This window comes from Amblyomma mixtum, chromosome 7 (genome assembly GCF_055824585.1).
Source record: "Amblyomma mixtum isolate Tamu chromosome 7, ASM5582458v1, whole genome shotgun sequence".
In the NCBI taxonomy this organism is placed as follows: domain Eukaryota; kingdom Metazoa; phylum Arthropoda; class Arachnida; order Ixodida; family Ixodidae; genus Amblyomma; species Amblyomma mixtum.
The window spans coordinates 86,153,829-86,225,917 of NC_143018.1; the positions used below are offsets into that span (position 1 = coordinate 86,153,829).

At 48.9% G+C, this 72,089-nt stretch overlaps 1 protein-coding gene across 1 annotated transcript; it reads left to right on the plus strand.

Moving 5' to 3' along the window:
- The first annotated feature begins 22,672 nt into the window (after positions 1-22,672).
- On the plus strand, positions 22,673-56,711 carry LOC149336709 (cytochrome P450 2J6-like). The gene is made up of 8 exons (XM_089553058.1): positions 22,673-22,890; positions 30,919-31,046; positions 42,990-43,096; positions 44,685-44,986; positions 45,973-46,082; positions 47,397-47,661; positions 49,673-49,860; positions 56,527-56,711. Exons 1-8 carry the CDS (start codon positions 22,673-22,675, stop codon positions 56,709-56,711), a joined length of 1,503 nt encoding a protein of 500 aa, XP_089409184.1.
- Positions 56,712-72,089: the final 15,378 nt, after the last annotated feature.

Genomic DNA, 72,089 nt, shown 5'->3' on the forward strand with positions numbered 1-72,089 from the left:
GTAAATATATGTGTTCTTTTTTCAGACACCTCATCAGCAGGATCATTTTGAAAAGAAGAGACAACATTCAAAGTACTGTTCTTAGCTTAACTACCCACACAATACCTCATACTTACACTTATGCGAAACGCCGACCCATCCAATCAACGCAAGGATGTCAATGAGCTGCGACAGAAAAAAAAACGTCTTATTAGGCTCATTCAAGCACGATAATTATGCTTCACCAGTGGTAGCGAGTAGCTTTTATAGATTACTTCTTTTACGCTAAAGGGACATTGAGGATCCCGGAATCCAGTGCTCGATATCAGTAAAAATTGGGAGTGGTTTAGGGCTGGTTAAACCTGGAGAATTGCGAAAGCAACATCTGCCTATATACTGTTGTGTGACCTACACTGCCCACAGTCTCGCCGTTTCGCGTGTTCTTTCTTGCACGACCGTAGTGCCCATGCGTGAGGAGCATGGGATGTCACTACGCACAGCCGGCGTGCCGGCGGTTCCGGCACGGTAGCTGTGCGCCGCTATTGCGCAACGGAGAGGAGAGAGAGAGGCGATGGAGAGCGCGCGGCAGCGGCGGTGGCCCCGGCACGCTAGCTATGCGCCGCTACTGCGCATGCGCAACTGGCGAGCGCGGGGGCGGCTCCTCTGAGTCACCCGCGCAGCGACGGCGGCGGCACGCCAGCTGTGCGCACTGTGACGTCACTGCTCCTCGCGCATGCGCAGTATGGCCTTTCCTCAGCTCCGCGTAATGCTCGGCGACTAGCGTAGTGTTGCTTTCGCAGCAAAATTGATTTTGTGCGTTTTTTACAGTCTAGGTTGGCATGTGATCAGCGGCCAAAGACGTATTTATTGCTAAGAACATTAGTGCAGGAAATCAAGCGTGCACCGACGGAATCATGATCGCTACTAGCAACCGACCGAAAAAACTTTTTTGACATAGTTTCAGTAGCGGTGAAGCATTGTCGTCACCGGGGCGCTGGTTTTCGCATGCCGTCGGGAGCAGATTGAGGCCCCGTCATCATTATAATTATAATACTCTCGAGAACAATGCACTCAGTGCCGTTAATACCGTCAAAGACTGTCACTGTTGCCTTGCAATGACTTCCAGTTTACAGACTGCATCGAGATGAATTTCATCGTTCGTCCTGCTTGTGACTCTTTCAGAATAGCGTGCTGTCGGGCAAGTTGGGTTTGCATGATACAATTGAAGTGGGCGCAAAACTTAGACAAGGACCGAGAAGAAACAAGATATACGACGACTGCCAAGCGCTACTACCAACTGTTTAATGGGATGTGACACACGGAATATGAAGCAAAAATACGAGCATGCGCAAATAAGTGGAGGCACACACGCCATACAACCGCGTTTCGACTATGGCAACATATAATTATGATAAGCACATTCAGCGGTATAAATCTACAAAGAATTATGACTCGCGCAGCTACCAGATAGCCTTTTAATGTGGAAAGCCTCCAGCACAAGCGGATGTTTTACATTAGCGCTCCTGCCTAGACTCTGTGTTCTGAAATCTAGTCATAGACCCACACGAGCTCTATGGCTCTTCCCGGAGGCTTGCACTTTGATAGAATGGCTTGGGCCGCGGAGGAGATTAACCACCTGCAGAAGCTTCCATAGGGTGTCTTTGAGTCGGTGACCATGGTGTCCTCGCTCTGCTGTGCGAGTGCGAGGGCCACGGCCGCGTCTTCGGCAACTACGGGGTCTGTTGTCTTCAGGGACGCGCTGATGATCAGCCTGTCATTTGACGTAACCACCACGGCGGCATGGTTACTGTGTTTTCGGAGCGAGGCGTCCGCGTAAAGTGCCCTGGAGTTCGCTTCCAGCTTCCGGGCTATGACTTTGGCCAGCGCGGTGCAGCTCTCGTCGTCCTTGCCGGGCGTCATGTTCCGGGGAAGGGATTTCGTGCGAATGGTCGTCTTCCAGTCATCACTCGCAGGTAGCAGGCAACACCATCGCTGACTACCATGCCCGAGAAATGTCAATCCAGGCCGAGCACGAGCCGGAAGAGCTACTGCACCCGGTTACCAGCTTTCGGGACATTACCCGGATGTACCGAGAGGAAAGGTGCACACTGCCAGAACCGCACCCCAAACTCACCAGGCAACAACAGACGATCCTGCGTCGAGCACAGGCGGGATCGCTCGCGCATCCCGTACTGATGAACCGCATGTACCCTGCGGAACACGATACGCTCTGTCCTTTTTGCAAAAGAGAAAAGGGCACTCTGCCGCACGTCTTGGCAGAGTGCACAGAACTCAAGACCCCTCGTTCTCCCCTTCCCGCCAACACCCCCAATCCCCAACCCCTTGAGCGATGGGAGATCTTGGTATCCATCCCCGCCCTACCGATTCAGCTCGCACTGACGGACAGGGGCCACGAGCTGCTGGGGACATATGGGTCCCGTAACTAGGGAACCACCCCGTCTGGTGCCTGCGTGCTCCACCGATTTATTTCGGGCCAAATAAATGTTGATTCATCATCATCATCAAATCTAGTCCTACACGTGCTGACGCAGGGAGAAACGTGCCGTACAAGATTTGACGTTCTGTCGTTATTTCCTAAATTTTTCTCATGCTCCCGCAGCCGGCCATTAATGCAACAGCCAGTTTGGCCTATATAAGAAGACCCGCATGAAAAGGGTAAACTGTACACCACTCCTGTAGCGCATTTGACATAAGAGATGCCATGTCTCTTTTTACAGCCACCCTCGCAAACGCCAGAAATGCGGCGGCAAAGCTTAGCTTGTTGGGGGCTGAGAAGACCAAACGTACGTGGTGCCTGCCGGCCGCCTTCTTGAGGTTGTGCGACACTCGGTGCACATATGGGACAGCCAACGGCTTTGAGGACAAGAGTTCCGGTTTTCTTTTTTTGAGCGCCTTTTTATTGCGAGGCAATACTACTTTAGCTACCACCTCAGCCCGTCAAAACGCGAGGCGGTGGTAGGCACGGTGGACCTTTAGCATGACGTCTGGTGTGACGTCACACCATCTGTGTAAAAACGGGGCCCCATCTCACGCCGTCGCGATGCGAGGCGGTAGGCACAGAGCGGCGGCCTAACTGCCGCTCCTCTCACCAGGGGCGCCGCGTTCGAAGTGACGTCACACCATCTGTGTAAAAACGGGGCCCCATTTCACGCCGTCGCGATGCGAGGCGGTAGGCACGGAGCGGCGGCCTAACTCCCGCTCCTCTCACCAGGGGCACCGCGCTAGGAGTGACGTCACACCATGTGTGTAAAAATGGGGGCCCGGCTCGAGCCGTCGCAGTGGAAAACGAGTAACATGTGTGTGTCGTCATTCTTGTCTGTGCGTGTTTAGCCATGCCAAAATATAGCAGAAACATAGCACAGCCAAGAGTATCACCATAGCTATACTAGCATAAGCATAACCAGAGCAGCACCATAGCGAAAGCATAGCACGGCTAAGAGTATCACCATAGCTATACTAGCATAAGCTTAACCAAAGTATCACCACAAGCGGTACAACAGCAGAACCCACGTATTGCTTCGCAATTACCAGGCTTCACCAAGCTAAGCCACCACCAATTTTTTTTCTACAGGAGGGTTTCAGCGACAGCAGAAAAAACCGGGCCAGGGAAGCCACCGCCCAGAGGCGGGAGATCTGATTGTTGAGCCTCTCCTGCATGCTATAAGGGAACGACTTTAGAAGGGCAGACTACGGGCAGATGTACACAGTACATCTTTTCACAACCTTGGAGTGTGAAGAGTCCTATCTCAAGAACTCTTTGTTGGTGCGGGAGGAGTACATTCAGCAAACTTGGCGACCACAGACTCTAAGCTTTAAGTCCAGGAAACATAACTGTTGATTATCAGGTAGTTTATGGGTAGAAACCAACCCTAGCCCTACCTGATTAAAAACAGTTAAATTCTGTAAAACAACCGGGTCAAGGGATGTAAAGGTCCCAGCCCTTAAAAGGACTAAAATATCGTCAACATATCCAAAAACTTTTATAACAGGACCGTCCCGTAAAGTTATGTCCAATGAGCGGTCGATAGAGGCTAAAAAATATCACATAAAATGGGCGCGGCACATGACCCAATGCAGATACCTTTGCGCTGCAGATAAAACTGGTTGGGCTGCAAGATAAAGGTAACATTCAGGTAACATTCCTGAGCGTATTCCTTCTGAAAACTTTGTAGACGGTTTCTAGCTGGCAGCCTTTATTAACGAGCGTTATGGGTCCCGTTCAGCGAAATGGGCGGCATCGTCCCCTTGGCGTCCGGATTGCTGATCTTAATCCAAACGTTTTGCGTCACACGCAGAAAGGCGGAATTGAAAAGTCATTGAAACATTGCATATGATTGCAAGGTTGCAACATGACTCGAACGTCATTATGACATGCAAGCATATAAAATATATGAACTGCGCTGAAAAAAGAAGGTTGGGGTAATGAATGGGGAACCGACCTTTGGATTTTGAGTCAGACACGCTAACCCTTGCCTACCCAGGCTTTTTTAAAATTTATTGTTCTAGGCCACTGAGACTGTTTGTATAGCTAGGTTAAAGCGGGGTTTTATGTATGTCGTCCGGTCCTTCAGATAGTGTGGCAGCTTACGACTGTATGTTAACGAGTATGCGTGTGTGATCAGGAGGGCACTAAAGGAGTAGTGACTAAGCGAGTAGCAAACCGCATGTCGGAGAGGGGTGAGTGTACGTGAATGTCTGCATGGTTTTGTCACGTGGCATTTTTGTGTCATTTGTTCTGATAAAGCTAGTAGAGCAAGTGATCGGATAATATGCCGAGATGAAGCTGAGTCACTGACGCTGCCTATTATCGCTAACGCGTCACATCCTTATAGGCAGAGCTTAAGTGTCCTCGAAATTGTTTTTGCTTCTTACTCAAGAGTACCTTCCCTCCTAATGTCTCACCTGCTTTAGCAACATACGCTTATACCGAAGCATTTATTTTGCAGCGTGAGCTACACTCGCCGTGGATGAGCAGTTCCGCGTGAGAGTCGATGAGACAAGCTGCGCATGCTCGAGGAGCGAGTGACGTCACAGCTGCGCAGCTGGTGGGCCGGAGCCGCCGCTGCCGCCGCTGCGCGGGGGAGACCCGCCAGCTGCGCATTCCAGAACCGTGACGTCATAGACCTGGCAGACGTACCGGCGCGCGTTCCAGAGGGTAGCAGACGGCCTATGACTTCAGCGCCGTGTTTCTGGCACAACGTTGTCAATGCAAACGCATGCAGCGCACACCTGTCGCTACCGCCACTTAGCATGGTTGAGGTGTCCACTGTTCCAAGAGGGCAGTTATGCGCCTTCCCTCTGGTTCAGGTGGCCACCGAGATGCGGACACCTCGCCCTCACCTCACGCTACGTATATCCTGGCATAGTAGAGCTAAGCCACTGCCAATATTTGTCAAAATTCCATACAAGCGACCTCAGGCGGCGATCAAATTAAAGACCATTGCTGAGCAGCGCTGCGCTGAGGGCTGTAGAAACCACATCCACCACCAAATCCGAACAAATGCAATGCAGTGTGTCGCGTGAGGTTTTTCCATGAGTACAGTTCTGCGCACATGCGTCAGAGTACATTACCCTGGCGAGGAAGTGGTACAACTGACGAAGCTGACTTTTCTGCACTTACTAGGCAGCTAACGGCCAAGATGATGATCTGACCCGCTGTCTCGCACATGCACATGGTGGTCGCTCCTGAAGCTCTGTTGCTGGCGAGCAAAATACGCAGACTGCTGGAAAAGAAAAGAAAAACAGAGCACTACGGTTTTCTTAGCCTGTATTAGAACTCCCTCTGGCGTTTAGAGTGAACGTTCGAATTCGGGACCTGAGAGCATGCAAAGACGACTTGCTACAAGTTTCTTGCACTTGACGCGCACAAAAAATGCACTTAGAATAATGTTTAGACGACTGCTTAACTCCCACGTTCATGCTGGTAAGAAATGGATGCAAGGTTGAGAAAACATTTAGAAGTTAAATTTTTACCAGCATTCAAACAATAGTGGATTTCAGTAAACGTTGTGACAAGTACTTATGACTCAGATGTGTGCTCATCATGTATTTTATTAAGGTAGTACTCCTGAACCGATGGTGGCAGTCTCTGAAAAAAGCTCGGACCGGCTTGTCGCGGTCCATATTAACTATACAAATGGCTTTCATGACCTCGCCATGCGTGTTTATTTTACCCAACGGCCCTTCATGAGACGTTACATGCGGGGTAGCTTGTGAAGTGGCAATAACAGAGAGATTATAATAATTATGCTCATCATCTAGGGTCAATTTAAAATGGTCATCAGGGTTATCGTAGCAAAGTGGACATTAAAATCGTCTCGAACTTTAGCTGCACTAAGGAACGACTGCTAAGATGTCACAGAGTGTGCAGGCTGCAAGTACACGGCATTGGGATGACTATGACAGGAGAGGTTGACGTGGTTTTCCGCCAGTAGGGTATGAAAAAATATGTGATAAAGGCATATGCGTGGTACTTTACTGCGTGAAGGGATGGTGGAAAAATGAAGGGTGCATTTTAACAACGGGATGCTTTCATTTCAAGTGTGATTAAAAAAAAGACAAACTTATATCCGCTACTACGGAATGACTCGAGTACTCTGAGTAGGCTTGGCTGCACGTGGAGGGGGAAGGGGTACTGAAAACAAAGCCGTCATATTGATGTTTATGTCGTAAGAAAGTCTTATAGGCGCGTGATTTGATTGAAGACGCCTCGAGTAAGATATTACGATAAACAAGTAACTAGGCTGACCATCTGACCAGTGTCGCCCGCGCTGGCAAAGGCAGCTTCGCTGACCTGGCCTCCTTTTTTTCTCACTGTTCTTCCACTTTGATTACGTAATGGCATTCGGCTCCCTGGATAACACAGCACTCAACCCCAACCGCCAGTACTCTTTCGGCAGTGGCAGCAAATAGCCCCTACCTGGCACTCACCTATGTGCGAGTAGGTTTGATTACTTTCATGCCTTTTTTGCTTGACCTAGTTCCATTGCGCGTCAGTGCAACCTCATCCCCTGCCTAGCCCAGCACTGTTGCCATCCCCTGTCTTCCCCAACTAGGTCCCACATGCTCAGAATGGCGAGAACGCCCTGATAACTGACAGCAGTCTTTGTAATGCGCTCTTTAACTCGCTGAAATGTACAGCCTTTGTCAAAAGTTTAGAGCCCAGGGGGTCTGCTTCTGGGCCACATTGCTTTGCTCGCAATGCGTCCTCAGCTTCCCAAATCTCCTGAAGGCAAGAACATTTTTCGTCCTGCTACCTTCGATGCTTAGGACTTCTATTAGGGCTACAGGAGCGCCACAATAGTGCTTGGAAGCAAACTCCCTGGGCTCTAAACGTTTGACAAAGGCTGTACTTGCAGCTGCAGGAATGGTCGTCTGCACCTGCTTGGCCCGATAACGCTCGCGCTTTGAATATAGGCGCAGATTTAGGCTTAGCCTTTTTCATGGATTGAACTGCGACCACAGAGACATGTCTTCAGTACCGATAACAGCCGGTGACTTACAAGACAGTAGAAAACCTATTCTACAGTACTGCAGTCTTCAGCACTGACCGCTGTTCGCCCGAGCATTGATAACGCGTTAAAGAGAGAGAAAGAAAAAAGGTAACTCACGGGTGATGCTGTTGCTGTTTTTTGTTACCCTCTGTACAAAGGCTGCTGTGCGTCGTCTTCTTCAGGGGCCCGTGCACGGCGTGTAGTCTTCTGCTTTCTCGTGATGAAGCCGGCTTAATACCGCTTTGCGTTTATTCACCTAAGGTAAAAATCTAAGAAGAACGATAGTTTCTGGTAGTCTTCATGTATTTCGCCGGCAAATGCTGGCGTTGATATAGAATATTTTTTTCCTCTTAGAGACTTTATTACTGCCGCTTGTATGTCGCCAACATTAAATTCGAGAGAGAAAGATGGCTCATTCTGCAAATAAAATTTTCAGGAGCTTTCCAAAACGTGTCAAGGTCCTATTACACATGTGAATCAGTTGTAAAAAACAATGTTATTCAATCCACAAAATATTGCTGCAGTGTGCTTTGCGTGTGGTTCAAGCTGGAAATTAAGCGTAACAATGATTTTCTCTACGAGATGAAAATGTACAAAATATTGTAAAATCCTTTATACGCGTCATTTGGATTGGGTGTGCTCCACAGGTGAATTAGAGTTGTGCCTTCCTTTCTTAATATTTACTGCACCAATTATTATGTATGTAGTGTATATTCGTGGTTTTCTTCTCCGTCGATGAAAATGCTCTTCATATATTTTATATTATGTCCTTCATATTATTCCTACACGTCTGTGCACGCCTCTTCTTGCTCTGGAAAATCGAAAACAAACGACGCGATGGGTGCCTACTGGTGGCAGTTTATCTACGCAAGGCTTTCGACACGGTGTCACACATGGCAGTGACGTCGGCGCTCAGTCACACCCTGACACGTCGATTGTCAATTTCATTAGGCGTTCCGCGAGAGCCGCACTTTTGAAATCAAGAGCGGAAGTCACAAGCCTATGATGTTCGAAAGCCACTGCGGCATCCCCTAAGGAGTCATACCCCAGCACACCTCATTCAACTTGGTGATGCCAAAGCTGATCTTCGCTTCGAGTTGACAGCGTCCGCTTCGCAATGTGCGAGGACTTGACATTGTGGACGGAGCCTGAACACCACCCCACCACAGGAGAGGCCGTCATCGCGTTCCAGATAGCTAAACAGTGGTAGACCACATGCAGACCATTTGTATGAAGCCTCATCCAGAGAAAACGTAGAACATTCTCTCTGGCGGGAACAGACGACAAAAGCGCCAATGTGAACATACATCTCGTAGGCCAAGCAAACTAAAGAGAGGTAAAGGAAGATACTGGGTGTGTCCCAGTACATAGATGCAGTGGAAGCGCATCCTCCAGCTCATCAAGAGAATCTTTCAGCTGGCCAGTGGCGCGCGCTCTAGGATCGCCGGTGCAGTGTACATGGCCACATTCACATCGGGTTCCTGGCATGGTGTGACGTGCTTAGACCTGACTAAGGCGCAGACTGCAAAACTTGAAAGCCTGCACGGAATAAGTTTCCGTGTCGTCACGGGGCTCCCATGCCTCGAAAGAGCAGAGAAGTTACTAGTAAACCAGTACTCGGGTCTGCCAACGCTAGACTCCATCTTTAAGGAGCGCAAGGGCATAAACTACCGGCACCCCACGCTGAGCAAAGCATTCCGCAGCTTCTCGTCTATGGCGGGACTCCCCCTGAAGAAATTAAAAGGGCACGCCGCGGTGCCTCCGTGGTTATGGCGCTCGGCTGCTGACCCGAAAGACGTGGGTTCGATTCCGGCTGCGGGGTAGAATTCTGGTGGAGGCCAAATTCTAGAGCCCCGTGTACTGTGCGATGTCAGTGCACGTTAAAGAACCCCAGGTGGTCGAAATTTCCGGAGCCGTTCACTACGGCGTCCCTCATAGGCTGAGTCACTTTGGGACGTTAAACGCCCCTAAACCAAACATGGACTCATTGTAGTATCTGAGGGCTCCGACAGGCACTCGTAGAACTGGCACGACTGAAAATGCCGTAAAGCTCGCCAGGTGGGGGCTCGACTTAACTCTCTGTGCTAGACTGCCTGGGCACGTGGGCTGTCTCCCAACGAGGCTGCCCATGCATTGGCAAGCGGGCTCTGAGTAACCGCTCGCGGGCATCCCTCTCTCCGGTCATGTGTGCATCTTGGCACCATGGTCCTGGCGGGCTCCGCTCAGCACTCAAGGATAGAGGGAAGCGGCGACTCCAAGAATCAGTTCTTAGGAACCCTACCCTGTTACCTAAATGATTGTGCTGTGTAGCCGAGATGTTTGCCAGCAAGACGACCGCCGGCCTCGGCTCACTGAAGATATTCTTGCCAGATGGAGCGCTTCAGCCCCGAGGAGACAAGTGCAAGGCTGTAACCATTAAGAAGTCCCCCTATAGACAGTTGCTTCCTGGACTTGCTGAACCTTACTGCGTCGCTACAAGGCCGTTTTAAAGGAGGCTATTCACTTGCAAACTATTGCAGAGTTATTGCATTTAGCTATGAAGCGTCGCAGTCACGAAGAATGCCAAGAAACACAATTCAGCAGTTTATTTCCACCTTTGCCAACAAAGAACGAGGAAAAGGATATTTTTAAAGCAATTTAAGTGCGCTCTAAACAAGAATAAGCCTATATGGAGTAAAAATGGAGTCCCGGGTCAAGCGTGCCGGAGTAGATTTCGATTACTTAGTATAAGGAATGCTTTCGTTTGGCAACGGAGGCATATATTCCCACTGCAAAGCATACTAACTCGATGCAGTCAGCAACGGGAGGAGGCTTTCAAATGCGAAAACAGAGGTGTTGAGTTTAACACAAAGAGGAGATGAAAACCTTGCATAAAAGTTTTACAGGTCCTAGAACTCCACTCGTTTTGAAGAGGAAATTTCTTTCAATTTACAACCGCAAGTATTGCGTTTTCTTAGTGATGGAAATCTACCCCAGGGCTTGAGCAGCATAACTTGCCCTTAAAAGGGAGTGCGTTATAGGTCAGCTTACTCCGCTTTGACTTCTATACAGGTAGATGCTGTTTAGAGAGTGACCCTAGCTAAATTTAGTTTCTGTTACGGATGAAACCGGGGCTGGATGCAGTGTTGGAAAGATTAAGGATGGTTATTCTGGCCAAAGTTTTCTTGCCGAGTACCCCTTCTCAAAACAACGACTTTTACCAAATTTAAATTTATTATGCAGTGGAACTGTGGAACTGTGAAATAACGCTCAATTTCTTTCTCGAGGGATGTCAGACATCGCCGTCCTGCTCAACACCCCTCTCCCTTCACCCACCATGAACTGATCCACTGAAGTGTGTCTAATAAAGTTATTGCCAACCAATCATCGCCATCATGATATTATTTGCGCAATATTATCTTTGCAATTAATGCGTCAAGAGAGTTGTCCGGAGCGCTCTAGCTTAGCCTCATGTGGGGAGAAAAGAATGCACATTCCATAATACTTCATCAGTTCGGTGCTCTTCAATAGATAGGTTCGTTACCTATTTTCCGTGCCCTTATGGAACCGAGGGACCTGCTGGTCCTATTCAGAGAGAGCACGAAGCGGGAGATTTGGCGAAATTACATAAGCGGTCAGTAGAAGTGTCCGTGTGAGTGCGTTCAGCGAGCGTATTACCAAAAGGGCAAAGAAAGACAAAAGCGAAATAGAGAGTTCCGTGACGGAATGAATCAGTTATCAGTTACCTTGCTCTATCCAAGACAAATGGAGTAACAAGGTTAACTGTACGGCTGCTTTTTTGCAATAAATTTCAGGAGATAGACAACATGCGCATGTCTAAACTAATTTGGACCGTAAGAAATTATGGTTCTGAGCTCATTTCAATCAGTAAGAGCGATGTTAGTAGAAGAAATCACTCCGTTGGAGCAGCCTATTTGCCACTTGAAGTAATCCTTCTGAAAATGTCAAACATGCTGAGGCTTATTAAAGATGATAAACATCAGCTGCTCTAGATGCCACGTATAAGAGTTTTATAAATCTCACCACAGGTCTAAAGGGCACTAATTAGTTTTGTTGCAAAAAGTCAATGCTGGCGCTGATAACTGAAGACCGTAAGAGAGAGGGAAAAAAAAAGTCGGGAAGTTAAGCACGGGACAGTAACGGTTGGCCCCCGAGCAGATGGTGAAGGGAGGAGGATTGTGAAGGAAAAAGAGATGTGGGAACCCAGCGCAAAGAACAAGGACAAAAAAGAACAACACCGGACATGAGCGCTTGATAACAACTGAAAGTTTTTAGGGACACAAAGAAGTATATAGTTGAAAAAAGCGGTGTCATATCTGGTGGATGCTGCGCCGTCGCCAATTTCAGCAAGATCACGTGAGTAAAGTATGGATTAATTATGTAGATAAAGGGATTAGCCCTAACGATGACCGAAGCCTTCTAAATTTGTTGTACAAATGAGCAAAGTGTAAGAGCACCCTCTCTCTGTTTGTCCAATGAAGAGCTAGAATTTCTAGGCCACCTGCAAGAATTTAACTGCCACCTGACACGGTGGACAGTTTGCTGACAATCCGGTTGTCAAGCTGGGACGTCGCCACAAGGACACGTGACCTCCATCGACCAATCAGCTAGAGCCGGAATTTTTTTAGGAGACGATGACCTAAGTGCTGTAGCATTAATAACCATACGGCTTGCGATACTAGCAAATAGCATACTTGCATCTAATTCCCCGAAGCTAGTTGGGGTGAACTTACACTTCCTTCTTGGTTTGGCTGCCAAGGCCAAGGTCTTGCGTTCAGCGTCTTCATCGGCATCCGAATTCCATGCCGGTAAAATCAAAAGCACTAATTAGTACGATTTCGGTGCAAGACAAAGAAGCACAGGTGACAAGGACCAATCGAGGTTCTTGCAACACTATATTTCTTGAAGCCCCCGACATTTCCTTGACACAAGAAAAATAATTATTCACTTTAAGGAAACAATCAACTGACCATGTTTTTTTGCGCAGCATTGATGTGCACATTCTAATTCGGTAAGCAAAAAGTTAGTAAGAATGGTAAAAGTTTTATTTTGCGTAGTAAATCTAGGAGGGCGAGAAAGAATTATTTCAGTAGAAATTATTTCAATAGAAATAGTGTTTGTTTGTCTGTCTGACGGAGAGCAAGCTGGATCGCACAGATTCAACCAATGCAGCACCTGCCATCCCAGAGCAGTGGCACACCGCTTAACCGCTACACCACTGCGCCATGAGTGGTATGGTGACTTCTTGGGACCTGTGAATGTTTAGAAAATTACAATTCTGCATATGTGGATGCGGCGTGCTTTCGCACTATATATGAACGTTGCGAATATTCTCTCTCATATTTAAAGCAGCAGTTTAACAATAAACTGGAATTCTTACGTGTTTACATGCTTCATGAGTCCCAGTGGAATAGCTAAGACTTCGATTCCTTCCCGGAGAGAAATGTTGCACTAGTAGAAATTATTGTTTCGCAAAATATTGCAACTATTCGCAGCTTATAGCTTCCCACCTTGCGCACTCTGCCAGTATAAGATTTACAATATTACCGCACTTTTGTCAATATAGAGGTTCCACTTTTTCCAAGAAAAAGCTGAGTCAAGGGCGCCAATCCTACGCTGAGAAACTTAAACATAGTTTACAAGGAAGCAGTACACTCCTTAACCACTCTAAAACAATACTGAACGCAGATCTGCTTTTAAGCGACGGGACGAATTATTCACGTGATATTTCATGGCTCGAACATGTAGCTGTGATGTTTGTAAAGATGCCTTACTAAGCTCGAACAAATAAATTGTGCAGGATTGAACCCCGGTTACACCAAAAGGTCGAGCGATAGCATTTTACCAATGGTCCTAGCCAAATTCGGAGGTCGCCATAGTGTCGGGCATGCTGAGTTATGGCTGGACATCGAATTTCGTCCAAATCGGTGATGGTCAAATTTCGTGGGCTCTGTGGGCTAAATTTTGAGAATGGGATGGGCGGCATTTTGAAAACTACCCGAGTGTAATCTGGAGGCACCATCGAATAGGTAGTAGTCAAACTATGTTTCGGCATCTGACTTAAATCTGTTACTATGAAATCGTTAAGTCCGAAGATGACCTAAACTTAATATACGCACACTGGACTGAAACTCCAGTTTTGAATTGACTAGAGCTATCGCACGAATACCGCAAGAAATAAGGAGAGAAACACTCCCTACCGAAGATCCAGTCGGTGATTCCGTGATATGTTCTGCCGATGATTGTATCAAAGCCTCAGTCGAAGATTCCGCGACAATTCCGTCAAAGATTTCGACAGTGGTTCTGTCGCCGATTCCGTCAGCCCTGGTCCCTGGCTCGCCTTCTCGGTTGTCGATACTGAGTCAACACCCGTCCCGTCGACACCAACCGACGAGACCTCAGGTGTGACAGATCTGGACAAATCCGTCGACTCTTTCACTCATTGCACCGATGATTCCGCTACCGATGGTGACTTTGCCCCTATCGAGTCCGTCAATGCTTCCATCGTATATTACGTGAAGAGTAGTCACTGGTTCTGTCAACGATTCCGTCCAAGTTTTCGTCAGGGGTTCTGTTGACAATGCCGTCATTGTTTTCGTCAATGTCTTCATCAACCCTGACCGCTGGCTTGTCTACACGTTGGTCTGCACTGAATGAACGCTCGTCTGATCGACACTAACCTACGAGACCTCAGCTACGACAGCCATGGATGAATATTGGGACCCTCACTGACTGCGTCGACAATTACGCTCCCGATGGCGTCGACGACCGAATCGATTATTCCGTCAACGTTTACGTCATCTATTCCGTGAGAGTTTCTCTCAGTGGTTTTGTCGACGATTCCGTACAAGGCTCCGTTTGTGGCTCTTGAGTGAAAAGCTTTTATTTGTCCAAGAAGGAATTGTGGGATTTGGTCCCACAATTGAAGTCAAGAGCCAGGAGCACTAGAGCTTTCCCGGTGTCTTTGGCCAGTTGGGCGGCCCAGAGTTGGTCGTCTGGGACTGCCCTGAAGATAAGTGTCTCCCATTGCCCCATATCTCTTGTTGGGTGCCTGAGGGCACTCCCATAACACCTGTGCAAGCTTTGTCTTTTCTTCGCGCAACTTGCATTTGTTAGTGCATACTCCTGGGCAGTAGTGACTGTATGCCACCGGGTTCGAGTCTCTGTCCCTTAGCAGACTGTGATTTCTCTATAGCTCACTATGCGATCCTGCCTCGATCCTGGGAGTGGCGGCTCAGGGGCTCGGCGTCTTAGTTCTTGAGCCATTCCGTGATTCGCTTCGTTACTTAGAAAGGAAGCGTGTTCTGGTGCTCAAATTCTTTGGATCGCTCTTTTGTGGCTGCTGTGCTAAGCCGGTATTTAATGCTTCCGATGAGACGCTTACTTTGGTGTAATTCCTCTCAGCCGCTCTAGAGTCGCTTTCGCCGCTGCGGTGGCTCAGTGGTTACGGTGCTCGGCTGCTGACCCGAAAGACGCGGGTTCGATCCCGGCCGCGGCGGTTGAATTTCTTTGGAGGAGAAATTCTAGAGGCCCGTGCACTGTGCGATGTCAGTGCACGTTAAAGAACCCCAGGTGGTCGAAATTTCCGGAGCCCTCCATTACGGCGTCTCTCATAGCCTTAGTCACTTTGGGACGTTAAACCCCATAAATCAACCATCTAGAGTCGCTTTCCTGTCATGTTGGTCATTTCTAGAGCGACGACAACCTCTTGTGCTGTCTCTCCATTGTCGTTTCTGATCAAGTCGCTGACTTCCGTTTTTTTTTCTCTCTGCATAATATACAGCGACGCCCATCCTTTGGGCGTGTCTTTATTCCGCTGCGTTGACGTAGACCACGTCTTGTGAGTCTTAGAGGCCTCTTTCTGCTTCCTTGGCACGCTCCTCTCTTCTTTCTTCATTCTGCACTGGTCGTATGTTCTTGGTCAGCGAGGGAATCTTCAGTTGTTTCCCGCTTTCTTGCGGTATGCTGGCTTTGATTCATTGCAGCCTTTCGTAGCCAATGTCATATTTTTTGGTATGTATCTTCCGGTGGGGCTCTCCGTGAGTTTCATATTGGCTTCTATGGTTTCTTCCAGTGTTTCGTGTATCCCCAACGCGAGACGTTTTTCATTTGCCGTGCGTACCGGTAGTCCCAGTGCTTGTTTGCAGGTTCTGCGAATGGTACCTTCTATCTAGATCTATTAGGAAAGTTGAAGTGTGAGGCATGAAGTTTGATGTACGCTATTCCGCTAATGATGAACGCCCTCGGTTTTAAAAAGCACATACAAGCTGGGATAAACTTCTTTGAGGCGCCGACATCAAGGGCGCTGTGCATGATGTGAAATGAGCCTATAGAGCTCATGCGAAATAAGCGGACTTGAAATGTAGCAGCACAATAGCCTCTTTGCAGCATAGTCAAGTACGGCTGTTCAACGAAACACTGTGAAGAAGCTCTTCACATCAGTTGTCATCGAATTCTCGACTCGCGCGTTCCCTTGCAAGGCAAAAGTGTGGAGACGCGCGAAAAGAGTTCAAAGCAGAGATGAGCTTAGTCTGACCGTGTCTGTGTCAGCGTCCAGTCTACTTCTCACTCGGCAGCCGCATTCTGTGAATTTACGTGTTATAAAAAAATGGGAGCAATGAACGGAACAGTTCCACAGTGATATACGAAGAGAGTCATCTTTTTTCCCTCTCATAGAGCTTCTAATTGCAATGCGCTCTTAAGTTTGTCATAAAGTACTACCTCGGGGGATCCTGCCCACTCGTTTCTATATATGTCGAATAAAGGCTCGCGCAACATCGAAACGACGGTTTTCAGTCATAGCCAGCCGAGTACCGATATGGCGGATTTGTTGTGTGGAAATATCTCATTTTTGCTCCTCTATCGCTTCTTTGCTAGCGCGCGACCTTAAACAACCTGCGCCACATGTTCCATGTGTAGGGCAGGTACCTCACTGCTCCGGAACTCTAGCCGCTCCGTGTAACAGCCCTTACTTTATCCCTGCGCATGGTTCACTGAATAACAACCCTTACAAAACTTTTTATACAGTCTGTAGACTTTCCATAGACTTCTGTCTACAAAGTCTATGGATTCACTATAGAGAAATACCGAAGAACAGTCTATAGCCATACACTTTTTGTAGACTTTTGTCTATAGATAATCTAGAGACTATATATAGAGGAAAAGAAATATCTATAGCAAGGCAAGAGAGTCTATAAGAAGACTATACACTGCCTATAGACACTTTTTTTTATAAGGGAACGCTCTTTGTTCTACACTCTCATCAGATGGAGTCTGCCTACCTCTCCAGGAAAGTTCCAACACGGTTTTTTTTTCTTGTTTCCCCTGTGGACTATAGTACCAACTACTGAAGTAACTCGCCTCTTTAAGTCATATCAGCATTACTTCCTCGCATATCACTTTTTATCAATATTCACTTGCAAGTGATTAAAACCATTCCATTGGTTAGGCTGGTTTCTGCATTTAATCAAACTTAGACTGACCCTGTCTTGCCGAAATTGGCGAAGTCGCTGGTAGGCAAGCACACATATTACGACCTCGGGAAGCATAAAACGACCAATTCCTGCGCGATCAATCTTGACATATATACTAGCTTTTATATAGCTTTTCGTTTTGGACTGTTGTGCACGTTCTGTCCCATTGTGCATGTCTCCTTGGGGCTGTTTTTTTATATCCCCTGCTAGTAGTGCAGTCCCTGTCTCGTCTGTTCCTGCTGCAATGCTGCTTCTTTCTTGTTCTCTTGGTGTTTTACAGCTATGCACGCTGTGCGGTTTTTTAATGCTTCATTCTTAGTTTTCTCCACCTGTTTGTTCCTATTCTAGGTATAGTATAGCGATACGAACCAGGCCAGCTACAAAAAGTGCAATGAAGCTCGAGGCAATGAAGGCCGATGCGCACCTGCACACGCAGTGTTTGCGACCACACTGTGAACGCGGCGCATCTGGTACGCTCTGCGATCGAAGACATCAGAACTCAAGGGATAAAATGTAAGTCGACAACTGTATAGTAAAGTGGACGTGAGGCCGTGAAAATAATAGCACTGCCTCGAAATAAGTCATACGTAGTGGCATAGATCATGCGTGGTGAATAACGTTGATAATGCAATAGGCAGAACCCAAATGACTCTCTCTCATATTTGCTCGTCGTGTCATTTTAGCAGACTGCGTTCTACGTTTCGTATGGATGTTTTTCTGCCTTAGACCGACGACTTGGAACTTTATAGATCATTTTTATTTCCTTTGGCTGTCCTTCTTGTTTAAGCTAAGGGCTGTTAAACGAAGCTTACCCTGATGGCCACCACGGCAACTGTTGCAAGGAAGGCAAGGAAGACCTAGCATGTCCAATATTCTTTCAGAGAAATTTTGGATATATATAAATTGCAATGTAGTGTTATTAAGATATTGAAGGTAATGGATCAATCTTCCGATGTGTTGCAAAATTTTTCTTTTAAAGTTTTTGCACCGTTCGCATCGAGCAGTTAAGACTGCTGTAGAAACCTAGTGGCAAAAGCTTTGCCGATAGCAAAAACATGCAAGTGTGCCGACGGGAGAGCTCCAGATATATTGATACTTATAGGAAAGTCTTGCAATACATGAGAAAACTGCATTCATAAACTCTTTGCCGGTCAAAAATGCTTTTGATGTAGCCTCTAGCCGCTTAGTCGCTTGGTCTCCTTTGATGCTCAGAATGGTGGTCGCGCGAAACATGCAGCTTTTTCCCCATGGCAGAGGCGGTGCCGGTGAGTTAGCCACGTTCGGCAGCAGGGTTCGGCGGGCTCGTAAGCGTCAGATGAAGCGTCGGCCATAGCGAAATCCAGCCGCACATGACGCGCAAAGCGAAGTCGCAAGGCTACACAGTAAAATCGAACATCATCGCCAAGATGGCCACCGCATGTGTTCGGCTGTAACGCAAGTGCAGCAGGGAAGTATCCAGCCTAGATGCCCCTTGGTCATTCTAGGGACCGTCAGTGGAGCCGCCGCCTGCTAAATGTATGCTATTGGATGAGCAGAGTGCTAGCAGAGGCAAAGAGCAGCGGGAAAGATGCCGCGGGCTCAGCGTTTCTCTGAATTGTTTATGCTGAACAGTAGCTTAGACGGTGTAGTTTGTTTTCTTCTGAAATGCTATTCCCTGGACAATGCGGGCTAGATGGCAAGGAAAGGTCCAATGCTGAAGCAAAGAGTGCTCTCAGCAATGGCCTCCGCAGAGCTGTGCCCTTTTGTAGACTGCAGACCACTTGCCTTCTCTCGAACTTTATAAATAAAGCGACGGCAAGATACTGCGCCCAACCAGACACCCGGCATATCCGCCTGTAAAGACTAGAACCGGGTATGGAATTGCATGCTCATGCATGCTTGATGCATAGACTCTGTTTAGACGTCGCTTTCACACGAAAGTATTCACATTTAGTTGGACGGGCGGACACCCCGCACTGTTCAACTTGTGGCATACCCAAGAGTGAGGAGCATGTGATTGTGGTCTGTCCCGTATATGCGCGCCAAAGACTGACGTAAGCTGCTTCCTTGAAGCATTTGGACAGCAAGCCACTTTCGGAGGACTTATTGCTAGGCGCCTGGCCGCAGAGTTGGCATGCAGCCGAGGCAATGCCGGAATTTTCACGTTTCTTGAGTGGAACGGGCCTCGACTCGCGGTTCTGATGTCATCAGATGTGCGTGCACTATTCTCATCTCTCTCCTCACCACACCGCTACCCATCCAGCCCTCTTTCTTCTCCCCCCCCCCCTCTTCGCCAGTGAAAAGTTGCAGGCCAGATATCAAAGAGAGAGAGCGAGAAGCCCTCTAGTGAAAAAGCAAAGAATTTAGCCGGCGTCTCAAAATCGCTGGCTTGCTACTCGGCGCGGGGAAGGAAGCGTGGGAGATAAAGGTGCAAGGAGAGGGGTGCGGAAATAAAAAAAGGAGAAAAGGGACAATGCGGGCATTAAATTCGTACTACGATGCATCGGCATGGTAGTACTGTCAGATATGAAATGATGAAGTGCATAGTCCGACAAATGAGGTAACAAAGTTCAGCACGTGAAGAATGGTTGAGGCTAATTACATGCAAGATGAAAATAGAGCTTTTCAATGTGCCCAATGTCCTTTAAATATGCAAATAAAAAGTTCATTGCATGTCTCTGCTACGTAGGGCAGGCTAGGAGACCTAAAACACTGTCCATTGTCAGAGGCACTGGGGAGAGCTTCTCCATGCAATGTTCATAGTACGCTCGCTCGTCAGCATATGTGGGGTACTCAAGCAGGATATTCTCCACGGTTTCGATCGAGCCGCAGTTGTCACAAAGCGGACTGTTCGTTTGACCGTAACGGTATCGCAAGCCGTTTGCAAATGCAGTGTTCAGGCGAAGTCAGTGATAAAGTGTTTCCAGATGGCGAGGATTTTTGGGTGGAATTCTTCATCTGAGGTGTGAGTCGACTTACTACAGAAATTGGTAATGACGTGTCGGCAAGCTCCAGAGCCGATACATTTGTTCGGAAGCAAATCTTTTAGCCATTTTCGATGTATCAGATTTCGTGAAGACAGTCCGAATATACCTCCAATGTTTTTGGTCTTTACGGGCTGCTTCATCTGCTGTTTCATTGGCCAGAATGCCGCAGTGTGCTGGTGCCCACTGAAATGTTATGCAGTGACCTGCGACAATATCCAAATGATGTAGATACCCGGTGTCGAGAGAAATGGGCTGAAGATTTGTGTTCTTCAGCAGGTTGGACAGGATCTGGAGAGATGCTTTGGCGTCGATAAAGATAACCCATCGGCTAGGGGTTTGGAGCAGGATATACGAAACCGCTTCCTTAATGCCGTGAAGATCAGCTGTCGTAGAAGATGTCTTCAGCTGCAGCCGGTAAGAAAGGACATGACTTGTTGAGGGAACATAAAGGCTATAGGAAGAGGTTGCTTGAGTAGTTGAACCGTCGGTGAAGATGTGTGTATGCTGCATATATTCCTCGGTTAAGTAGGCTAGCGTAGCTTGCAGAAGTGCTGCCTGTGGCATGCGGCTCATTGCATGTACACCCGGAGTAAACTGCTTCACCTTTAGAGGAGAGAGTGTCCAGGGGGGAAAAGACAGCGGCAGTAGTTTCTGTGGCTGATTAATAGTGGCGACGGACATGAGCTGCACAGCTTGGCCAAAGCCAGAGTTGCAGTGAGTTAGTGGACACGGTGTAGGATGTTCTTCCCTTGGATGACATTGCAGAGGTGGGTACGCATAGTTTTCTGGGTGGTAATCACATCTAGCGGGAGACAGCCTGCTTCCGCTACTGTTCCTGATGGCGAGGAACCCTTTGGGAGGTCAAGGCATATCCGCAGGCAGTTGTCCTGCGCGGCCTCGAGAATCATCTTGTTTGTTGGAGATAATCTTCGAAACACCGGTAGACAGTAGCACAAGGTTCCTTCAACGTAGGCTTTTTCAAGCAGAACCATTGAACGGCAGTTGCTGCCCCACCGTGTTCCCGCCAGATATCAATCTTTCTGGCCGACCTCTTTGCATTCGTTTCATTAAGTTTTTCTATGCACCTACTCACGGTCTTCTTCCTTTCAGCGTAGTACTCCGACGCTTGAAACACCGCTCCCGTTCTTTTATTTTGTCTTTGCGGGCGGTCTTTGCAAAGGGAGCAGCGTATTTTATAGTGTAATACACTGTTCTTTTGTACAGATTATATTGTAAGACAGGCCTTCGGCTCTCGAACCCTCGGCGGCTGGCGGTTAAGGAAGACGACGCCGACAAGTGAAAAACCGTGCCGATGCTCGTGCGTGTGCTGGACTGATCGCTCCCTGAGGACATCATCATCATCATCATCGCTGCCTCTGGTTTGTACCGAGATTGTGCCGATAGTCGTTCGCGTCGCAGCGCCTTGAAGGACGTCCTGCACTACAATATGGTTGTTGAGCATTATATATTCGAACATAGATTTGGGTAGGTTTAGTCCAGCGGCGCGGAAGAGACTTTTTGCCTTCTGGCATTTGCTTCCACTCCTTTGTCTTGCTGCCCTCTGCTTCCATTTTCAATTTCTAGTTGCTGATTCTGCCTGTGTGCGCTGACCTAAGTTTTGGGCGGTAAAAATTTTGCCTCCGCGTTATATTATCACACAACTACTTTAGTGGCTTGATCGTCTGTCCTATCCTATAATAGATGTCCAAGCTTAAGTGTGTTCAGGGTAAAAAAAAAAGCGACGGCAGCGCTGTGCGCAAATTTTACAGTACATTGTTATAGGCAGTAATCTTCACAACATCAGCATATTTTGAAATGTTCCTGCGTTGCTGAGTAACAAAGATAAATGCGCTACCTTTTTCAGGGCGGATTCTACTGCGAAAAACTGATGTAAATGTTGTAGAGCATATGTAGAACAAATATGTAGAGTAATGATGTAGAGCAGTGTAGAACAAATATCCATTGATGCTGTTATAATCAAAACCGGTTCAATGGCGTTGTTTGTTTTTAGCTTTAAATCAAACGCGGTATTTTTAAAGATTGTCTGGCGACTACGCACTTACCCTCAAACGCACCCTTATGGAAGAAACCAGGTTGCACGAGGCCGCAGTAAATGCACAGCGTATCTGTCACAAGGCTGGTTTCGCGATGCTGCATCATGACGCAGCATCATGATGCAGCACCATCATGATGGCACCATATTGGACTGCAAAAACTGTCAGCGCTATGGTGTAAATTCCACGCTAAACTCACCTATGAAATTAAACTTATGAGGAAATTTCTGTCCATCCTTTGCGAGCTTTTCATTGAAGACGTTTTGCTAGATTTAAAAATTAAAATTTTCTTCAATTTATCTGTACTTATTTTCAAACAAAGCGTGCGTTAAAAAATATGCCGACCTTATCAACGCACCTGCCTACATCCTGGTCCAAGTCGAACCTCCATAGAGCGCTTGGCCTTTCTCTTAAAGCTTGGTACAAGTTGCTGTTACACGCTCAGTGTATGTTATAGGGTCAGGCTATGACTATAGTGGAACAATAAGGCTTGCTTCGAGAGAACGCATGACAAGGCGAGGTACCGCCGGTAAGTTGGAGGCATAGTCTAGCTCAGGCAAACTGCTATCGGAATATATTCATGCTTCTCCTTATCTGTCCGTGCTTGCAGGTACGAGGGCCTATTTTGCAGACCCTTGCATTATAGAAGCTTCGTGGTGTAGAGCGAGGACACAGCAAAAGGAATCATGCTGTCTCTGTTCCTGAAGGGTCTTACCACAGGCCTGGTAGCCGGGATCGCGGCAGTCCTGTTTCAGTACATCTGTGACTGGCTGAAGAAGAGAATGCGGAGCGACTTGCCGCCCGGTCCAGGCGGCGTGCCATTTCTGGGCAATGTGCCCTTTATGCTCAAGAACGGATACCGGGAAGTCGAGGCCCTCAGGCAGAAGTACGGCAACGTGTTTGGGTATGTTGCATACTTACGCTCACAATTTATAACATGCATCTGAAGGAAGCCAACAGCCACAGAAATCGCGTAAAGCATAAGGAAATGTTTCTGTCATTTTCTACTGCGAAAGCAATACTACGCTCATGAACGGCCTTTCGCGTAGCGGCCGCCGGTAGCCACGTTTGACCTTTAGAATGACCTCTGACGTCATACCAGGGTGAGAGATGGGCTACCAAGTCGAGTCGTCGCGCAGCGGCGGCCGGTAGCCACGCGCGACATTTAGAATGACCTCTGGCGTCATGCCATGCCTAGTGACGTCATAGCGTGACGTCATACAAGGGTGAGAGATGGGCTACCAAGTCGAGTCGTCGCGCTGCAGCGGCCGGTAGCCACGCGTGACTTGTAGACGCGGCGCACTGCGTTCCTTCTTCAGACGCGGCGCGCCGCGTTCCTTCCGTTAGAGGCGCTGCGCTCGCTTTCGCAGCCTACCAGGCTTAACCAAACCTAAGCCCCCGCCAATTTTTCTTAAAATGTGGCGTTTATGAACGAGAACTTAATAGTGTGATTATTTTACGGCTGAAATATTTATTCCAAAGAAGAAGAAAAACCCAAAACCTCCGAACTTCGCGTGCGGCGCTCTACTAAGCTATGACATCGGCTGCCGAATTTTCTACTTTCAGGCGTATTTATTTTGCATGCAACCGAACATTGAGAGTGTTCACCAATTCCACCCTCTTCCACAAAGGCGTGCGTAGTACGTCCTGTATTACCGCAGGTGTAACACGCGGAAATTGATCGAACGGCGAAGGTGGAAAATGTGCGAGAACCCTGTTATGCTACCTATGGCATCAAGACTGCCAGAACCGAGGCCCTCTGGTAACTATTGAGCAGCAAAGGGTAGGCAAATGAGGGACTAACTATGACATATATGCGAAGAAAGCCAACAGTCACCGAAAGCAAGGAAAGCATAAGGAAGTTCGACCAAATTCCCTGATTGGCGACGAAGAAAAGATTGTAGGCAATTTTTTCATTCTACGTGGATAATTCTGCTACCGCTCCTACAACGTTTACGCGCCTTCTCTCACTGCTTCTTTCAGCGCTGTGTTTCAGGCCATATAGGAAGAACGGTATAAATCTGTAAAAATAAATATAAAAATAAAGACATTGTAAAAATTGTTCGTCAAAATTTCATCGCTTCAACTACAGCTTCTTTGCATCATTTGTGAGAAGTTTCAATAACGGAGCTTTGATTCTGATATTGCTGCAGAACGTTTTAATAACTGAATATCTCACCCCATTGGCCGTGTAGTACAGACGCACCCCACATCGGCTCCGCACAAAGACAGCGGAATTCGCCAATCGCCAGCATCATCAGCCAAAATTTCACCACCCACGGATCTGCGAATGTGAGCGCTGTACGCCATCAATTTTTGGCCCGCCTACGCCATTTTTCGGGCACCCACGGCCCTTTCTTCTCTGTGACCTCTCCGCCTGAGCTAGGCCTCTCTCCGCTGGAAGCTAGGCCTACTCCGACGGACGCTTCCGCCACCAACGCCATCATGGAGGTGCAGGTGCAGGGAGAGGTTCTAAACCCCAACGACTACGACCCAAGGGACTGGACGCACATTCTTAGTGTGCCTGCCCGCTCCAAGGACGTCCTTTCAACAACCCGACGCCAGGAGGGCGCAGCCTCTGCTACCGGTACCCCCAAGTCTCCATGCCTTGAAAAGTCAGCGCACCTGCAAGCAACGCGCACAGCTGCGCAGCGTTCGCGGCAGCAGCCACCGCTTCCGGCTGCAGATTACAAGATCGTTTTTAGATCACGAGGCGGGCTGCAGCTGGACCTGCTTCCACCCCGACAACTACGAGAGGCCATCCTCCAAGCGGCGTCCCAGCTTAAGGAGCCAGCGCGTACCCAAATCAGGGTACACCCGGTCAACAACACCTGCACCGTAAGCACGCCCCTAAAGGATGACGCGCTCGCTCTGGTTCGGGTGAACACCATCACAAACCAAGGCAAGGAATTCGCCGTAGCACCTTACATAGCCCCGCCGGACGGAGCAGTACGCGGAGTCATCTCCAATGCTTATTGGAATGAGACCCCGTCAGAGCTCCTGCAAGACCTGCTCACCGGCAACCCAGACGCCCTTATCGTGGACGCCCGCCGAATGGGCTCCACGCGTTCCATCTTAATAACTTTCCGGGCTGGACCTGTCCCACGCGCAGTTCTTTATGGAGGAGCCCTCCACAGATGCACACCGTACCGAGGGCATATAGACGCCTGCACGAACTGCCGCGTCCCAGGTCACCGGGCGGATGTGTGCGTCCATCCAAGGTCTCATAAGTGCCCCCGCTGCGGGCAGTCCCACTCAAAGGAAGATGTGCCCTCATGCACCCCCAGCTGCATTCTCTGCGGCGGCCCTCATATGACCGGCACCGGGAACTGCAATGGACGGTGCCGCAAACTAGCGTCTCCGAAGAACGCTCTCTATCCTCCGGATACATCGCGGCTTTCCCGCTGCGATCAACCAGGCACAGCCAGCAGACGCAGCTCGACGACTTCCCGGTCGCCTTCTACAAGCCGGCAGAATGGCAGCAAGAACGCCACGCGTCTCACCTGGGCAGACCGCGTTTCTGGCAAGGCTACCCGTCATCCCCCACCACCCCAGTCCTCCCAGGCAGATCCGAGAGACCAGGAGCTCAAGGCCTTGCGTGAGGAGGTAAGCCGCCTTTCCTCCCTCCTAAGCACCCCCGCACCCTCCATGCCCCCTAAACCCGCACCCGCTGTCATTAACTCGACCCCATCATCCACAGACACATCGAGCACCCCTCCCGCAAAGAAACAACGCACCACAGACGCCACACCCCCTCCCGTACCCTCAGAAATAGACGCTAAATTAGCAGCACTCGAAGCCAAATTTGACCACAAACTAAAAGAGCTAGACGCACGTCTCGAGGCCAGATTCAATCACCTTGCCGCCACCCTCACCGAAAAACTTGAGCAGCGCATGGACGCTATGCTTACCAAGATGATGGAACTTTTGGAACATAATCTTAACCATCGCTTCACCCAACTTCAAACCCCCTCCACTCCCCCCATCCTTCCTCCGCAAGCACAAACCACCTATCCTGAGCCACACATACCAATTGATACCCGTCTTACTTCCATCCTCAATTTCCCTACCATCCAATATGGCGGGGGGGAACACTAATTATCTACCCATTTTAACTTGGAACTGCCGCGGCTTCCGGGCAAAGCGCGCGCCTCTGCAACTTCTCCTTCCCACCATCACACCCACGCCCCACATACTACTTCTACAGGAGACTGCACACCGGGCAACCCTCCCCTCCTACACATCTACACATTCAGATACCACTAACACACCCAGGGCGTCCACACTTGTCCACCGCAGCCTCACCTACAAAACTCATCACATCACGTCTGAGACGCCCTGCGTGATCACTGAACTTATACATCACACACATTCACTTCCTTCCATATTTATAGCAAACATATACCACCCCCCGTCCCAGCCGATGGCCTCGCTAGAATCACTTCTGCGAGACCTACATCATTTAGCAGGGAAATATCCCCTACTCATCGGCGGGGACTACAACAGTCAGCATACTGACTGGGGATACACAACCACGACACATCGAGGTCGCAGGCTCTGGCTGCTCCTGCAGAACCTCCAACTCACTGTGCACAACACGTTTCAGACGCCTACGAGGATCGGCAACAGTGTCAGCATGGACACCAGTCCGGACCTGACGCTGAGCCGCTGTATCCGCGGCGTTACCTGGAACAGAACACAACATACACTGGGCAGTGATCATTACATTACACAAATCACTGTCCCGTACAAAGCACCCCGTCACGCAAATACAACACACAAACTCATTAACTGGGATGCCTTTCGCGCTGTACGCACCGCCCTCCCAGACACTCCCATTGAAGACATCGACGAATGGGTGCAGTCACTCAAGCATGACATTCACCACAACACGCGAGACATTGAAACTACAACCGAAACACCTACCCTTGACACACGCCTAGCCCACCTCTGGGAGGCTTATCACAGCATCCTAGAACGCTGGAAAGGCAAAAAACACAACAGAACGCTTAAGAAGCGGCTGGCCGCACTGCAGACACAAATCCAACAGCACTCTGAGGAGCTCTGCCGATCCAACTGGGGACAGATATGTGACGGCATCGCCGGAAACCTGTCCAGCAAACGCGCATGGCAACTCCTCCGACACCTCATTGACCCCACGCGCACCAAATCAGCAACACAGCACCACGTGACACGCCTCACACATGAACACATTGACGATCCCGACACCCTTCTAGACACACTTCGAACCATGTACACATCTCCAGGCGGCCCCATACCTCTACCGCACTACACAGGACAAGCAAATCCAACACTCGACACCGACATCACGGAGACGGAAGTCAGAGCGGCCCTCCTGGCTCTCCGCGCCAACTCCGCACCTGGTGCAGACCAAATCACAAACTCCATGCTCCGTAATCTGGATGACCAATCGATCACCCACATTACGAAATACTTCAACCAGTGCTGGAGGGAGGGTAACCTCCCGCAGTCCTGGCGCCACGCGAAGGTAATATTCATACCTAAACCCAACAAACCACTTACACTTCAAAACCTTCGCCCTATTTCGCTAACCTCATGCCTTGGGAAGCTCCTAGAGCATGTTGTGTTAGCGAGACTCACAAGTGACATGGCGGACAACAATCTTTACCCGCATAGCATGGTAGGGTTTCGCCCCCATCTATCCGCACAGGACGCTATGCTGCAACTCTCACACGACATTTTCGACCCGCTTCTTCCGGGTCACACCAAGGCAGTCTTAGCTTTGGATCTCTCCAAAGCTTTTGATCGCATTGAACATCAGGCGATCATGACTGCTCTATTCCCCTTGAATGTGGGTGTGCGCACGTATGCATACATTCAAGCATTCCTCACTGACCGCACAGCTGAGATACACTTCGGCCCTCTGTCTTCCCTCTCCTACACTCTTCAGAGTATCGGCACCCCTCAAGGGTCCGTCCTTTCTCCCTTTCTCTTTAACATTACCCTCATCTCCCTCGCCCGAAAATTGGCCACTATTCCCCACCTGAAGCACACTCTTTATGCCGACGATATCACCCTGTGGACCACTCACGGCAGTGACGGAGACATAGAGAACACCTTACAGGAAGCAGCCACCCTCACCCAAAATTACGCGCGGACCATCGGACTGTCTTGCTCCCCAGAGAAGTCCGAACTCTTCCTCATCCGGCCTAAGAACCACCGCTGCCCCCGCTCCCCCATTGCCATTGAACTGAATGGTGACCCGGTACCTGAGGTTGGAACCCTGCGTGTATTGGGCCTGCACATCCAGAACGATGGCAAAAACACCACCACCCTCAAGAAACTCAAGCAGGTTGTAGGCGCGATATCGCACCTCATCCGCAGGGTTTCGGGACGTCATAGAGGCATGAAGGAGCACGACCTATGTCGCCTCATTCATGCCTTTGTCCTCAGCCGTGTGCTGTACACTACCCCATACTTACACCTATCCAAACATGACATAAACGCTTTGGATGCTTTGATTCGCAAGGCATTCAAGGTAGCACTTCACCTTCCCCTCAACACACCCACAGACAGATTACTAGGCCTGGGCCTCCACAATACGATCGGGGAACTGGTGGAGGCCCACCGACAGGCCCAAAACATAAGGCTCACACAAACCTCCACAGGTCGGTATATCCTGGACACCCTCGGAATCAAAATACCGGCCAACGACCCAACCCTCCTCGCCATCCCACAATCCCTTCACCGAGAGCTCCTCATCAGGCCGCTCCCGAGGAATATGCACCCGTCCCACAATGAGCAGCGCCGCAGAGCCCGTGCGAAGGCACTTCATCGAGCGTACGGCCCCCAGCCGGACGCCGTGTGGGTGGACGCTGCCTGCACGGGTGATGAAGCGACAGCAGCTGTGGTGGACTCCTCTTTATCCGCCCTCCTCACACTACCTCTCCCTCCAGACACGTCCCCAGAGGCTGCAGAGGAAGCCGCCATTGCCCTTGCTATAACCCGCACGGAAGCCCGGTACATTTTAAGCGATTCTAAAACTGCGATTCTAAATTTTGCTCGAGGCCGAGTCCATGTCCCTGCTTTTGGCATACTGGACTCGCCCGATGCCCCCCCGCCCCGCCAAGTGGAGCTGATATGGGTGCCCGCGCACTCCGGGAATCCCGGAAACGAGGCCGCCAACCTTTTAGCCCGAGGTTCTTTAAACCGGGCTCAGGTGGCCTCTGATCGGGGATTCACGAAGGAGCGCATGCACTCATTCAGTGAGCTGACCCAGGCGCACAGAGCCTTACGCCAGCTCTACCCCCCGCCCCACCCCTCCCTAGATAACAAACACGCAACACTCTGGCGCAGACTACAGACACACACACTCCCTTCACCCCTTACCCTAGCCCATTATCATCCCTCCTTCCCCACTCCGGCATGCACTCTATGCCCAGAACCCTTCGCTTCTTCCCTCCACATCCTGTCCCTCTGCCCGGCGGACCCTCCCCCGCGGGACCTAGAGAACCTCAAGACCTGGGAGGACTGGGAGACCCTGCTGCGCTCGGAGGACCCGGCCGTGCAGACCATCGCCACCGGCCGTGCTACCAGTGTTATGGACCTTCGGAACATAAACACTTGAGTGCAGTGGGGTCGTGCGGGGACCCTGGGGCGTGCCCCGAATTCCTCTGTAAATAAAGTTTTCTCTCTCTCTCTCTCACCCCACCTTAAGGACATGTGAAATCTTAGTTTGATAGTTGGTGCTCTCATGTGGGCTGAATTTTTTCTCGAACAGGCGTTTAAATCTGTACATATAGCGGCTGTCTTTACATCTGTACGTGGCGTTAGAGCAAACAGAATTTTCGAAATTCAGACACTAGTAGGCGTCCCCGGTGTAGTTGTTCTAGAAATGTACGCGTGTACAGATGTCGCGAGCTAAACATAAAAGATATGATAGTGCAGACTGTCTTGTCGGGAAACATTGCCAACAATTGCGTTTTGTCACGCGAGCGATAGATGTGAAAGAAGAACAAAAGTGGCATTCGGTACAGAGAAATCGCATGAAAAATAATTAACAGTTTTTGAAACATGGTGCTGCCTGTCAGTGCGTTTTTCAATCCTTCTTTTTCTGGGGTAAACTTTTCGCTGACCCCAGCAAGACCTCATAGAGATGCAGCGTTCACTAGCGTTGCTGATATTTGAAATATTTTAATCGGCCCAGGCTAATTTTGGCTGAGTTGTTTCTTACTGTGTTACTGTTTTTCAGCCATGGGGAAATGTATCAAATCGCTATTTATGCCATGCATTTACAAAAGTTCATTTAAGGGAAAAGCTTCGGAGCCAAATATTTTCTCCCCTGAAGTAGTAAACCGTCAGCTGATGGTGTAAGCTTTCTTCCATTACTCTATAAACTAGAAGCTGAAAGAGACCATTATTCCTGTCTCCCAGCTAACTATCACATTCTTCCGGTACATGCACTAACCACCAAATCAAACATTATATTTAGCCAAACAAACCTGTCACATGAGCTCACATGGTGGAGGACATTTGATGATTATCCAGAAAAAAAATACCCAGTTCATAACTAGCAATCCATGATGTTGTAAGAACAGCGCAATGAAAAATGTTTCGCAGAAAAAAATGTCATCCGCTTGTAGCAAAAAAGAAACCCTGAACCATGTCCGAAATCCTGCTTTCCATGATGAGAAAGCAGAGCCCAAGTTCACCTGCAGCTTGTGTGAAACCAGAATTGCATTATTACTACCGTCTTCAGTTGCATACGCCGATTTATATCCTCTCCTGCTTTTTCGTTACCTACTACATTTGGTCAAGAACAAACAAGCGCGCGTGCATTTACTCATCTACTTATATTACCACGCCAAGAACCTCAAAGCTTCCTGGTGGAAGCGTATCTTTCCTCTCTTTTTCAATGACACGATTGCCGAGCAAAGAATTCGGGTTGCAGGCTCACGCTTGGAAGCCGGTACGTGGTGTTCCTCTGCGACTTCGACTCCGTAAAGGAGGCATTGTCCCAGGAGCAGCTGCTTAACAGACCGGAAGAATTCCCGCTTAACATCACTGGAAAGTCTCACAGTATGTACGCCTCGCTTCATTTACTTGTTTAATGCGATCGCGGCATTTCTTTTTTCTTCATGCTGAGAGGGAGGTTGGTGGAGAAGGGGAGGCAAGGAGGTTAACCAGGAGCAGGTAGCAATTTCTTACGCTACCCTGGGGGAAAGAGTATTGGGTATAAAATTGAAGGAGAAAAAAAGGACTGAGTCAAAAAGTATACAGTGCGATGAAAGAAAGTCAAGGAACTAAAGAGAGGCAGCATGTAACAAACAACGAGAAAGAAAAATAATTTGTCTGTAATGAAAGTAATGAAATAATTTACGGCAATTGAAGACAAGCTTATTTGCATTTATAAGCTCTAATGAACTAAAGTATACGCAAATTTTACACTGCGTTCAAATCGATTCGTTTTATTTTTCTGTAACTGCGTACGAGTCTGACAATAAAAAAGAGAACTCGGACGATCTTTTATCTTGTCATGGCCAGCGAACAGAAACATCAGCCTCAGCATAAACATCAGCTTCCTGATATTACTGACGTGGAGACGACATGTGGATTTTATAAAGACCCGAGGCCGAAATGAGGAAGTTTAAGAAAAAGTTTAAGAGCAGGTTATAGTTAGGGCAACAAAAAAAAATCAGAGGAGAACGAGAGTCGTAGTGTTAGATGACAGATACCCATAGACATTAAAAAAAATAACTTCAACGACTCAACCGTAAAATGCGAGGAGCAGTAGGTTCATGCGGAATAGGCAAGACGCAGAGCAGCTTCTGGGTGGTTTCCCAAAGTGACAGGGACTGTACGACGACCACTGGAACGTAGAAAAAAACTAGAGGAGGCACATAAGCTCCGCTTTAAGGGTATGGCGTGATTGCGTTAATGGATTAGTGCCCATATATGCGGAAGTGGTCATTCTCTACTTGCATTCATAAATGTCCTCATGACTCTCCTGGCGCAGTGGTGCAGCGGATAAGCGATGTGCCAATGCCCTGCGATGGCAGGTGCTGCCACCGGGGCGGCTTGTGGCTTCCAGGTTCGTAGCTTTCCCAGCAACCTCTCCAGACCAGTCGTTCATTTACTGCCACCTGCCACGGTGGTTAATTTCCTCACGAGCCGGTTTGCAGATTGCGATGACGCCACAAGATCATGTGACCTATTCTGTAAACAAAAATATACCCAAAAGGGAGTAAACATGGTGGCAGCCACCCTTTTTACTCCATTTGTGAAAACATTTACTCCATGAGTGGGGAGTAAAAAGGTGGACTGTCCTCCATTTTACTCCCATGAGGGAATAATGGAGTTAAAATGAGGACATACAAGCATTTACTCCAGTCAAGAAAGGGAGTTAATTGTGCTAAATACTCCACCAGTGCCGAAATGGAGTAAAAAACACCATTTTGTGCAATCCGCCCCGGCACCTAGCCCCTCGTCTGCTTCTGGTCAGTCGTCTGATAATGGCGGTGAGTGAAGACCGCTTGGTAACCATCGTCGCTGGATCTCCGTTCACTTCTGCTCCTTCACGGGCGCCTTTCGCGGTACAAGATATTGCCTTGTCGCCGTTTTCCGCCACAGTACGGTACATAATTGAATTGCTCCTGTGAAGCCTTCAGTGCTCTAACCATACCTAACTTTCCTTTGTTTGTCTCGCCACCCCGTTACAGCCCCCACTTAGGCCTAATTCTTACAGGCTTTTTTCAGCGTGGTCCTCGCAATGTGTTAAAGCAGATTATGTGTTTCATGAACATGGAACTGTGATAGAACATAGTGACAACCCTGAGCTCTTGATTGAGCTCATGAGGCTACAGTTTTCTTCAGTCATATTGAAAAGCCAAGCCTTAATGAAGTGAATATGGAAGCAAACATTGCCATTCCAAACTACCATCAGGGGTGTTTTCAAGTTTTCTGCTGTGGTTTTTAGTCAAATATAGCGTGGTGCATGACTGGGAAAACTACCCAGCGACTCCTTCTCAGTTTTGAACTATTGATTATAATGTTACACCTCTTTATCTACAAACACGGCCAACCAAACGAGCTCGTACAACAAAGGGAGACGACAAGCAGACGACTCCTGCCGCCTACGCCGCCGCTGGCATTCCAGACGGCGAATAGAATGCGGCACGCGGAGTTACATTAGGGCAGCTCAGTTTCCGCTGTCACTGTAAGAATGAGCCTTAATGAGGATAAATAAACTATAAACATCACGCAATTTTCGGGCTCCATTTCTATAAGGAAGAAAAAATTTACTCCATTTTCACTCCTTAATAACTCCCTTATATGAGGGAGTGAACAAAAACACCATACATATGGAGTAGAAAAAACCTCCTTTTGGGTGTGCGATAGAGAACAAACCATTTACTCCCTTTTGGGTGTTTTTTTGCTAACAGCGGTGGCTAAAGTAGGTCCGCTCCTGCTGCGAGGCTTCAAACGGTCGCCAGTGTCGACGCCGACGCCGGACAAATTTTTCTAACTGAGGATACTGTTAAGTTAGAAGCCTACGTCGCCGGTGGCTCGTTTCTACTTTTCACCAAGAACAGCCGTGTCCGTGGGAGGCGTAGAGAGGTTATAATATTGGCAGCGCGTCGCGCGCTTCGGACGCTTTCCAAGGGCGTGGGAATTCCGACGATTGAAAAAGTGAACTGGTACTAGCACTGTAGCATTAAGATGGCCGCAGAGGCTCATGTGTATTTATGAGGTTGGAAGGTTTACTGGGCAAGGCAGTTCACAGGCGGCACGCAATTTGGGTAAGTAGTTATCACTGGCGCGAGTTTTGATGCGAATGCACTACATAGCGCGGTGCCAACCAAGAATCTTGCGTGAAGCCTCGGAGTAACTCGGTAAGCTCGGGGAGGTAATAAAGAGGAACTCGTTATAGCAGATATGACAGAAGCCTACAGCCCAGGTAGCACACGGCAGCGGGCCAATATTGGAAATCCACTGGCAAAGCGTGGCCCTAACTAGGCCCAGAGTTGCCAGTGAGCATCCAATATTGGTTGTGCCACTCCTTAGCACATCCAACAATGGCCCTGGTTGTCCAACGCTTTACCAGTATTGGCTGAGCCATAATTAGATCCTGGCTATCATGGGCCAGGTTAGCCAGGATTGCCCCACTGTTTGCCATTGCTGGCTGTGCCATCATCGAATCCTGGCTATCATGGGCCAGGTTAGCCAGTGTTGTTCCACTCTTTGCCAGAATTGGCTATGCCATTTCCGGGAGCTGGCTATATTGGCCTAGGATTGCCACCGCTTATCCAGTGTTCAAAGTATACTGGCAAACGTTGGTAAACATTGTGTCATCCATTAAAATGGGTTTAAAATTATTTTTATTGTCGAGTACCATATCGGCAGTTCATAATTTTCGAACGCGCTAAAACATGCGAGTTCAAAGATTTGGTTTTATTTATTATTATATTTTAACCGAACACTTTTGCAGTTTGTGAGCAAAGCTACCCATGATTCCGTTGGAAAAGCTGCACTCTAGTTGCGCAGTGAGCAGCAATAATACGTTTAGGAGAATTGCGATCGAAGTCCTGTTGATCAGAATTAACGTTCTGATTACACCCGACACGCCTTCAACAAAAATTGTCAACAGGTGCCTTCAACAAAAATCAAATAAGTTTCATTTGATTAAATTTTTGGAATAAAAAAATCACTTTTTTTTATTCGCTCTAGGAATTCACTGCCGCAGTACGCAGCTGGTGTCTGCTTCAGGGAGATCGCGATACAAACGTAATAGATTAGCGCAAGTGCATTCGCTAAACCGAAATTGTGCTCTGTTTTGGCAACGTCCAGAAACGAAGCAGTCGCCTCGTAATTTCGAATTATGCGTTGCGCTCGTGAAATATTAGGCGGGTGCTTCATAAACGCACGCTGCTAAGCGATTCCTACGCTTCCCTACGTCTTGCCCTGTGATCGCGCCTTTCCAGTGTTTTCTCATTTGCTATTTCCTTCCTTTTCTGCAAATCGTTGTGTTGGAAATTGTTGTTTTTGACCATTTTATTCTTCTGTTGCGTAATTTGCATTGGGGGCTATATAGCTCTTGCTCACGTCTTTGCATATTTACTCGCAGGTTTTTTTTTCTTTCGAACATCACCTTTATTGATGAAAACCATCGAAAGTAGTTGCGAACCACAATTCAACATGCCTTTGTTTGTTTTTGCTTTTTTTGCGCGAAACTTCCACCCCAACAAACAATTTGAGGATTCTTCGACGACCACTGAATAAATGGACTGACAATGTTAACCTAGCTTGTTTGGCGCATGTACGGTACATTAAACTATGAAAGAGCGCGCATTCTGCTTGGATATTTTTTTTTCTTTATATTTTTGTTATGTAGTAACATTTTAAGCTATCTTGAACTAACAGAAGCCACATCATACGGCCCCACAAAATACGCGAGTGTCTGAAGTCGTTTTGGCGAAATGCATCTTGAAGCTCCAAGTTTTTCACTTCAAAATTTTCAGGCTTTTGCTGCAGCTTTGTAGCAATACTTTGACGCTTCCGTGTTTCCCATCCACTTCTCTCTTGTAGATATTGCTTTCTGTACTGCCTGTGGCCATGTGACTCATTCTCCAAAAATTCCAAACCCTTTTCACGTGTTTTGGCCTCTTTCCCTCTCTCTTTCAAGTCTTCAAGTCCAATATCTCCCCACCTGTTCTCCCGGCCGTGCCCTTTTCCAGGGAGCGGGCTAACCCCCCACCCCGCGAAGCGCTATTTTTTCTTTTTGGTTGTCACTTTCTCAAACCTGTTTTCCCTCGCATGCAGCTACGCGCTTCGCTGTTCCTCCACCTCCCTGTCTCCACCTTTCAGCTCGAGGACTTTTCTCGGAACCACAAAACCTGTGTAAAGGAAAATTACTCTCTCCCCTCCAGCCACCCCCCCCCCACACACACACACACACCATCGTCTCCACTGCTCGTCTTGGAAACGCGCGACTCATCACAATAAGACATTCTTGACTGCACGGCGGAGCTCAACCACGTGCACAACCAACGCGACGAAAATGCAGGCACACTCGAGCTAGCACCGTTCATAGTCTGTGCACGCGAAAAGCCACACTCATATATTAGGAGAGCTCCGACGCTGTTCGTACCGCCTGCAAGATCTTTTGTAAGTACTAAAACTCTTTTACCTTGATATACGTCTGGAAGTTAAAGTGGTTTTTGTAGTAAATGTTGCTTTGACTACATGCGCCTTTATTTTTTCGGCAGGAGAAGAGAGCGAGCCAAAAAGCACGAGGACGACTTCTGTGTACCCACTCTCATTGCGAAATGGCTTGCTTGAAGTCGTGCGCAGTGGAATTGTGGCCGAATGGTGAGAATTTAATTTTTCGTCTTTGGTGAGATGAACTCACTAAAGATTCACTACTTTGGCTAACAGCGGGTTTGAACTCATATGACTTGAGATAGGATGCATTCGGGAATATGTCCTTTATCGCTTATGCACGACGGAAATCAGAACCGCTTAATTAATTTTCCACTGCAGACTAGTTGGTAAGGATATGTGTAATACTTCCGTAGTGTTTCTTTTTGCCTTCTACTCTTGCAGACTCAATAGGAAATCCGCAATTACTGGTTAAAGCTTTTGCCGAAGTTCTCTCGCAATGAAAAAGGGCATTACTCTGGACTATAAGACTAGTATTTTTGTGTGGTTTTCAAGTTGCAGTTTCGAATCCAACTATAGCAAGCATGCGAAGCAACTAAGGTAAAACAAAGGTGCCCTGAGTTCCTTGCGTTCAGCGTATTTCGTCAAAAGTCGCAAGCCGCATTTTTGACGCCATTAAATAAAACTAATCAAAAATGTTGTTTTGACGTCCATGTGGAAGAGACGCTACAACCTGTGCATGTTTACTGGAATAAAAAATTACCTCGCAATTTAGAGATACGAGTTATATTAAAACAAAATAATACACTAATATGTTTTCAATATCACATTAATTTGCTTATCTCGCATTGAATATATTTACTGGGAGTGCGACACGACGCATTAAACTAAATTAAACCATTTGGTATAAGGGAAGTTTAGTAAATTAAATTCCACTTTGTGCAACTAATGTGGTACTGGTTCTTAAGAAGAAATTAAAAATTATCCTGTAAAATATGTTGCTAGTGTCTTCACGATGACTGTGTTTCACAAAATTCGGTGTTATTTAATCATTTTTGCTTTTGTTCTGTGATGGCCATAATTCAACTTACCATGACATCATGCATCTCTTTGCAGGCTTGGCGCTTCGTGAGGCCATCGTGCAAGAACTGGGCGAGGAATTTCTTTGAATGCAGTCCAGCAGTCCCCTTGCAAGTGGAGTGCAACGATTACTTTGGATATGACTGATCAGTTCACTGGAGGACAGCTCCGTTGAGCGCTTGATGGATGCCTTAGCCGTGCCGTAGCAGCTTGCCGAGATGCTTTGTCCAACCTGATCGGCACGCACCAAACTTGAAAATAAATTGTTTTCCCACAGCCTCTGCCACCATGCTCTTGGGCCCCTTTTCTTTACTCCCCACGGTGGCTGGTGGTAGCGCAAACCATCCTGTGTGCGCTAGAAGCGTGATTCTTGTAACTCAAAGCAATAAACGGGTCTTTTTTCTGGAGTTCTTTCGCAACCTCATTTATGAATATTTGCTAGGTAGAATGGTATGTATGTACATCCATCCACAGTGCCGGTCATTGGCGAGTGGGTTAATTGCATGTGCCAGCGTTCGAAAGCTGGATGCCATTATTCGAAAGCTGGAAACCATTATTCGAAAGCTGGCTACCAATGTTTGAAAGTTGGCTACCAATGTTTGAAAGTTGGATGCCAGTATGAGACCTTTGCTGGTCCATGCTGCAGAACGAACATCGGGACTGCGTTGGCCGCTTGATCGGCCGAGCGTTGGCCCAAAACTGGCATGAAAGTAAGGCCAATGTGTAAAGTGGTAGCGCTCGGCCCAAATGCCAGTGTAGGACCGATGTTCGTGCCAAGTTTTGCCAACACTTGCGCGACGTTCGGCCAATGTTGTTGTGCTGCCTGGGAGTATCCGCAACCAAGGAGCATAGGCAAGCTTTTTTTTTCTAACTTGTGGTAATAGTCATAACTGCATATAAACAAAGCAGAAGAAAAACTCCTTGGCGCTAATCGAGTACCAACCCACGACACTCAAATTCCGCCTGCGGTGTTCTACCAAGATACGGCAACGACTGTCGAATCTTTTGCTTTTGGGGGTATTCATGTGTAGTGTATTCGAACCTTCAGAGTGTTCATCATGTCCCCATCGTCCATAGCGACGGACGTAGTACGTCCTGTATTACCACAAAGTGCCACGTAGGAAGGTGATAGAACGGTGAGGACGGTAGGTGTGCTAAAACAACAAAACAGAAGCAAAAAAAAATTGCACAAGGTAGCATAGAACCCTCTATGCTATCTATGTCATCAAGGCTGCCAGAATCGAGGCCCTCGTTAGGTATTGAGCAGACAAGGGTAGGGAAAAGGGTTTGCTATGACATACATGGTGGAAGCCAAGTCACCGAAAGCAATGAGGATCGCGGATGTTTTTTCTTCTTCTAACCTGGGGTGATAATCAAAAATGAAGATAAAGAAATTATATTAAATGGCCACCTCCAAATTTCTCCAACTCAGTTAATGGGCACAGGTCGTACTGGACGTACTACTTACTACGTCCGCCGCCATAGACGAGGGCGGCGATAGTGAACACTCAAAATTCGGTTGCACAACACATAACCCCCCCCCCCCCCCCCCCCCCCCGAAGCAGGAGATCGAAGAGCCGTCGCTGTGGCTTAGTTGGTAAAGCATCAGACGCAGAATTTCGAGGTGGTCGGTTCGTATATCATCGACAGCATGTCGTTTTTTTCTTAATTTTTTACCTCCAATTTCAGAAAAAAAGATACCCGATGCACCTTGGTTTCGGCGGCATTTGGCTTTCGTTATGCAGGTAAGCTCGGGTTAGTTCGGAAGAGCGTCGCGCAAGCTGTAGCCAATAGGAGGAAGCTCGGTAATGTTCGGAGGAACACCGCGCAAGCTATAGCAAATTGGAAGGCGGCCTTGAGAGTGACCTCGTCCAAACTTGGAATAGCAACAGCCCATGCAGAAAGGAAATTAATATTGCCGCGACTTGGTTTCGAAACTGCGATGGCGCGAGCAGGTCAGCTTCGCTGGCTACTCTGCGAGAGCACTATGCTATCGCCACAGCCGACACGCCTCGTGTTGTTGTTGTTGCCTTGGTGGCATGCCATATACCCACGACGGGGGATTGGCCACTGTTCAGTGAGGAGAGCCCAAAGAACGTAAATCGGTGCCAAGCTAATGCATTTACTTTGGTTGTCAAGCTAATGATTTAACTTTGGGTAAGAATTCAGAGGTTGAACGGCAACACAATCTCGCGCTGTGCATTACATGTCGTCATCTTCATCAACTTCTATCCGCGGCGCGAACGATCAGATCAGCTTTACCCCGATTAGAGCCTAACCTGAGTCTAATATACTCGCCAGACGTGCGGACTAACCAGCAATTGCTTATTTAGAGTTTCTGACTTGTTTGTTTTCCATTACTGTGTCCTGTTATCCTTATGTTAGTTTTCCACACCGTAACTTGCTGTATTTCTGTTTGTTAATTTTGCCTCTCCTGCTTGAAATCACTTTAGGGCCTGCAGTATTCTGTAAGTAAAGAAATAAATAAACAAAACCATGAGCCAACCAGGCTAAACACATGCTTTCAAACATCTACGCGGTGTAGCTGCTTTAAACATCTACCACTTTTACTGATCAATTCGCTTTCGCCCTACCATCCTCTAGCCGTCTCGTTCAGCTTCGATAGTAGAGGAACTGTCTCGGAGAAGCAGTGATGCCGGGTTCGTTCCTGGGTTCAGATCGAATTTTTCTTGAGCTACCAGATTTGTTTGAAAGCTGTATAGCTTTCCACTGTAACCATATGAATGCGCTTGGGCGTGTGACAGTGAGTAATTACTCCTTACGATATGTCTGCTGCAGCTTGAGGATTCCCTTTTTTTTTGTGCTGATGCCAGTCGTATTCACTGATCAAGAAACTAATTATAATGATGCAAGTTCAGCTGAAGCTCCTGATTTTTCGGGCATTATTTTCGCATTTTTGAAATCCTTGGAAGAGGTCCGTTATCAAGACGATATACGCCGAACAAACCAAGCTCATAATGCCTTATAAATTAAACCTTGCTTTCTTCTTTGCCAGGGTGTATCTTTTGCAAGCGGCATGGAATGTCTGAGCGTCGAAAATAGTTTTTGAGCTTCTTGAAAGCAGTTCTGTGCAAGCAACTTCCAAATCTCCTCGCTATTTTCTTCAACACAGGGAATGGGCCGACGCTATGCTTGAGATCAGAAGGATCCGCAGAATCGCAGGCTGAAAACGTCACTCTCTGTCAAACCATATTTATCTGACTATCACCGTAAAAACTTTAAGGTCGTAACAACCATGGTAATACGGGTCATCACTCATAGATTCTGTGTCCTGCGACCATCCTCCTCGGTATTTCTTCGTGTTCCATGCTTAAGTTTTTGAAGGTCTCGTCAACAGAAACCAACACACAGCAAGGGAACCCAGCAGCCGAAAGTCGGCTCATCTGATTTTGAAAGCTATTTTGCAAGCAAATGATGTGGGCACGATTTCTTGAGAGAAGATTCCAGGCAGTGCGGCGCTGTTGCTCTTTTTACAGTCTTGGCGTGCATAGAATCATAAAGCAAAAGATCTTTTTTTTTTGCAGGCGGGTAATAACCCTAGCAAAACTGTCTTTGAAGGAAGGTTAGTTTTAGGTCTATAACCTGTAAAACATTAGTGTCTGGCAGTTCATGGGTTAAAGAGAAAGTCCATGTTAGTGAAAAGCATTTAAAACTTTGCCGCCGCGGTGGCTCAGCGGTTATGGTGCTCGGCTGCTGACCCGAAAGACGCGGGTTCGATCCCGGCCGCGGTGGCTGGAATTTCTTTGGAGGAGAAATTCTAGAGGCCCGTGTACTGTGCGATGTCAGTGCACGTTAAAGAAGCCCAGGTGGTCGAAATTTCCGGAGCCCTCCACTACGGCGTCTCTCATAGCCTTAGTCGCTTTGGGACGTTAAACCCCATAAACCAAACCAAACCATTTAAAACTTTACCTACTGTAGAGGGATAGGCGAAGGCCGTCTGCTTTTTTAAAGCACTAAAAATTCGTACCAATACCTAAAAACCTTTATACTCCCCCCTCCCCAATAAAAAAGCTTATGTAAGGATAGATTAACCTTTGTTAAGGAAATGTCGCAAAGGGAAGGGGCCACGCAGGACCCTATGCACACACCGTTGCGCTGAAAAAAGGAAGGTTGTCAGAATGCATAAAAGTAGAACTTATGTAAAATGGAAATAACGCGATAAAATTATAAACCAACAGTCGTGAAGAATTCTGCAAAGACATGTCGCCGTTTGCTTCTATGCATTCCTTTACAGTCGACAAAAGCTGGTCTTGAGGAACAGAGTAAAGTAAATCTTTCATATCTACCGAAAACCCAAAGCCGATGTCGTCAGTACTCTGTAGGTACTCTGCGACATCTGTCGATTTTTTGTGAGGAAGGGGTCTTCCAGAACAAGTAATTGAAGATGCTTTTGCAAGAAACCGCTGGCGTTCTTCTGTCACGACCCTTCTTCGCTGGCAATAGTTCGGAATGGTAATTTTGGCTGGTGGGACTTGGCTGTAAAGAAAGCATTTAGGCTATTGCCCCTGCTCTTTTTGATATCCTTGGCAAGAGTTTGAAGATTGAAATTTTCGCAAAATTTGATGAATTTTATATTGACTCTAACAGCACTTTTCTTGACCTGTAAAAAGTTCTTACAGACTGCCGCACGTGCTTTCTAGTCGTACATTTCCTCAGGAAAAACAACAAACCCAGTCTCCTAAAGGCTGTTCAGCCTAAAGAAGGTAACAACATCATTCAACATTCTATCGCCCTGCACACCTACGCAGTTTGGTGAATAGTTCCTCAAACAGTCCACACCCTCTACGAGGCACCGGTCCTGGTTGTCTCCATCTCTAGCTTTTAGGGCCAATTTCCTGTTCGCAGCGATGAGTTCGGGTGCCTGAACACCAGGCTCCAAAGTGTATTGTGGCCCTTTTTGAAGAAGCAGCATGACGTTGTCAGGCACAGAGGCGTCCCCCAGGTCTGTAACATTTCTCTCTTTGTCTACTGTAGTCTGCTCCCTCCCCCAAGCACAATAGCAGCTTGGCCCCGCCGCGGTGGCTCAGTGGTTACGGTGCTCAGCTGCTGACCCGAAAGACGCGGGTTCGATCCCGGCCTTGGCGGCCGAATTTCGATGAAGGCGAAATTCTAGAGGCCCGTGTGCTGTGCAATGTCAGTGCACGTTAAAGAACCCCAGGTGGTCTAAATTTTCGGAGCCCTTCACTATGGCGTCCCTCATAGCCTGAGTTGCTTCGGGACGTTAAACCCCAATAAATCAAACCAAACCAAACAATAGCAGCTTGTTCACGATGCCTCTCGGATGGAATTCTGGGAGTTTAGCAGCTGTTTTCTTCATAGAAGAACGCTTTCTCACGGGGAGCCAATCGGGGGGATCACGGTGCTACATCATGAGCAGTCAATCTTCGAAATGATTACCATCTGCTTTGTTCAGCATACAAGCGGCAACGCTTAAGTGGACCCGCTTTATAAATGTGTACAAGACTGGAATTAAGTAGTTATATTTTTCTATTCACAATGGTGCAAAATGATCGCTGCATGTGATTGGTGATTCAGTGCCATTGTTCTGTTCACACTGGATAGTGTCTTAATATAGGTCATCTTCTTGTCGGTGCTTGCACAATAGTTACTTGTTTGTTCATGCCGTCGGTTCCGTCGTACCAGCTGCAACGGAAACATTGCTCTTGGTGTTGGAAAGTGCTTTGCCACAGGGTGACTCATTACTGTAACCTTCTAAACCTTTAACACCTTGTGCCTGTAACCTTGTGCTTGCTTCTGGCGCAGGTTTGATTCTGATCAACGGACCTCTATGGAAGGAGCAACGCCGCTTCATGCTGAAGACGTTCAGTAAAATTGGCGCTGGCAAAGAGACACTGGAGCAACGCATACACGTGAGGCTGACTTACAAGTTGCCGCTTGTCACAAATCATCACTGCGGGAATAGAGGAGCGTCAACACCGACGTGTCGCTGAGATAACGCGACAGGTTTTAGCCGATTCGCAACGCGCGGCGCACAGCATCAGGTGTTTACACAGGATATAGAATTGTGTTACTCGCCTCCCAAAACTCCTCCCGAGACTGCTTAACGTGCCTTTTCTACTCGTCATAAGCTGCGCCGCTACTACCTCATGTAAAAAATGAGGCGAAGGATGCAAACCCGTCAAGGAATGACGCGTGGTTTCCACAACGTAAGCGTGAAACAGCATCATCATCATCACCATTCCCATCATCAGTTTGACTGCAGGGCAAAGACCTCTTCTGTGGGTTTCCAATTAACCCTGTTCCTTGCCAGTTGCGGCCATTGTTGCCCGGCAAACTTCTTCATCTCATCCGTCCCCCTAAGTTTCTTGCCCGCTGCTACGCTTGCCTTCTCTTAGAATGCACTCCGTTACCCTTAAGGTCCAAAAATTACCTTGCCTTCGCATTACATGCCCTGCCCAAGTCCATTTCCTTCTCTTGATTTTGACTAGGATGTCATTGATCTGTGTTTGTTCCCTCACCCACTGTGCCCGCTGCCGGTCTCTTAACGCTACACCTATCATTTTTTCTTTCCATAGAGTACTTTGATTTGACGTTGTAGCATGACATGTTTACGTAAAAAATGTACTGGCAGTAAAAGACGGAGACAACACACACAAGACAGGACTAGCGCCAACTTCCAACTAAGTTTCTTCACGAAAAAAAAAACCCTTAATAACCACACGAGCAGGCAAAAAGATGAAAGCAAAACAGAAAAAGCAACAGATACAAGGGGGGATTTAGAAAGGCACACGTGCCAAGAGGACCAAAGCAATGAATATAACGCTGACAAAGACCCACTAAGGAAACTAATCTCTTCATCTGACAGCGACACAGATGACTCGCTTATGCAGATATGCCCACCTCTGCTTGATGTAATATGCTTTTATTATTTCACGCTCTAATCTGTCTTTAGGCATTGCAATGTATTAAGTATTTTTAAAACAGGGACGTCATTTGTAGCTTTTGCATTGAATGGTCATGTGGCTGTCATAGCCATTTTTTACAGCAATCTTGTGCTGCCGTACTCTTTCATTGAAGCACTGACCTGTCTGGCCGATATATTCCTCACCGCAGCTTAGAGGCACAACGTACATAACACCAGCGATGCATTCAGTGGCGCGGATTTGGTGTTTCTTTTGGCACTGCCTAACCATTCTTACTTTGTTCAAGGTGTAAACGCGTGACAACTTGCAGGGAGCAGAAAGCACCACATACATCGGCTTTCGCACAGCCTGAAGAAAGTGACCAGCAGGTATGAGATCAATGTGGGTATAAGATCAAGGTAGCCACACACTTCTAGGAGCCGTTAACTTCCGCTCCTAGCTTCCACTGCACTACAAGAGTTTGAGGCACCGCTCACAGAAATGTTACTATGCGATCTACAACACGGTTCTGAAGTGTCTACTGAAAATTTTGTTAGCGTTGGATTATTGACGTGTGTCCCCCGCTGGCGCCCAGGAAGAACTGTCGCACCTTCTGCCCGAGCTGGCGTCCCGCAGCGGCCGTCCCGTGACACCAGCGACGGTTATCACCCCTATCACTTCGAACGTCATGACCACGCTACTGGTTGGCCGGAGGTTCGAGTACGATGACCCCAAGCGCGCCGACATGAACGCTTTGGTGGACGTCATACCGGCGCTTTCCGCTCAGGCGCTGGCAGTCAACTTCTTCCCTTGGCTGCGCAAGCTACTGTCCTGGTTGCGCCTGGGACCCTGCGGTCGGCTATACGACTCCATGATACGAAGGGATCAGTTCTGCGAGTGAGTCGCCAAAGCATACGATAGCGCATGGTGCTCAGAAGCTCAACTATGAGCTCCGAGCTCAAAAGTATCCGGGACGACAGCCGACACCGCATCTAAGTTTCTAGAAACCCTTTAGTAAAGAAGAAAGGAGCTAGCTCTTCCTCACAAGTTGTGGTACGTTGCCCTGCATTTCCTCAAACTGCGCATTTGCTTAACAGTAGATGCGCGCATAAGAAGCAACAAGAAAACGTAATTTAATAATGGCATAACAATTGTTGTCCTTGTTGTTTTTTAACAACTACTTCGTTGATATGGCCGCCGCGGTGGCTCAGTGGTTATTGTGCTCGGCTACTGACCCGAAAGACGCGGCTTCGAACCCGGCCGCGGTGGTTGAATTTCGACGGAGGCGAAATTCTAGAGGCCCGTGTTTTGTGCGATGTCAGTGCACGTTAAAGAACCCCAGGTGGTCGAAATTTCCGGAGCCCTCCACTACGGCGTCTCTCATAGCCTGAGTCGCTTTGGGACGTTAAACCCCATAACCAAACAAAACCAAACTTCGTTGATATGGTAAAGACGTTGTAGGACTGTGAGCAAAGTCTTTCTTTAATTACTTCCGGTTCATTCGCTCCGAATGCGCGAATGAAACTTTTTTATCATGTCCGTAAAACTACGTTGCTGTTGCCTCCAAGACAGCTGGCCCCATGAACTCGACTGGTGGCCGCATAATCTATGCTTTGTATTCAGAAACTGGGTTATGGAAGATTTACTTAGCACTTCATTTCTCCAACGTCGTCGGTTCATCAAACTGCGCTTTTTTTATACCTATGCGGTTGAGGGAATTGATCCAATAAGCAGGTACGCTTGACCTATATCAGCTTGAAATCTTGTTGTCTTTTCTAGTTGGCTGTAAAAAGAAAGTGTCTTAGCCTATAACCCGTAATTCGAAGAGCGGAAGCGTTTTCAAGCTTAATAGGAAACTTCACGTGTTCGTTCCTATTTCGCAGAAGTCTGCTCGACGCTCACGAGCAGACGTACCATGACGGAGCCGTGAGAGACTACATTGACGGCTTCCTACAAGAAATGAAGCGGCAAGATGGTCGCGGAACTTTTACACGTGAGTGCAGAAACGGAGAATAATTCCCGATCGGGCTAAATAGCACAATTAAAAACTTTCCGCATCTCCCTTTTCACTTTCTTAATGATGATGACAATAATGAAACCTAATTATTCGCTTTTGATACCCCGGAAAAAGTTTCTTCACAAAGTGCCGCTTCCACACTGCATAAGAGAAAGTGAGTATACAATACATATTGGCGACATGATAATATTTGTAGTTCTGCCTAGCTCCAGCCTGCTCGTATCGATCACTGGAGCTTACCCCCATGGCAATACCCTTGTGGTCTCAGACAGTTTCTCATTCTACCTTCCCGTTTCAACGAACTGTAAATATTTTGTTGCAGTCTCTTGTGACGCACGAACCATGGTGCGGATTTTTAAGCAAAACTGACAGCGCGAATATCGATTATTTCTTCTCAGTAAAATATTTCAAACTGCTTGCAGTAGGTCGGAAAAGAAATAAAAATGCATTAGAAAAATCATGACAGCTTTTAAATTGGGAGCACCTCACACATGTTCCCCAGTGTAGGCTTCCTAAATGCTGGCTTACATAGTTTATGGAGCTTTACCTGTCATGGTCATGTATGTAAAGGACGGGGTTTCTTTCAACCGTGAAAGCTGCATGTGAAATATTAATACACGTAGTTCCCATTGGCGCTTTCCGTTTTCAGCGAGAAACCTAGAATATTAGGTTAATTTCTCTTCACAGTCTTATTTACCTTAAATCTGCTACTCTTCAAAATTAGACCACTAGACTTTAAATCTGTTTTCATAAACGAGGAAAATTCATGCAATGAACAAAAGTTTACGCTCTGAGCCACCTACGCTCTTTTAACTTACTTCACCCACAATCAGCGCACGGAGCTCCAGGAATTATACCCACTGGGCATTCAGTGTCACGCATGAGAAAGAGCCTTAAGCCTTCAGATCCGCGCGTAAACGCAGTCATATGCAGAGCTCGGTGAATGTGTAGTGTGGTGGTTGTGAGGAAAGGAAACGCACAGATCTATGTTATTAATAATGAACACCTGGACCATGCACTACGCGAAAGGAGGACGAAAAGGTTGAAAAAAGAGAGCGAGAAAAAGCCTTGAATTCGCGAACGACAACTGATTACCATGGTCCACTTAGAGTTCTATAACGTTTGCTCACATAACATCCCAAATCGGCGTTTTCATCTAAATTCTGTCTTTGACGAAAGATTGTCTTCGCGGCAGGTTACTTATTCCATGACTTTGTAGTTGTGGCCCTTTGCAGTTCTCACGTCTGAACACAAATCTCGAAGGGCATTAATGAACTAACCGCGACGCAGGCAAGTTCCTCGTCGGCAACTTGTCATCCTTCTTCGGTGGAGGAAGTGGAACAATGCGCACCACGCTGGAATGGCTGCTGCTCGCCTGCGCCGCCAAGCCCGACCTGCAGCGCCGCATGCAGGCCGAGATCGACGCCGTATTTGAGAGCTGTGGCGGAAGGTCTCGCGTGTCGTGGCGCGACCGCGACAGGCTGCCGTACACGCGGGCATTCATGTGGGAGACGACGCGCTGCAAGCCCGTGAACCCTCTCAGCCCGATGCGAAGGTGACCACGGCACCCTTCTCTTTATCTTGAGCAATACGCGTTGGCATTGACAACATTACTGCAGAAACCGCCTCACTGGAGCATAGGGTGCCGGCGTACACCGAGCGAAGAACAGTTATTGAATGTCTCTACAGAAAGTAAAAAATTTGCTGCGGCTTAGCTTGGTTAAGCCCGGTAATTGCGAAAGCAATATCCGTACCTACGCCATGGTTCAGCTGGTAGTGTAGCTGGTGGTGGTGCTTGTGTTAGACTTGTGGCGATGCATCTGTTATCCAATCCAATCCAATTCAATGTAATCTAATGTAATCTAATGTAATGTAATCTATTCTAATCCAATTCAATCGAATCCAGTCCAGTACAATGCAGTCCAGTCAGGCCGCCGTTCATGTGCACTGCCGTCGCACACGGACGGCGCGAGATCGCGAAGCAATGTTAAGCCGCTGGTGGTTGGCACAGCTACTGCTTTCTAGCGACGTGAGTCGAGCCTAATCTCTTCAGCATAACGCCACAATCGCGCTCCTAGCGGAGAGGGCAGGAGTTAGGCGCCGGTGATGGCACCGCCGCGGCTTGCGACGGCGCGAGTCGGTCGCCCTTCTCTTCGGCGTGATGTCACACATGACGTCACACAGAGGTCAACTAAAGGTCAATGGTGGCACCGCCGCGCCACGGCAAAGGCTGAAAGTGCAAGTAGTAAAGCTTTCGCTTTAAAAGGGAGTAATTACTCATTGGCATCCACCCAATCGCAGCCATACGGCTAGAAAGGAAATCTATACAGCTTCCACAAAGCTTCGTAGAAAAATTTTGTCCTGGTACGGGGTTCAACCCCGGGACTACCGCTTCATCGGAACAGTTGCTTTAGCAACTAACGCTAACCGGGACGACTAGCCTATGGTAGAGAAAGAGCGAATCAGTTAATAACTCGAAGTGGGAACAGAGTTGGTCAGATGTTTGGGAGAATCCCCCCAAGCTGGCGTAGAGTTGGAATAAGAGAGTAGAAGTACGGAGAGTGGAGCTAGTTGGTGCATGGCAGCACTGAACAGCGCACAAAGGAAGAGGACACAGAGAAGAAGTGACAAGACACGAGCGCTGACAGCAGACACCAGCGCTCGTGTCTTGTCATTTCTTCTCTGTGTCCTCTTCCTTTGTGCGCTGTTCAGTCCTGCCAATAAGAGAGTAATTGCTCATTGGAATCCACCCTAGCCCCGGGTTTGAACGCCTGACAAGCGCAAAATTTTTCTAAGCTGAGAAGTTTCTTTAGAAGCTGTATGGCTTTCCTTTCAAGTCGTATGGCTGCACTTGGGTGGTTGCCAATGAGTAATTACTCCTTTATTCCAAATCTACTCCACCTTGGGGGGATTCCCCTAAACATTTCACCAACTCTACAGAAAGTATTCAGTCAGCTTCAGTAAAACGAATTGAATAATCTATAAAATCAAGCTTAAAATTCACGCAAATAATATAATCAGCACCCATGCTGCTCACGTGCAGGCTTAACCGAAGATAGTGTCCGCGAAGGCCACTTAAATTGGCAGAGCCACGGTGAGTGTAATGTAACATGACTGCCATCTAAGAAGGTCATTTTCAGAAGACAACGGGCGTCAGCTTCATGCTGCAGCAAAAACCTGACATCTATAAGTAGCCTTATGACTGTACCCTTATTACTGACGACAGTGAGAAACGAACGCGTGTCCTGCACTCTTCGGATAGATGGCCAGAGTTTCTGAGCAGCCGCGACGAATAAAACGCAAAGCAGCAATCGCGGACAATGAAGCGGTGTAGCTTAACACCTGTAAATAAAAATAAATCCAGCCATGCCAGCATATGCCGCGTGCGTAAGTCACGAGAGAATTTTATAATTTTTACATTTGCAACTCCGTTTCTCAGCGCACATGCCATTCTACCCAGAAGATCTTGAATTATCCTTTTGGGCTCCTGTACTGCTTTGCGTTGTTGCCTTTTTCGCTTAAAACCTGACACCGCGGTGGGCGCTTACGCCCTCTTTTGTGCGCAGCACGACTGACGACGTCAAAGTGAGCGGCTACGTCATTCCTCGTGGAAGCATCGTGATCCCGTCATTATGGTCCATCTTTCAAGACCCGTCCTTCTGGGGTGATCCCGAGGTCTTCCGGCCCGAACGCTTTCTCACCGACGACGGAACACGAAATAAGAAGCCGGATAGATTCGTCCCATTCTCGTATGGTAATAATGGCGTAAAGCGTAGCCCGAGTTCGTTGGTCTGTGAACAAATTGTGTGAGGTATTGCTGCCTGGTAGCGCGTTAAAGCTAATTAATTTTTTAATTCTGACTAACAAACCCTAGATAGCAGAAGTGTTTGTAAGCGCTTGTTATTTTCCTATGTGTGCTGCTCGTTTCTAGGTTCTACGCGATTGTGGACTGCGTTTGAAAAAAAGACCTTGCCCTCACCAGTATTTTATCGCGAGTGTGGGGCCGACCATCAGTTATGACTCAACATAGGAAAACCCTACAAACATCGGTGAAATCAAGGCTCCATGAGACCTTATCGCCTATGCCATTTTAATTAAAGAAGTCGCGTTTTTAGGCATAAGCCGTCACCAGCATTTTATCGCGTGTTTGGGGCCGGCCATCAGTTATGACTAAACATGGGAAGACCTTACAAACATCAGTGAAATCAAGGCGCCATGAGGCCGCCTATGTCACTTTAATTAGAGAAGTCGCGTTTTTGGGCATAAGCCTTCACCAGCATTTTATCGCGAGTTTGGAGCCGAGCATCAGTTATGACTAAACATAAGAAGACATTCCAAACATCGGAGAAATCAAGGCGCCATGAGGCCTTATCACCTATGCCACTTTAGTTAGAGAAGTCGCGTTTATGGGCATAAGTCTTCACCAGCATTTTATCGCGAGTGTGGGCCCGAGCATCAGTTATGACTAAACATGGGAAGACCCTACAAACATCGGTGAAATCAAGGCGCCATGAGGCCTTGTCGCCTATGCCACATTAATTAGAGAAGTCGCGTTTATGGGCATAAGTCTTCACCAGCATTTTATCGCGAGTGTGGGCCCGAGCATCACTTATGACTAAACATGGGAAGACCCTACAAACATCGGTGAAATCAAGGCGCCATGAGGCCTTGTCGCCTATGCCACTTTAATTAGAGAAGTCGCGTTTTTAGGCATAAGCCTTCACCAGTATTTTATCGGGAGTGTGGGGCCGGCCATCAGTTATGACTAAACATGGGAAAACCCTACAAACATCGGTGAAATCAAGGCGCTATTAGACCTTATCGCCTATGCCACTTTAATTAGAGAAGTCGCGTTTTTGGGCATAAGCCTTCACCAGCATATTATCGCGAGTTTGGAGCCGAGCATCAGTTATGACTAAACATAAGAAGACACTCCAAACATCGGAGAAATCAAGGCGCCATGAGGCCTTATCACCTATGCCACTTTAGTTAGAGAAGTCGCGTTTATGGGCATAAGTCTTCACCAGCATTTTATCGCGAGTGTGGGCCCGAGCATCAGTTATGACTAAACATGGGAAGACCCTACAAACATCGGTGAAATCAAGGCGCCATGAGGCCTTGTCGCCTATGCCACATTAATTAGAGAAGTCGCGTTTATGGGCATAAGTCTTCACCAGCATTTTATCGCGAGTGTGGGCCCGAGCATCAGTTATGACTAAACATGGGAAGACCCTACAAACATCGGTGAAATCAAGGCGCCATGAGGCCTTGTCGCCTATGCCACTTTAATTAGAGAAGTCGCGTTTTTAGGCATAAGCCTTCACCAGTATTTTATCGGGAGTGTGGGGCCGGCCATCAGTTATGACTAAACATGGGAAAACCCTACAAACATCGGTGAAATCAAGGCGCTATTAGACCTTATCGCCTATGCCACTTTAATTAGAGAAGTCGCGTTTTTGGGCATAAGCCTTCACCAGCATATTATCGCGAGTTTGGAGCCGAGCATCAGTTATGACTAAACATAAGAAGACACTCCAAACATCGGAGAAATCAAGGCGCCATGAGGCCTTATCACCTATGCCACTTTAGTTAGAGAAGTCGCGTTTATGGGCATAAGTCTTCACCAGCATTTTATCGCGAGTGTGGGCCCGAGCATCAGTTATGACTAAACATGGGAAGACCCTACAAACATCGGTGAAATCAAGGCGCCATGAGGCCTTGTCGCCTATGCCACATTAATTAGAGAAGTCGCGTTTATGGGCATAAGTCTTCACCAGCATTTTATCGCGAGTGTGGGCCCGAGCATCAGTTATGACTAAACATGGGAAGACCCTACAAACATCGGTGAAATCAAGGCGCCATGAGGCCTTGTCGCCTATGCCACACTAATTAGAGAAGTCGCGTTTATGGGCATAAGTCTTCACCAGCATTTTATCGCGAGTGTGGGCCCGAGCATCAGTTATGACTAAACATGGGAAGACCCTACAAACATCGGTGAAATCAAGGCGCCATGAGGCCTTGTCGCCTATGCCACTTTAATTAGAGAAGTCGCGTTTTTAGGCATAAGCCTTCACCAGTATTTTATCGGGAGTGTGGGGCCGGCCATCAGTTATGACTAAACATGGGAAAACCCTACAAACATCGGTGAAATCAAGGCGCTATTAGACCTTATCGCCTATGCCACTTGAATGAGAGAAGTCGCGTTATAGGGCATAAGCCCTCACCAGTATTTTATTGCGAGTGTGGGGCCGGCCATCAGTTTTCACTAAACATGTGAAAACCCTACAAACATATCGGTGAAATCAAGGCGCCATGAGGCCTTATCGCCTACGCCACTTGAATTAGAGAAGTCGCGTTTATGGGCATAAGTCTTCAACAGCATTTTATCGCGAGTGTGGGCCCGAGCATCAGTTATGACTAAACATGGGAAGACCCTACAAACATCGGTGAAATCAAGGCGCCATCAGGCCTTGTCGCCTATGCCACTTTAATTAAAGAAGTCGCGTTTTTAGGCATAAGCCGTCACCAGTATTTTATCGGGAGTGTGGGGCCGACAATCAGGTATGACTAAACATGGGAAAACCCTACAAACATCGGTGAAATCAAGGCGCTATTAGACCTAATCGCCTATGCCACTTGAATGAGAGAAGTCACGTTATTGGGCATAAGCCTCACCAGTATTTTATTGCGAGTGTGGGGCCGGCCATCAGTTTTCACTAAACATGGGAAAACCCTACAAACATATCGGCGAAATCAAGGCGCCATGAGGCCTTATCGCCTACGCCACTTTAACTAGAGAAGTCTCGTTTGTGGGCATAAGCCTTCAAAAGTATTTTATCGCGAGTGTGGGGCCGGCCATCAGTTATGACTAAACATGGGAAAACCCTACAAACATCGGTGAAATCAAGGCGCTATTATACCTTATCGCCTATGCCACTTGAATGAGAGAAGTCGCGTTATTGGGCATAAGCCCTCACCAGTATTTTATTGCGAGTGTGGGGCCGGCCATCAGTTTTCACTAAACATGGGAAAACCCTACAAACATATCGGTGAAATCAAGGCGCCATGAGGCCTTATCGCCTACGCCACTTTGACTAGAGAAGTCTCGTTTGTGGACATAAGCCTTCAAAAGTATTTTATCGCGAGTGTGAGGCCGACAATCAGTTATGACTAAACATGGGAAAACCCTACAAACATCGGTGAAATCAAGGCGCTATTAGACCTTATCGCCTATGCCACTTGAATGAGAGAAGTCGCGTTATTGGGCATAAGCCCTCACCAGTATTTTATTGCGAGTGTTGGGCCGGCCATCAGTTTTCAATAAACATGGGAAAACCCTAAAAACATATCGGTGAAATCAAGGCGCCATGAGTGCTTATCGCCTACGCCACTTTAACTAGAGAAGTCTCGTTTGTGGGCATAAGCCTTCAAAAGTATTTTATCGCGAGTGTGGGGCCGGCCATCAGTTATGACTAAACATGGGAAAACCCTACAAACATCGGTGAAACCAAGGCGCTATTAGACCTTATCGCCTATGCCACTTGAATGAGAGAAGTCGCGTTATTGGGCATAAGCCCTCACCAGTATTTTATTGCGAGTGTGGGGCCGGCCATCAGTTTTCACTAAACATGGGAAAACCCTACAAACATATCGGTGAAATCAAGGCGCCATGAGGCCTTATCGCCTATGCCACTTTGACTAGAGAAGTCTCGTTTGTGGACATAAGCCTTCAAAAGTATTTTATCGCGAGTGTGAGGCCGACCATCAGTTATGACTAAACATGGGAAAACCCTACAAACATCGGTGAAATCAAGGCGCTATTATACCTTATCGCCTATGCCACTTGAATGAGAGAAGTCGCGTTATTGGGCATAAGCCCTCACCAGTATTTTATTGCGAGTGTGGGGCCGGCCATCAGTTTTCACTAAACATGGGAAAACCCTACAAACATATCGGTGAAATCAAGGCGCCATGAGGCCTTATCGCCTACGCCACTTTGACTAGAGAAGTCTCGTTTGTGGACATAAGCCTTCAAAAGTATTTTATCGCGAGTGTGAGGCCGACCATCAGTTATGACTAAACATGGGAAAACCCTACAAACATCGGTGAAATCAAGGCGCTATTAGACCTTATCGCCTATGCCACTTGAATGAGAGAAGTCGCGTTATTGGGCATAAGCCCTCACCAGTATTTTATTGCGAGTCTGGGGCCGGCCATCAGTTTTCAATAAACATGGGAAAACCCTACAAACATATCGGTGAAATCAAGGCGCCATGAGGCCTTATCGCCTACGCCACTTTAACTAGAGAAGTCTCGTTTGTGGACATAAGCCTTCAAAAGTATTTTATCGCGAGTGTGGGGCGGCCATCAGTTATGACTAAACATGGGAAAACCCTACAAACATCGGTGAAATCAAGGCGCTATTAGACCTTATCGCCTATGCCACTTGAATGAGAGAAGTCGCGTTATTGGGCATAAGCCCTCACCAGTATTTTATTGCGAGTGTGGGGCCGGCCATCAGTTTTCAATAAACATGGGAAAACCCTACAAACATATCGGTGAAATCAAGGCGCCATGAGGCCTTATCGCCAACGCCACTTTAACTAGAGAAGTCTCGTTTGTGGACATAAGCCTTCAAAAGTATTTTATCGCGAGTGTGGGGCCGGCCATCAGTTATGACTAAACATGGGAAAACCCTACAAACATCGGTGAAATCAAGGCGCTATTAGACCTTATCGCCTATGCCACTTGAATGAGAGAAGTCGCGTTATTGGGCATAAGCCCTCACCAGTATTTTATTGCGAGTGTGGGGCCGGCCATCAGTTTTCACTAAACATGGGAAAACCCTACAAACATATCGGTGAAATCAAGGCGCCATGAGGCCTTATCGCCTACGCCACTTTAACTAGAGAAGTCTCGTTTGTGGACATAAGCCTTCAAAAGTATTTTATCGCGAGTGTGGGGCCGGCCATCAGTTATGACTAAACATGGGAATACCCTACAAACATCGGTGAAATCAAGGCGCTATTAGACCTTATCGCCTATGCCACTTGAATGAGAGAAGTCGCGTTATTGGGCATAAGCCCTCACCAGTATTTTATTGCGAGTGTGGGGCCGGCCATCAGTTTTCACTAAACATGGCAAAACCCTACAAACATATCGGTGAAATCAAGGCGCCATGAGGCCTTATCGCCTACGCCACTTTAACTAGAGAAGTCTCGTTTGTGGGCATAAGCCTTCAAAAGTATTTTATCGCGAGTGTGGGGCCGGCCATCAGTTATGACTAAACATGGGAATACCCTACAAAAATTGGTGAAATCAAGGCGCTATTATGCCTTATCGGCTAAGCCACTTGAATTAGGGAAGTCGCGTTTCTGGGCGTAACTGTGCATTTAGAGTCTAGGCAATCGCCGGTACACTTCAAAAGCAGATACGTCTCGATGCCTTCCCTAAAATGTTTTTGCAATACCGTCGAATGTTTGAACAGCAGGTGTGTATATGTGAACGACGAATATATAGTGCTCTTTTTGGTGCGAAAAATATCCTTTTTGAAGAATTAACCTATGTAATTGCAATTTTCTACAGCATTCAAACTAGACGGGTACTGGGCTTTCCGTTATTAAACGTTGTTTTCTAAAAAAAAGGTTAAAATTGTTGGAAATTGCATTTTTAATAGCACGGTTCCCCATCTCACATTGCAGGACATAGGTCATATCCCCGCGCACATGTATACGTCGGACAGTAGCCGAACTGTCTAAGGCAACATATCAGAAACAAAAAGTTTTGGGGAGGAGGAATAACCGCAAACTTGACAGGACTGAAGATCGAGAAGAGGACAGGACGCTCGTCCTGTCCTCTTCTCGATCTTCAGTCCTGTCAAGTTTGCGGTTATTCCTCCTCCCCAACATGTCTGACCAACTGGCCCAAAGCTTCCCCTTGTTGAAAAAGTTTTGGCATGAAACCTTCGCTAACACCGCGTATTTTTGTTACAGAAAAAATTGCAATCCTAAGTTCTTGCTTATATGTCACCTGGTAACAAATCAACTCGCCTAGACAGCTGTCGCAAATTCCTGGTAACGGGTTTGACGGAAACCCATTAGTCAGGAGTAATGGCGGAATAGCATCGAGCGTCGTCCACTCGTTAAAAATTGTACCACGCCTCGCTCATTGCCGGAACCTTGCTCTACTGGGTGAAGGAAGTTCCTGCAACGGAACCTAAATGTCTTTCCGCTTGTAACAAATAGTCGGCGCTCAATGTTTTTTCGGCATAGAAATATTAGTCAACTACAACTCCCTTCGGCGCCTTAGGAGCTATGATTAAGGATTGTGAACGCATTAGGGCTAGACAGCTCCAAGCCCCATGGTAGAAAAGAATTAAAAAAATAAGTATCTCTTGTGCTTCTTTTCTCGGTTATTGCAGGCAGGCGCAATTGTCCGGGAGAATCCATAGCGAACATGGTGGTGTTTGCCTACTTCACCACCATCCTGCAGCACTTTAATATCGAAGAGCCGACTGAGCAGCAGACCCCTGGAGAACTGCTGGGTCTCTCGCTTCGTCCCACTCACCAGCAAGTTGTCTTCCGGCCCCGAGAAGTGCGTGTTTGAAGTGCGCGTACGGACCTCTTCCAGCGATTTCAAAAAAGTGAAAATAACGCCCGAAAATGAGAAGCTTCAGCTGAACTTACATCATTGTAATTAGTATCTTTATCAGTGAATACGACTGGCATCAGTACAAAAAAAAGGCAATCATCAAGGTGGAGTAGCTATATCGTAAGGGAGTAATTACTGATTGCCACACGCACAGCGCATCCATATGGCTACAGTGGAAAGCTGTGTAGCTTTAAAACAAATCTAGTTGTTAAAGAAAAATTCGACCTGAACCCGGGAACGCACCCGGCATCACTGCTTCTCCAGGACAGTTCCTCGACTACCGGAGCCACAGAAGACGGCTAGAGGATGGTAGGGCGAGAGCGAATTGATCAGTAAAAGTGGTAGGTGTTTAAAGAAGCTACACCGAATAGACATGCGAAAGCATCTGCTTAGCCTGGTTGGCTCACGTTTTTCCTTTATTTTTTATTTCTTTATTTACAGAATACTGAAGGCCCTAAAGCGGTTCCAAGCAGGAGAGGGAAAAAATACATAGGTACATACAAACATGCAGGACATTACGGTGCAGAAAACTAACATAAGGGTTAAAGGACATAGTAATCGAAATAAAAAATGGCTGAGGCTTAGCTAAGGTTGAGCCCAGTCAGATGCGAAGCATATTGATGGCTAGGCTTGGTAATACATGGCTTTCCTTGGTTGAATACTTGGTCATTTTAATACAACCATTAGAAGCCTTCGTCGTGGGGGAAGACAACGGCATGGCTACAGCGGAACGCCGACTAACCCCGAGACGCGCGTTGGGTGAGCGCATGGATTGCCACGGATGTGGTGGTGAAAAACTTTTAATTTCTGAAATAGAGTTTGGGAGCCACAGAGTGGCCACGCTACATGGTCGGCGTCCCTAGTCCGGGACACCGCATGACAATGCCCCGTCTCTAGCCCGTTTCACCAGAGCCCTTTGGGACTCAAGCGAGGAGCAGTTGAGAAGGGCAGTCTCCCATGCCTCTCTGGAAGGGGTAGGGGAAGGGGGGAGGTGGGGATTTTGAGTACATGCCCACACCATGAGGAAGATATCACAGGTCTCCCCACAGTGTGGGCATCGCCCATCCGTGTTAGCATCGTAATGCTTTAAGATTGCAGGACAGAGTAGAGTACCTGTCTGCAGGCGCCTTAAAGTTCGCTCCTCCGTCTTACTCAGCCCCTTTGCAGGGGCCGGGAAAAGGCGGTGGATGTCGCTATAATGCGTTATAATTTCCTTGAATCGCAGCAGCGGCTGGTTAGTCTCCGAGCCAGAAGAGCTGGGATGAGGAGCCCGGTGAGTAAGCGCTCGGGCAGCCGCGTCAGCGGCCTCATTACCTCGTAAGCCCTGGTGGCCAGGAGCCCAAATGATTCTTTTGGGTGTTGGATCAGTGGCAGTCCGTCTTAGAATGCAAGCAGCTAAGGGGGAGATCTCCCCTGCCAAGTAATGATCACATGCTTTTCGGGAGTCCGTAATGATGATTCTCGAATTGGCGTGGGCGGCAGCAAGCGCTATCGCTACTTCCTCGGCTCGCATTGAATTCGGGGCTCGAAAAGAGAGTCCATCAACGTGCATTTCCTGGTGAACGACAGCGGCCGTGTAAAATCCCGTGGGCGATGGGCCTGCTACGTCTACATAATATACACCGGGTCGGGAGCCGTGTTGTCTCTCAAGAGCCCGAGCCCGCGCTTGTCGCCTGTTTACGTGCATGTCGGTGTCCATGTTACGGGGGAGCGGGGAGACCCAGAGCATATGGCGCCACAGTACTGGGATACGCTCCGCCTCCTCTGGAGTGCAGTCGTGTTGGATGTGTAAGCGGTTTAGCAGGCGGCGCCCAGGGGCCGTCTGCATGAGCCGCGTGTATTGGTTCACGAGGTGGGCCTCCCGCAGCTCCTGGTAGGAGTTTAGCACCCCCAATGCCTTGAGTTTGGCATTAGAGGTAGTCACCGGGAGATCCAGGGCTCGCTTAGTTGCCTTGCGGATGACAGCGTCTATTCGCGCCTCGTCTTGCTTAGTAGTGCGGAGATATGGCACGGCGTAGAGGATCCGGCTAGTCACGAAGGCATAGACGAGCCGAAGCGCGTCCCTGCCCCGCAGACCGCCCCGCTTGTTGGAAACGCGGCGGATCATGCGCCCTACCTGTTCGCCTACTCTCTTGAGTTTCAGAATGGTGGAGTCCGGTCTGAGTCTGTGGTGAATGAAAAGGCCCAGAATACGGAGCTCCTCCACCTCTCTAATAGGACCTCCTGACAGAGAGATGTGAATTGCTGTCCTATCCTTTGGGTTCGCTCTGACATGCAAAAGCTCTGATTTCGCTGGAGCACATTGGAGCCCACAGTCAATGGCATACGCATCGACTATGGAAGCGGCCTGCTGAAGGCGGGCCTCCATGTCCCCAAGGCTCCCCTCAGTGGTCCAAATTGTAATGTCATCTGCATACAACGCGTGTTGAATGCCTTCCACCCGGGCCAGTTGGCTTGGGAGGTGCATCATAGCTATGTTGAACAGGAGCGGTGATAACACCGCTCCCTGAGGTGTACCCCGTGTTCCCATCATGTAAGGGCCGTATTCCTCGCCCTCAGTCCGAAGAAAGGCCTGGCGATTAGTCAAGAAATTTCTTACATACGCGTAGGCCCTAGCCCCACAATCGGTAGAACTCAAGTTGGCCAGGATGCTTCCGTGTTTAACATTGTCGAAAGCTCCTTTCAGATCAAGGGCGAGGATGGCTTTGTCATTGTGTTGCATAGTTGTGGGTCGTATTACATCCCTGTGCAGCTGGAGAAGGACATCCTGTGCAGACATGTGGGGGCGAAACCCGAACATGGTAACTGCAAAGAAGCCCTTACTCTCCAGGTATGGAGAGAGGCGATCCCGAACCATCGTCTCCATAAGCTTGCCCGCACATGAGGTCAGTGATATGGGCCTCAGGTTGTCCGTATTCACGGCCTTACCTGTTTTAGGGATAAACGTCACAAGTGACGTTTTCCACTCGGGAGGGAGTGGACGACCGTCCCAGATCTGGTTGATGTATTCTAATAAATGGAGGTAGGCTGAGTCCGGTAGGTTCGCCAACAGGTTCACTGTTATGTGATCCCGTCCCGGAGCCGTACCCCGGCGCATTTTTGCTAAGGCCGCCTTAAGGTCGTGCAACTCAAAAGGGGCATCAAGTGTTTCATTAGGCCTGCCAGAGTACATGTACTCAGGCCCAGGCGGGTCCTCCGTACGACAAAGATATCTGTCGCACAGAGTGTCCGCAAGTTGCGCCGTCGTACCTTGATACCCTTGCAGAGCCCGCCGGAGCTGCTTTTGCGTCTCCCCTCTCGTTTGAGAGGGGTCGATTAGACTGCGAAAGAGACGCCACGTCCCCTTCGAGCTCATCTGATTAGCTGCGGCGTCGCAGCGTGCTATCCAATTTGAATCTGAGAGTTCGGCAGCATACGCTGCAGCTTGCTCTGTGAGTTTGACTATGCGGTCGCGTAATTTGCGATTAGTTTTCTGCTTTTTCCACCGTTTAGTTAAGCTCCGGCGCGCCTCCCACAAATGCAGGAGGTGGGTGTCCACTGCGGGGATCTCTTCGGTGGTTTGTAGTGTTGTGACGTGTTGTTTCTGAATGTTGTATATGTGGTTAGCCCACTCCGCGTAGCCGCCGGAAAATAGTACGGGAGGGATAGTGTGATTTCGGAATTTGTGCCAATTCAATTCAATTCAATTTCAATTCATTTTCGAATTTCTTTTACAGGAAATACAAACACTTTTTGGACCCATAGCCAGCGGCTAGTTCGGTCCAAGTACACGAAACACGTAAAAGCAAATTCAAAAACGGCGGACATATACAGAAAAGCGTAAGCGTTGTACAAGATTAAAAGCAAAGCAGTCTAAATAACACTGGTAGATAACATTCGGCGCGGCAAAAGAAAGAAAATCGGTCAGCTTGGCCTGACCCCATTTTTTGCGCGCTGCCTTCGCCATGAGTGTAATCCGGAGAAGGAGGTGATCGCTGCCTAGAGAATCTCCCAAGTTCTCCCAAGCAGCCGCTCTAGCATTTTTGACGAGAGAAAGGTCTGGACACGTGTCGCGGGTTACCGAATTCCCCACTCGGGTGGGATACGCCGGGTCCGTGAGTGACGTGAGGCTGAGTGTGGAGATGAGCTCCGCCAGCTTACGTCCTCTTGCCTGTTCGAAGTGGTAGCCCCAATGAAGGCTGGGAGCATTGAAGTCTCCAACGATCACTAGAGGCTCTTTGGCTGCCATTTTTATCGCGCGAAGGAAGATTTCATTAAAAGTTACGCGCGGCTTATGCGGAGGGCAGTATATGTTGAGGATATGTATTGACGGGTCGCGGCGTCTGAGAGGCAGTACCCGGACCATTGTATATTCTTGCTCGGTACTCAAGTCTAAGTCGACCTGAACCCCGGTGTAAGCCTTATTCACCAGGATGCACGTAGAGGGGCCCCCCTGAAAGGTGCTGTAGCCTGATAATTTAGCATCTATGCCGGGCTCCTGCAGGGCAACGAGTGCCGGCATGTCACCTAGGGACTGCAGGTAGAGCTGGAGGTGTGACCGTTTTTTCCAAGCCCTGAAACCCCTGCAGTTCCATTGAATGATTTGGAATTTTTCAAGGTTTTTATCATTCCTATTAGATGTGCTAGCCATGTTGTTCTATTTATTTACGGGGGAGCGGTCTAGCTCTGGCCGGGAGCCAGCGCAACCCCAGCGAGAGGCCGCACCGACCCAACAGCTGCCGAGCCTGAACCGTGTTCCTTCGCTGCCTGGCGGGAGGCTGTCTTACGTTTGAGGTGAAGGGAATCGGAGCTAGTGGCGTTCTGAATTTGGGTGCTGACCCAGGGCTGCACGGCTTTAAGGACCGAGTCAGTGACCTGGGCCATAAGGTCGGGAAGTGCTTGCGTTAAAGCTGCCTTGAACATGTCCTGGAAGGACTCGCGGACTGCTGACATGATTTGATTCGGGAGGGCCGCCACTTGCTCCTCCAGTTGCTCGGTTTGGCGCTGCAGTGCCTCTAGGCCGGCGACGCGACCAGCTGATCCAACTACCGTGTCCCCGCTCTGCCGCGAGACGCTAGTGAGGCAAGATGTTACGGATGATCCGTCATCCTCGTCATCTGGTTCAGCTTCTTGCATTGGTTCGGATGACCCGGCCTGTTTGGCCTCTAATTCCTGAATTTTGCGCGCTAGAATTTGGTTCTGGCGCCTGAGCTCCTCTACCTGCTGCTGTAGGGCGGTTTCGGTAGGGGAGGGACGGGTAGGGGAGGGACGGGTAGGGGGCCCAGAGACTGCCCTACTCCAACTGCTCACCTGTGATTGGACGGGTGCCAAGGGCGGGAAGTCCCTGGCGTTGAGGACCGGGGGCATCGCCTGGGTCGCGGACTTGACAGGTTTCGATGTGCCGGGTTTGGCCTTGATTTCCTGATCGGCTGGCGCTTTCTTGGCCTTGGGCGGAGGAGCCTGCTTGGGCCCCGTCTTTGTCTTCGGTTTCGATCCGGATGGGGAGCTCGGTTTGATGGCTTTCCGGAACCGCCCAGCACAGCCAGGAGCTCCGGTAGGGTGGCCACCTCCGCAGATGAGGCAGCTCGGAACACAGTCATGTTCCGCCAGGCCGTCAGGAGTGGCATCGGGAACCTGGACTCCACAGCGTTTGCAGCGTCCCGGCTGCGGTCGCGGGCACGCATCGGCCCGATGGCCCACTGTGCCACAGCGGTGGCATGCTGGCACTGTTTTCTTGTACAGGCGAACAGGGAGCCGTTCGTAGCTGTACAACACCGTCCGTGGCACCTTGGTCCCCGCGAAGGTGATCACCGCAACCGGGGTTCCCCCTAGCTTGCGCACAGACACCACATTTTGTTCCGCACTGAGTTTTCTTTTAACGCTTTCAGACGTTTCGTCTGGCGAAACAGTCACGACGCCTCGACAGAACGCACCGGAGAGTTTAGGGTGTCCCCGGAACGGTAGCTCGCGTTCCCCTACCGGCAGCACAATATCCCGGAGTAGCTTCTCCGCGGCGTCGACTGATTTCAGTGCACATACAAGGACGTTTTGGTCCCAAACGGGCCACACCGCAAGTCCAGCATTTGCGTCGTCCCCGAGGATGCTGCGGACTGCAGCGCCGGCTTGTCCAGGACCAAACGTTGCCTTGAGGTCGACCGTGATTCTTGGTTTCAGCACAACAACGATGTCATCTTTTTCAATGCGCGGCGTGTTCTGCGGCCGCCACCGGAGTTGCTTGGAGCTCTTCAAGGCTGCGTTCAGCGCACTCCCGCCCTGCGTATGCGCAGAGCTAGCCGGTGCCTGTTGCTGGGTGGCACCAGCACCAGCGTCCCTCGATGCCGCTGCCGCGTTCTTCTTTCCGCGCCAGACGCGGATCATATCTTGTAGGTAGTCGTTCTCCGTTGGTAGAGGATCTTCGCCTTCAGTCGTATCCTCGGATTGATGGGTATCCATTGTTACGATCTGCAAGGACTGCGGGTCGTATCCGGTGACTTGATTTTGAGCCGCCAGAGCCGAGGGATCCCCGACCGGGGCCATCGCAGGCCCCGGCGCCGTTAGGCTTAGCACCACCGCGGCGTGACGAAAGCTTCAAATGACCGAAAAGTGGTCGAAAATTGGCCCCACCTTAACAAACGTGGTGTAGACGGGTGCCGCTGAGGTTCCTGGAGACGATAATACCAGGCTTGCAGGGGAAAAAGTTGGTGTATCGCAATTGATTGCGATTTGTCACGGAGCCGACGCGGTATGTGACCGCTCCCGTCACCGACGCTAGCGCCCCCCCTTGCCACGGAAGCCGCGTCCGGCTGCCCGGTGGAGCGAGCGTTTCACCTTTGATTGTAAAACATTTTATTCGCCGGGAAGAGCTTGGCAAGAGGTCGCGTTAAGTGGTCGAGAGTACATAGCCCTCGACGACTTTGTCAGCCCACTCCACCGCCAAAACTTGCGTTCTGGGGTCAGAGCTAGCCAGCACGGTCTCCCACCGCTCGAGAGAAGGAGCTGTAACTAGATCACCCGGAGGTGGCTCTATTTTGCAGTCCCACAGGATGTGATCGTAGGTAGCACGGTGGCCACAGTGTTTGCAGTTTGGGTTGTAAAGATCTGGATAAATGTGCGCGAGGAGTGATGGGGTGCGTATCGATCTCGTCTGTAGACGACGCCACGTAACCTCTTGTTCTTTAGTAAGTCTTTTGTCTGGAGGGGGGAAAATTCTCCTCTCTAGTTTAAAATGATTGGTGAGATCATGATATGTGATCATGGAGTCCTTCGTGAAATTCAGGGAGCCAGACTCATCCACTGCCCGGTCGACGAAACCTCGGGCTTTATTGTGGGCTGCCTCGTTCCCCGGATTCCCCGAATGGGCTGGGACCCATATCAATTCGGAATAATTTGGTGAGAATTTGGTTGCGTTAAGGATTCTAAGGGAGGTGTTTGTAATTCGCCCTTTAGCGAAATTATTGATACCCATTTTGGAATCGCTGAAGATGATGCTCCCTTGGGTATGCGCTAGGGCGAGGGCTATAGCCGCCTCTTCTGCCGTTTCAGAGGATTTCGTTTTGATTGTCGCCGAGACGATGTGGTCACCATTCTCGTTCACAACCACAATTGCAAAGGCATTGGTATTTTTGTATTCTGCCGCATCTACATAAAGTGTTCCAGCGCACTGTCTGTATTTGTTATGTAAGGCTTTGGCTCTTGCTTGTCTTCTACCCTCATGGTGTAAGGGGTGCATGTTTTTGGGGAGTGGTTTGATTAGTAGGGCCGTCCTATAGTCGCGGGGTAAATCTACTTTAGCATCGTTATTCGTAGGTTGAAAGTTAATTCCGAGCCTGGTAAGAATACTCCTGCCAGTTCTGGAATTGGCTAATCGCGCTGTTTGAGCCATTAAATGGGCTTCTTTCAGTTCATTGTAGGTGTTATGTATTCCTAACCTCATAAGCCTTTCAGTTGAGGCATTTAGTGGGAGTCCTAACGCAGCCTTATAGGCCTGCCGTATCATACTATCCAATTTGTCCTTTTCTGCTTTCGAAAATTTGAGATAAGGGGTGGCATAGAGTATCCTGCTTAGCGCAAAGGCCTGCACTAGTCGGCATAAATCTCTTTCCCTCACCCCTTGTCTGCGGTTAGCTATGCGGCGGATTAATCGCGCCGTCGCTTCTACCGTGCGTTTTAGCTTAGTGAGTGTGTCAGTATTCTTTCCATTTGTTTGTAAATACAACCCCAGTATCCTCATGGTCTGTACCTCTTTGACAGATCGTCCATTAACATAGACGTTTATTTGCGGGGGGATGTCGTGGTACGCCTACCTCTTTGTTTACGACGGATCACGAAGAGTTCAGATTTTTGCTCAGAACAAGTGAGGCCGGATTCTCATGCGCATGCCTCAATGATGTCCACTGCTGCTTGGAGTGTGTCTTCTATGTAGCCTTCGCATCCTTTGGTTACCCAAAGTGTGATGTCATCTGCATAGAACGTGTGATGTAGGTCTGGTATTTGTGCCAGTTTGGGGGGAATTTTGATGAGGGAGAGGTTAAAAAGGAAAGAGGACAGGACGGAGCCCTGTGGCGTTCCTTTACTTCCTAGTGTGATTGGGGCAGACTCTATTGTTCCGACCGTTATCACTGCTGTTCTGTTAGTGAGGAAGGATCGGATGTAGTTGTACGTCCTTTCTCCGGGGTTGATTTCTGACAAGTTTGTCAAAATGGCTTTGTGGGTGACGTTGTCGAAAGCTTTAACAAGGTCTAAACCCAATATTGCTTTCCTTCCTGTTCCCTCGTCAGCTTCAATTATGTCCTTGTTAAGCTGCAAGAGTATGTCCTGGGTAGATAGTTGGGCCCTGAATCCTAACATTGTTTCAGGTAGGAGGTTCATGTCCTCCGCATAGTTTTGGAGCCTATTGAGGATGACATGCTCCATGAGTTTGCCTAGGCATGATGTTAATGAAATTGGGCGTAGATTCTCAGTGCTGAGTTTCTTACCCGCTTTAGGAATAAAAGTGATTTTCGCGTGTTTCCACTCTGGTGGTATGTTGCCTGCATGCCAGTATTTGTTCATAAGGTCTGTAACCGCCGCGATCGACGTTGCGTCTAAGTTCCTGAGAGTCTTATTTGTTACTTTGTCTGGTCCTGCCGCAGATGTTGTCCGCAGTTTTCCAATTGCGTACCAGACCTCTGCGTCTGTGATGTCTGCGTCTAAATTTGGATTAGGAGTCCCCCGGTAGTCTGGTTGAGTGGTACCATCATCCGTGTTTAGATAACGTTCTGCTAGCTCTTTGATTAGGTCTTCAGGTGTACCCTCATATTTATGTATGAGTCTGTACAGTTGACTTTGTTGCACGGGACGTGTTTGTTCTGGGTCGAGCAGGTGTCTTAGAAGATGCCATGTCTTCTTATTTCCGAGCTGCCCATTGACGCTTTCACATATTTGGTTCCATTGTTGTTTTTGGAGAGTAAGTGTATGTTCCTCGATTCGCCTCTCGATTTCAGCGATCTTTTTGCGTAGTCGCTTGTTGTGTTTTTGCTTCTTCCAGCGTTTTTGGAGGCCTTTTTGTGCCTGCCACAGGTGTAGCAGCTTTGAGTCTGCAATCTGCTCCTCCTTCTCAACTGGCACCGCAACGCTAGTGGAGCTGACATCCTCATTCAGGGAGATAACCCAGTCGCTAAGGTTAGAGATCTCCTTTGGAGCTGTTTTGTCGCGTTTCACCTACACCAAGTGTGAACGCGCGTTCGAAAGGCGCGGGACTGTGACGTCACCATACCACGTGATTAACACGGCGGGCAACCGCAGCGACGGCACAAGTTGGAGCCCCGTCTCTCATCTGTCGTGACGTCATTGTGTCACGTGGGGTGACGTCACCATACCACGTTGTCTGCACGTCGTGCAACCGCAGCGACGGCACGAGTTGGAGCCCCTCTCTCATCTGCGGTGACGTCGTTGTGTCACGTGGTGTGCACGGCGTGTAACCGTCACGAAGGGCTTGGGTTACCTATTGTAATATGCTTCGCATAAAAACTCAGAAACTTTCAAAAAGCAATTGCTGGGTCGTTGGCACATCTGGCCAGTATATTAGTCCCAGGTTAAGCTCTGATCGTGGTAAAGCTGAAATGACCTTTCGCGCCGCGAATAGAAGTTGATGAAGATGACGACATGCAATGCACAGCGCGAGTGTGTGTTGCTGTTCAACACGAGGCGTGTCGGCTGTGGCGAGCACGACGTCGGCAGACAACATTTGTACCAGTAATTACGTGCCGTAGTTATCCAGCGCTTTTGATGTCAGCCGTAAATTTCTGGGGCTTGTTTTTTTTAATGTGGAGCCGCATTTCGGGAACCACTCTGAAGAACGCAGCTGCTACTGCAAGTACTAAGAGTATAGAGCATTGTACTTCTTTTAAATTATGATGCCACTCAGGATGGATGGTGCTTAGTGGGCGGGCTCAGGGTTACAGGGTTACATGTGTTTATTTTGTGCTAAGTTTATAGACGAGCGTGTTGCAAAGTAAGAAACATGTGCGGTATAACCTCATGCTCTTTCCACTTCGTAAATTAGGTTGCAAGTTCACGAAAAAAGCCCCTGCTTACTAATTAATGCTAGAAGTATCTCTTCTCACAGCCTCATACTGACGTGGTGAGTTCAACTTTATTGAGTGGCAGTAAAGAGAGCAAGTGATTGCGCACTGTCAGTATTTAGGTGAAAAATTAAAATCGAAGCAGGTAGCTTCGACATTCATTTACGACCGGATTACCTTTATGACCGGATTACCTCATCCCAGCCGTCTGAAGCTAGTATTATCAGCCTCCGCTTCTCGTCAGGAGCCTGCCAATACCAACCTTTCCCGGTTTGGATTACCACATCAAGAGGCAAGTCCATATCTTTTGCTCACAGCACTGCGCTAACAGGCTAAGCCTCGGGACGCACCAGCCACCGATACCGAATGCCGCTAAAGACGCAGCTTCTCGCTCGGACCACCGGCGCGTCGGCGCCTCGACGGCGGCATGGAACCCATTGTAGAAGAGGGCGAAGACATATCGCCCTTGGAACCTGTACCAACGGCTGGCAATCACGACAAGCGATGCTCAAGTCGCAACTCCCATCTCACCATTACTCTGAATCTGCCTCAAGCCTCGGCCGGGCGCCTGCCCCGGCCGCCCAAACTCTCTTCCCTACTGGCCCCAAGCTACCTACCGGCGATCATAAGATCATCCTCCATGCCCCTGGCGGCCTCAGCCTTCCGACCATGAATGGCGCTGTGCTTCGCGATGCCATTCTGCAAGCAGCCCGCCTCAGACCTCAAGAGGCCGAGCCCTACACAGTCATGATCAATACCGTCCAACATCTCATCCTCATCAACACTCCCGACCCGCAGCGCCGACTCCGCTACCTCGCCATCAATCCATACACATCAAAAGCACCTCCTAGAACTTATACTCCTACCAAGCGGCCCCAGAGGACTGTGCCCGCGGCATAGTCCACGGGGTCCCCCTCGACCACTCATACGAAGACATTAAGGACCGTCTCAGTCACGACAGTCTCAGTCACCCTCCCACCCTCTACTTTAGACGAATGGGCTCAAGAGAATCCATCATCATCTTCTTCGAACACGACTGGGTGCACATCTACTACTGCTCTGCTCTCTATATATTGCTACCTCTTTAAAAAGAAGATCGAAGACTACCTGAACTGCGGCGCACTCGGACACAGTCCGGATGTGTGCCCGGCTCCCAAAAAACGCCGCTGCCCCGGCTGCGACCAAGTAGAACCCCCCGAGTACCACTCCTGCACGCCGCAATTCAAGATCTGCGGCAAAGCACACCTGACGGCAGACATAACGTGCAAGGCGCGCTTCCGCGCCCTATACCCAGTCAAAAAGAGGTCTTGGGATGCAAAGTGAGCCGCCGAGGCAAACGCTAGCCAGGCTTCCACCAGTAAGGCTCCACCCCATCACCGCAGCCGCTCCACGACCCGCGAGCCCCAGCCCAGGTCCCGCGGTTCACACTGGAGTCCTTCCCGTTGCTGCAGCCTGCTACATCGAAACTCAAGCCCAAGGCTTGGGTTTGTACATCGAAGCCCAAGCCCGCTCCTGGACCGGAACCAGGCCACCACCACCTCCAGTCTCTCCGAGACCCCCTGCCCAAGCACCTGGCCGCTCCACCAATCAGGTGAGCTCGGCCGGCGTAATCTCCTAGAACTCCACCAACCCCCTCTATGAAGAGCTGTTGTGTATCCGCGCCGCTCGCCTCCCTCCAAACCACCAACCTCCACCTCCAGGCCCAGCTGCGTGGTAAGCAGCAGGCCCAAACCCCTACCGCGGCCCTATCGGCCCGGCAGCTCCTACAGCCACTCTCCGATCGCCACCTCTCCCTACTTTTTCACCGCCACGTCTCCCTACTCGCGAACCATCAGCCAAGAAGCGGGGGCTGCAACTCCCACTGCCTCCCTGACCACAGCAACTCCGGCCCAGATAACCCCAGTCCTACCTCCCAAATTCGAGCAACGCATGGCGGCCAGAATTCAGGCCGTGGTGAAGACGGCCATCCAGGCCTTCAATAATGAATTCTCCAGGCTCACTACCCGTCTAGACGAGTTCGCTCGCCAAATTTACGAACGATTTAAGGCGCACGAGGCTCGCCATGCGGCAGATTGTGCTGCCGCGCGGCCTAAAAAGAAGGCGCAGTTCCACATCCTCTCTAACTCCTGCACGGCAAACGACACCTTCAGTGATGGCGAGGCCGCGCACTAGTCTCACCATCTGGCAGTGGAAGTGTCGAGGGTTTGGTTCCAATCGTGAGTGGTTCACCAGTTCCTAGCTCGGGCAGACGGTCCCGACGTGCTCACGCTTCAAGAGCCCTCCAATCCCCTTCCCCTACCCAGCTACCTGCCCATCGTCCCCATTTCTCCAACACCTCCTCTGGTAGCATTCCTTGTACGCCATGCGCTCACTACAACTCCTCATCGAACTCATGCCGCGGCATATTTGGGATGACAGTCTCTTCATCCTCGGCGTAGTCGGCTACCCTAAGTGCCTGTGGCACGACTTCGACCAACTATTCACGCTTGCGGAGAAAGGGCGCAGGGTATGGCTCGCAGCTCAACAGGCCATCGTCTTCCTTTTCACAGACCCCACCACCCGTAATCGCATCGGGAACAGTGTCTGCGCAGACACTACTCCTGACCTCACCTTAACCCGATGCCTTCCTCACGCTGTGTGGTGTAACACCCAGGAGAATCTGGATAGTGATTACTACATTACCGAGATCCTCCTACAAGCAAGCCAAACACGCAGACCCCCTCGTGCTGCTACCATCACGAAGTGGGACTCGTTCCGCACCTCCTGAGCAGCTCGTACTCTAGAGACCATAACAGACATAGCTACTTGGTCCGACCAACTCCAGCGTGACGTCCGTGCCGTGACTCGCCCCCTCCTATAGGACTGCCCTGGAGACGCAATGGATTCCCATCTTCTACACCTATGAGAGGCCAAGGCATGTTTCGACTGGGGATGGCGGCGTCAGCGCTGGAATAGAACGTTCAGGCGCTGGCTGGCCCGGCTCAACAAGGAGATTGAGACGCATGGTTCGAACCTATCTCTCCAAAATTTGTAATCCTTCCTTAACAGGTCGGACGGCAACATGAGCCTACCCCAGACCTGCAACCTATTCGGCCATCTCATTGATTCGACTTAGTCCAAGACACACCAGAAACAACGTCATAAAACTCATACACACATCCGAGGCCTTCCCGCTGGAACTCCTCGAGGAGCTTCATGACCTCTATTTAATCGCAAATTCCTCCGCAAACCACTCTGACTACACAGGCTCCGCCAACGACCCCCTCGACCGACCGATCACCGAGGCGGGTCAGGGCAGAACCTCAGCGCCTCAACACGTCCTCAGTTCCTGGCCCCGACGGAGTGCACAAGGCACTCCGCAACCTCAATTCCCCTCTGTCAAAGCCCTAACCGACTATTTCAACGGATGCTGGGTGCGCGGCGCCCTCCCACCTCAATGGAAAGACGCCAAAGTAGTCTTTATTCCCAAATCCAGCAAACCAATTCTACCCGCTAATCTTCGTCCCATCTCCCTTACGCCGTGCGTGGGCAAGCTCATGGAGCAGGTTCTCCACACCCGGCTCAGCCGGCAACTGGAGAATAACAACCTCATGCCTTCATGCATGTTTATTTCCGCCCACGTTTATCCACCCAGGAAATCTTTCTACAACTCCATATCCTTGACTCCCCCGTGTGCACACCAAGGCTATCCTCGGTGTCGGCCTGACAAAAGCTTTCGACAACATTACACATGCAGCCCTTCTAGAAGCCCACCACGCAGTAGGTGTAGGCCCGCAGATGTACAATTACGTCCGTGACTTCCTCTCCGAACGCACGGCCACACTCACCTTGGGCGATCACCAGTTCCCCGATGTCTCACTCGGAGCACGGGGAACGCCTCAGGGTGCTGTGCTCTCTCCTGTCCTCTTCAACATAGCCCCTCGCCAACTCCCCCACCAACCCGTCCTTGTTCCCGACATACATTTCAGCTTCCATGCTGACAACATCATTTTCTGGGCCAATCGAGGCAGTGATGGTAACCTGGAACACAACCTACAGTCGGCCCTCAACATCATCGACTAGTGTGTTTGCGCGCGCTGACTAGCCCGCTCCCCTTCCAAATTAGAACTTTTCCTTTACCTCCCCATGCCGCACGACCCCGCCAACCCTCCCATCTCACTTACACTAGAGAACCACCCCATTCCCCTAGTCTCAAAGATTAGCATCCGGGACCTCGTCCTTCACTCTCACGGCGCACACGGCGACACCATCCAAGCTCTCCAGACCCAAACCCAACAAGTCACACATCTAATCCGGCGTGCGGTGAACCGGTGCGCAGGTCTGCGAGAGCGGAACACTCTCCGCCTCACCCAACCTTACATCAGGAGCCGCATGGGTTACTAACTCCTCTACCTCCCTCTAAAGCAGGAGGAGCGGGACCGAATCATCGCGCTCCTGAGGAGCTGTACGAAGGTCGCCCTCCGCCTACCTCCCAGCACCTCTACTTCCCGGCTCCTCGGCCTCGGTACGCACAACACGTTTGAGGAGCTGGCAGAAGTCACTCTAACAGCACAGCTGACTCGCCTGTCGGGTACCGTGGAGGCCGCATTCTACTCTGTCAGCTAGGCATCGCCCCGATCACCCTTCCTACCGGAGAGGCCCCCTTACCTCCAGACCTACGCTGCCATCTCATCATCCAGCCCATCCCTAAGAACATGCACCCCGAGCACAACGGAGAACGCAGGGCAGCCCGCGCCAAAGCCTTGCACAAGGTGTAGGGCGATAGTTCCGAGGTAGCCTGCGGGAACGTGGC

What these genes read in the sequence shown, in the direction of transcription:
- LOC149336709 (XM_089553058.1), top strand. Translation starts at nt 22,673, where the DNA reads ATGCTGTCTCTGTTCCTGAAGGGTCTTACCACAGGCCTGGTAGCCGGG. An exon ending in CATCACTGGAAAGTCTCACA is followed by an intron (nt 31,047 to 42,989) that starts GTATGTACGCCT and finishes CTTCTGGCGCAG; the next exon opens with GTTTGATTCTGATCAACGGA. An exon ending in CACTGGAGCAACGCATACAC is followed by an intron (nt 43,097 to 44,684) that starts GTGAGGCTGACT and finishes GCTGGCGCCCAG; the next exon opens with GAAGAACTGTCGCACCTTCT.